The sequence below is a fragment of the Pelmatolapia mariae genome, linkage group LG15 (genome assembly GCF_036321145.2).
Source record: "Pelmatolapia mariae isolate MD_Pm_ZW linkage group LG15, Pm_UMD_F_2, whole genome shotgun sequence".
Taxonomy (NCBI): Eukaryota; Metazoa; Chordata; class Actinopteri; order Cichliformes; family Cichlidae; genus Pelmatolapia; species Pelmatolapia mariae.
The window spans coordinates 29,937,628-30,009,716 of NC_086240.1; the positions used below are offsets into that span (position 1 = coordinate 29,937,628).

General features: G+C 41.6%; 3 protein-coding genes across 5 annotated transcripts in view; 2 read left to right on the forward strand and 1 right to left on the reverse strand.

Annotated features, from left to right (window-relative positions):
* Positions 1–4,938, reverse strand: part of si:dkey-1j5.4 (leucine-rich repeat-containing protein 15) — a 6,747-nt gene extending 1,809 nt beyond the window's left edge. The window contains exons 1-4 of the mRNA XM_063496551.1: positions 4,846–4,938; positions 540–728; positions 222–406; positions 1–131 (exon numbers count right to left, since the gene is read on the reverse strand). The exon at positions 1–131 is cut by the window's left edge and continues 126 nt beyond it. Coding sequence (XP_063352621.1) covers positions 1–131; positions 222–406; positions 540–728; positions 4,846–4,861 — 521 coding nt within the window. The 5' untranslated portion in view covers positions 4,862–4,938. The remainder of the gene's footprint in view (positions 132–221; positions 407–539; positions 729–4,845) is intronic.
* Positions 4,939–28,028: 23,090 nt separating this feature from the next.
* rpl7l1 (ribosomal protein L7-like 1) lies at positions 28,029–32,182 on the forward strand. Its single transcript, XM_063495153.1, has 6 exons — positions 28,029–28,513; positions 29,124–29,232; positions 29,366–29,526; positions 29,604–29,741; positions 29,832–29,941; positions 31,579–32,182. Exons 1-6 carry the CDS (start codon positions 28,302–28,304, stop codon positions 31,785–31,787), a joined length of 939 nt encoding a protein of 312 aa, XP_063351223.1. The 5' UTR covers positions 28,029–28,301; the 3' UTR covers positions 31,788–32,182.
* Positions 32,183–34,583: 2,401 nt separating this feature from the next.
* Positions 34,584–59,897, forward strand: slc5a6a (solute carrier family 5 member 6a). Of its 3 annotated transcripts, none has more exons than XM_063495700.1 (18): positions 34,584–34,752; positions 43,479–43,580; positions 44,949–45,191; positions 45,284–45,505; positions 46,133–46,198; positions 47,755–47,806; positions 47,907–47,974; positions 48,217–48,371; positions 48,686–48,826; positions 48,933–49,062; positions 49,152–49,240; positions 50,604–50,716; positions 51,429–51,496; positions 51,753–51,839; positions 52,055–52,224; positions 52,416–52,519; positions 56,147–56,268; positions 56,354–59,897. In XM_063495700.1, the coding sequence occupies exons 3-18, from the start codon at positions 45,066–45,068 to the stop codon at positions 56,561–56,563; spliced, it is 1,923 nt and encodes a 640-aa protein (XP_063351770.1). In that variant the 5' UTR covers positions 34,584–34,752; positions 43,479–43,580; positions 44,949–45,065; the 3' UTR covers positions 56,564–59,897. The 3 variants fall into 3 exon arrangements, with proteins under 3 accessions (XP_063351770.1, XP_063351772.1, XP_063351771.1); XM_063495702.1 differs by having other exon boundaries at positions 43,479–43,576; XM_063495701.1 differs by lacking the exon at positions 34,584–34,752 and adding an exon at positions 35,469–35,537.
* Positions 59,898–72,089: the final 12,192 nt, after the last annotated feature.

Here is a 72,089-nt window from a genome sequence, read left to right on the forward strand (position 1 = left end):
GGTGGGAGGACTGTCAGTGCATTGAGAGTAAGGTCCAACTCTGACAGGTTTCTCATGCCAGCAAAAATCTCAGGTTTCAGGATGCCAATCTGGTTCTGCCCCAACATGAGGAAGCGGAGGTTTAGGAGGTCCTTCAGACATAGAAAACAGTTGGGTTTTTTTGTCAAATTACTGTAATATCTGTAATATTACTGTAATACTGTAATATCAAAAATCTTTACCTGAAACCCCCTTGGTGGAAGAATGGATATGTGGTTGCCATAAAGATTGAGAAGCATCAATTGCTTTGCACCGGAGAAGGCCTGGGGATGGATGGATTTTATGGCATTTCTCTCCAGATTGACGCTCTCAATCTTTGGAATTGATCTCAGAGTATTTGCCTTCAGGTTGGTAATACCATTCTCACCTTTTGGCAGCAATTAAGAAGTCAGTTATTGATGCAATCAGGTCCCATTATGTTTCCTTAAATCTTAGATAGATTAATGCATTCCTTGAATGTCAAAAGGATCCTAGAGAGGATTTGATTAAAATGTACACACCTAGTTTAACAATCCAAGCATCAGAAGGCAATTTGAAAGGAAAAGCTCGAAGCCCCCGCTTATGACAGTTGACATCTGATTTTTCTCGGCCAGACTTCCTGGAGCATTTGCAGACATCAGGGCAGGAATCTATGGCCTGCGCCATCCATAGCATTGCTAGTATCAGCCATGCTAAGTGCTCCATCCTCCCTGTAGAATCGTACAGAAAAATATTATTTTAAATTTAAAATTAGTTATTAGAAACAATATTTTCACCACTACACTCTTAGCAGTTACAAGGACCCTGGCTCCCATGTAGGTTTAAGGTCGCGTTTGTTTTAATCAATACTAACTAGGTCAGTTTTTCAAAGTTGAACTTTAACTTTTACCAGAGTATATATGTAATGGCTGCACTTCTCCCATCTCTGCTTGAAATGAAAATTATGCCTAAAATTGTTGGTTGGTTCTAGCTGTCATAATATGCTACAAAAGCTCTTGAAACAATAAAATTACAAAAATAAATTCCTGGGTCCTGACTTTTGGTATAATAACAGAAATTATGGTATGTGCTTTTCATCCAGTATTCATCCGATTTATCGTTCATACAGTTACTATATCGCACCTATACACAACATCTGGAACAGGTCTGGCAGGTTGAGCTAGAAATGCATATGTGTAAAATGTTAATATATATATATATATATATATATATATATATATATATATATATATATATATATATATATATATATATATATATATATATATACATATATATTTTAGGGGTGCAACGGATCACGGTTGATCCAAAATCCGAACCGATCCCTCTCCACGGTTCGGTACGCACGTGATCCGAAGATTCGAAAAAGAAAAAAAAAGTTTCACTGCGCAAGTTTCATGCGCAATCTGCGCATGGTCAGTCTTTCAAGCGTTAGTCATGGCCAGCGCTAGCGGTCCAACTGAGGAGCTCGAGAAACCTCCACCATCACTTAAATCTCATGTGTGGGAGCATTTTGGCTTCCCCGTTAAATATATAGATGGGAAAAAGGGTGGTGGATAAAACCACCACAGTTTGTCGACAGTGTGGCACGAGGAAGCCTTATGACACTGGCAACACGTCGTGCATGGCGGCTCATTTGAAACGACATCATCCTAGTGTGACAGGAGCTAAGACGAGGGCTGCGCAACAACCGCTGATATCCGCGGCATTAAAGCAGCCCTTTACTGCCCAGTCCGACCGGGCTAAAGGTATTACAGAAGCTATTGGTGTGTTTATAGCTGCAGACATGAGGCCATATTCCGTTGTACAAAATAAGGGGTTTAAACATTTGATGAACGTGCTTGAGCCACGCTACGACATCCCGTCGCGCGCCCACTTCAGTGAAAAGGTCGTTCCAAGCATGTACGAGCAGCAAAAGCCTAAAGTTATGGCTGAACTGTCCCGGGCATCTTCTGTTGCGCTAACTACAGATGGTTGGACCTCCAGGGCAACGGAAAACTACGTGACCGTGACCGCTCATTACATCACAGCCGAGTGGGAGATACGAAGCCCTGTACTGCAGACACGCCCCCTCTACGAGAGTCACACAGGTACTAATCTGGCGCACTTACTGATGGAAGCGGTGGCAGAGTGGAGGATACAGAGGCCCAATATCAATATCCCAGTCACAACAGATAATGCTAAAAACCAAATAAATGCAGTGAACGAGGCAGGACTGGGCCCACAGATAGGGTGCTTTGCACATGCCATTAATTTAGCATCTCAAAAGGGAATTAAAGTGAGTAAGATGGACCGCCTCCTTGGGAGGATAAGGAAGGTAGTTTCCTACTTCCACCGAAGTTCAACAGCTGCTCATGTGCTTAAGACCAAGCAAGATATGCTACAGCTGCCTAATCATAAGCTCATACATCCCAACAAGGTGGAACTCCACTTATGATATGTTGGAGCGTTATCTTGAGCAGCAGACAGCTATATACTCTGCACTAACAGACAAAACCCTGAAGAAAAATGTCAGAGACATCATCACCTTGTCTGATGAAGATGTTAGAGTGGCAGAGGAGGTCCTCCAGCTGCTCAAACCACTCAAAGCGGTTACAACTCTGTTGAGCACTGAAACTGCACCATCTGTGTCCATGATCCTGTTCTGAAAACAAGGATTCTACAATCCATGGTCCCAAGTGAGGAAGACAGCACCATCACAAGAGATGTCAAGACTGCCATTAGAGAGGACCTGAAGCACAGATACACTTCACCACCAGCCCTACAGGAGTACCTTCACAGAACTACTGCACTTGACCCAAGGTTCAAGTCCCTGTCTCACCTAGACCTTGCCCTATGCCTGAGGACATACAGTGATCTCACTACTGAGACTGTGAGCAGTCTTGGCACTGCAGACTGTGAAGAGGTAAAGAAAATAAATATTTAGAACTTATATATTTTTTTATTTTTAATGATATTGTTTTTCTTCAAAGTTATTGCCACATTTTAATGTCAATGAAATATTTTTTTAAAAAATAATTGTTTTAATCAATAAAGTAACTTTCCCTGTAGGGTCAAGCATCACCAACAGGAGCAGACACAAGTCCTCCTCAAAAGAAGTCGGCAATGGCGGAGCTTTTTGGCGACACCTTTGTACAGAAGGACATGGGCAGCAAGGCTTTTGCTGACACCATCAAAGAGGAGGTGGCATCCTATGAGGCAGCAAGTGGCATTCCAGTGGATGGTGATCCACTGACGTGGTGGAAAAGTAATGAATGTAAATACCCTCACCTTGCCATAATGGCAAGACACTATCTGAGTGTGCCTGCCACTTCAGTGCCTAGCGAGAGGGTGTTCTCAACAGCAGGGGACATAGTTACAGCAAAGAGGTCTACACTCTCCCCAGAAAATGTAGACATCCTCATCTTTTTGAAAAAAAATTTGAAGTTATAAGCTCACATCTGCTTTGCTTTCTTTCTTCTTTTTTGAAGAAGACATAAGCTTTTTTGATGTGGACATAAGCTAGTTTTTATTTCATTTTCCAAATGTTCAAAGTAAGAAGCAATTGCATTTTAAGTTGTTTTTGATTGTGTCCACATTAAAGGAAATAATTATAATGCCCTATAATGCACCTTAATTTGTTTTTATATAATTGTGTGGAATGATTCTAGAGTTGAATGTTTTTTAAAGGGCAAAAAATACTTAAATAAATAAACGGACAGTTAAATTTGTCTTGTCTTTTTTTGCTGATCCGAAAATTGATCCGATCCGTGACTTAAAAACCGTGATCCGATCCGAACCGTGAGATTTTTGATCTATTGCACCACTAATAAATATATATATACACATATACATACATACACATATATATACATATACATATATATATACATACACATACATATACACACACACACACACATATATATATATATATATATATACACACACACATACATACATATACATATACACACATACATATACACACACACACATACATATACACACATACATATACACACACACATACATACATATACATATACACACACATATATATACATATATATATATATAGTTATTGTGGAAACAGTAGCCAGTCAGCTTTTTATTTCTCATATTTGGATTCAGCACATAAAAATCCATAAGAAATAACACAGTTTATCTCAAAACCAGATAACCTCTTAAAACGTGTTGACAACTAAAGTCTGATGCTTGGCCTCATTTGCCCTCATAAGTAGAAACACTCTGTTCTTAATCGTATTTAGTAATTGTTTTTTGAAAAGTATATACTTACAAATTTTATATTTTTATCATTTTATATTAAAACTGTGAACATAACACTGAGCTAGGATTCATTATTTTCATCAAAAGAAAACCACTGAGTGGAAAACAAACTTCAGAGAGAAGCATTTCAATATAGGTGATTAAAAGAAGGTGTGCATGAATAACAGGGATGTGCCAGAGTGTCATTTCAAATAGAAACCTGTAAATCTATTCCAAAAAGAATTATTGGGGAAAAATAAAAAGGTATGCAGACAATCAAAAATGCAGCTAATCCCATTTATAATCCTACTGTGTGCAAAGACAATCCCTTCAAACTTCAAAAGAAGGCAGAGCAGCAAAAACCAAGTGCCCACAGTGACACTTCCACACAAAGAGCTGCTTTTCAGCTGTAAAAAGAAAAAGGACATCTGATTATCGTTTCAAATAACTTAACTAAGGTGAATCTTTTCTCTAATTAGACTTGAAAGCTGATCTAAACTTGGGGGAAAAAAACTGTAGGACAGATAAAGCCGTTTGAAAAGTAGTCAAACTGTTTTTATCCTGCTGGGTGCCACTTACCTGAACACTCTGTCATCTCAATTTCTAGGCAATGCTCAATCCTCCTCAAGTCTGACTGCTTTGTTTTCAGCTCTTAAACAGTACAAACTTCACTATAAAAGCCTCTGCTGTACACTGTTATATAAGAACAAGGTGCCAGTCAAAGAGAATTAGTCCAGCAGTCTGTGGCCTTTCTTCCAGTGGGCTTTAAAATCTGATTTGTAGGTTCACAATTTATATACTACTGATTTCAAGACTCTCTCCGAGCTCTGAAGCAGGTAGATGAAACTATGCAGCATATGAAAGAGTTGCCAGTGTGATGGTGTGGGAACACAGCCTCAGCCGTAGCAGACGGTGAAAAAAGGGTGCGAAACTCCTGGAGCTGCAAGCTCTGCAGAGTCACAGAGCACAGAGAAAAGTGGCATCTAGACATTATGGCACCTATCCATGTTTCACTGCCTGGTCTATATAGAGTGTATGCACGTGTGTGTGTGTGTGTGCGTGCGTGTGTGCGCGTGCGTGCGTGCGTGCGTGTGTGCGCGTGCGTGCGTGTGTGCGTGCGTGCGTGTGTGTGTGTGTATTTTTAGTAAAATACATGACAGAATTTATTAATAGACTCATTTAGATCATCAGATTCATTCACATGATATCACATGACTGCTGAAGAATCTTTATCAATGTAAAAGAAATATCACTTAAAGCACTTGTGGGAACACATTGGTCATAAGAGCATTTTCAGCTGCGTGCTTTATCTTCAAGGCAGCAGCAAAAAAAACTAATTAAAAACTTGTATTCATCTCTATGTAAATGAGTTACGAGATCACACAGTAATGAAGGACTATATAAGAAAGGTAATTGAAATACTTTAATAACTATAGCCACAAGGGTTCTTCGTGGTTTTCATCACAGTTAAAGATCTCATGCTGGCAGGGGTCACAAATCATATGCAGATATTTGATAATGAGCTTTAAAAGCAGGTTTGATCATAACAAGGGCATCCATGCTATCACTTACAGTTTATGTATGGATTTATCTTTGTTTCTGTGAGTTACTGAATAGATGGAGTTTATATGAAAATGTGTTGCCTGTCAAAATGGAAAAAAAGGAACTAAACTATAAAGTATTGCCATATGTTATATACTGTGCTTTTATAAACTAAGATCTGTTCTGACTAGATAAATAATAATGCCAAAATATATTCTTTAGTTGCATTTTTTCACTTTTCTTACAAATTGGTCTTCTTATTACTGCAAAACAGGAGACCCAGTACTGTCAAAAGACAGATTTCTGACAGTGCCCTATGCTCTGAGCTAAATCTACAAGAACAGAAAGACACCCACAGTGTTGGTACACTACAAAGTGTTGTTCTTGTGTTTGCAACTGTCACAGTTTGCCTAAACAACAAATAATAAAAATATGGATAATACAAAACTAATCCTAAACGTGCTGCCTGTGACAGAACAGTTATAAAGAGAAACGTTTTAAGGATACATTCCCTGAATACGTGTGCGCCTGCACATTCACTCATACACAATGTATTAGTTTAAATCTGTGAATAATTGGGGTAATCTAACTCAGCTCTGCATGTGCTTCCGAAGTGTAAATGGACTGGTTATTATATAGTGGCTTTCTACTCTACCTACAACATGCTTCATTCACCCAAGCACGTTCTTTTAGGTATTTTGTATGTAGCATTCACATTCTGATGGGTGTCTTTAGGGCCTGCTATGTTACTGGGATATTTGGCATGAAGTCTGACGCAGACAGGGATCGAACCACTGACCTTCCAATTAATAGTTGCTCTATCTCCTGAGGTCTAAGGAGCTTGGAAAGGAAAGTGTCTGGACTTCTTTAAGTTTCCTTGAAGCATTTCACCTCTCATCTGAGAAGCTTCTTCAGTTCTAAAAGCAACTGGTGGAGAGTTCCAGATTGTAAGCCCTATGGGAGTGTCCCCAAGAGAGTCATGAACCCCCTGTTGATCCTCCACCTAATCACACGAACCAAGGTGTGAAAGCAGGTGTGGGTCACAATCAGCCAAGGTTTCAGGTGAACCCACTGTGAAACCTAGCCCCACCCTATCATGTGATTTGCGGAGGTCAAATGGCCCAGGATGTGAATGGGAGTTAAGGCGTCTGAGAAGGATCTCAAAACTGGATTACCTCCTGAGCTACAGCCACCTGGGAAAATACAGTGGGTAGGTTGAACAGTTGTGGAGCAGGCCGAAGAACAGAGTAGACTGGGAGGCAGACTCTTCAGACACCTACTATGAAACAAGCTCCCAAAGTGGAATAAGTGGACAAACACCCTCCCTACTTTCAAGATTAGACTTCAAACGTTCCTTTTTGATAAAGCTTACAGTTGGGGCTGGATCAGGAGACCCTGAACTGCTGCTGGGAGTTTCCTATGCATGATGCCCTGACCATTTCTTCTTCATTCATCTTTTCCCTTTCCGTATGCTTGTCTCTCCCCTGACTCCCAACCAGTGAGAGCAGATCACTGTCCCTCCCTGAACCTCGTTCTGCCAAAGGTTTCTTCCCATTAAAAGGGAGTTTTCCTTCCCACTGTCGCCAAGTGCTTGTGTGTGTGATTGTTGCGGTTTCTTTCTTTACCTTACAATATTAAGCAGCTTTAGCGTTCTGCTCAACCAATTGGTAGAGCACATTTTCAGGCCCTATATCTAACTGAGGCTTTCACTGAAATTGGCATACCTTGTTGAGTTTTTTCTACCAATTGGTTTACATCTGTAATCCCAAAAAAATCCACCAGAAGGCACTGTGAATGGAAATTGTTGGCTCTTCTTATACCTCTCCCAACCAGGAAGTCAGAAACAAAAAACCATCCAACATATTTTGAGTGTTTTTGATGAAACTAAGATAGGGAGATATAATTTTTTGATATATGATAGTGTTAGAGGACTTACTAAACAGATGTATGTCACTTGACAGCATTAAAAAATTGAAATTAAATGTTTAATAATTTTTTTAAAAAGTGGTCAACCAAACGGTTGATTTGTCCCTTTATGGTGCTACTGCTAACATAACCTAAATGTTATTAAAATTGATTATTTGCCATAAAATCAGACCACTAGACCCATTTTGTTTATCCATTGCTATTGATAAATCACATCAAGTGTTAGCACAGCAAGAATATGCTGAAATAATTTCCTCAGTAACTCATTTTTGTAACTTTCTGAGTTAATATTAGTAAATATTGTAAAAATCAAGAATAACACGTGGAAATCACAAATTTCACAACTGATTACCTTTTAACCAAATTACAGTAGTTGGTAAATTAATATTACTAAGTTGTCAAAATTATAATTGTTTAACAAGTACTATATGGACGCTAAACAATTATATGGCTAAAAATCACATGGTCCTGTGGCATGATACTCATGATACCATCCATCTTCAACCACAGTGTGTTTGAGGTCATGGTTTCATATGAAGCCACAAGGGCTGGCACTCTCCACCAGTATATTGCCAACCAACCAGATGAGTGGGGCTTTAAATTGTTCTGCCAAGCAAGTTCATCTGGCATCATCCACGACTTTCTGCTGTATCAAGGGGGATCTACATTCTTCAATGCTCCCCTCAGTGAAAAAGAACAGAAGCTACCTCTAGGGGCCAAAGTTGTAAAAAACTGTATGCAAACCCATAAAAGAACCTCAGCTCTTCACAAGTTTCAGCTTGGTCCAGAACTTGCACACCTCCTTGTGTGTCAGGTCCATTGGTACTGTATGACCAAACTGCACCGTGGAGCTCCCCTGATGGCAGACAAAGACCCGATGAAGAAGGGCCATGGAGCCTGTTATTACAGGTCTGATGAAGGTCTGATTGCAATAAAATGGTTTGACAAGAAATGTGTCAACCTTCTAAACAATGCCTGTGGGTTCATGCCTCTTTCATCGGTCAAACGGTGGAGCAAAGAGTCCAATGCAAAGATCACCATCCCATGCCCATCACTCATCCCTGTATATAATTAGCATATGGGAGAAATTAAGCTTTCTGATATGCTATTACACCTGTATAAGGCAAGTTATAAGTTACAAGTTAAGGAGATGGCATATTCCACTGTTCGGCTACATCCTTGACTTGAATACCTGGTCTACAAGAGGGACTGTGCCCTACTGGACCAGAAACCGATGGCTCTCAAAAGGTTTCCACCTGGCTGTGTCTGAACCAAGTTAACAAGCCAGCATCTAGAGTTGGACAACCATGATTCAGCTCTCCAAGACCACAGAATAAATGCTACACCCTAACACAAAACAAAAATGATTTTGCACAGTAGCATTCAATCACAAGTGGCCTGAATGTGAGTATTTTGTGCTGTTGCACATTTTTCACATTTGCAGATTTAAAAAATATGCATTTTGTTGTTTGATATAATACTTTCCTTTGATGGAATGAAAACAGCAATGTTCACTGGCATGCTACTAGAAATAAACTGTATCCAATGCCCTGGATAGTTTTTGTTATTAATTTAATTATAATTTGGCCCCTTATTTGATTTTTTCAACTGTATTATCTAATGTACTTGTATTTGCATGACATTTCATACTTTTACCATTAAGTGACATCTCAACCGTTTGGTAGAGATCAATATTTTAAAAACTACAGGGTCTACTGAAAAAAAATTATTGATTGTGGTTATTACTCACCCAAATCAATAAGAAATGTAAACAAAAAATGTTTCCATTGCTTTTTTCTTGGTGTGGATCTCAAAGGGTTAAGGCAACTGCTGTTGTGAATTTGGGCTATATAAATAGAACTGATTTTAACTGAGTTTACACACAAAGAAAAGTTTGAATTATTAGCATTGGTATTTCCAAATATAGCGTTACAGTAAGGATGAGGATGTTTTCAGAGAGAACTAAAATCATGTAGGAGAACAGTTTCTGTGTAGATATATGCTGTCTCAGTGTCTTCTGTCTCACAAACAGGAATGATTGGATTAAATGCTGGGACTCTTTTTGCCAACTGCCATAATACTGTGCTGTATTTACAGAATTGATATCATGCGATGACAACAGGACAGTCAGGTATTTTGCACATCCTTTGCTGTGACAGTTAGTGACACAACTGGTGCCTCTGCCATGTGTATGCGGCAGCTGCTGCACATGGAAGTAGGTCAGGACAGTAATTCCTTATGAGAGGAGAAAGCAGAAAAACTGCCAAACATGTCACTCTCTGTTACACAGCAATGAAAAGACTAAGGACTGAGGGTAGAGAGGAGAAGGGAGGGGGACAGAAACAGAGAAGGAGAAAAAAAGACAGAAACAGAAGGGAAATGGAGAAGATGGGAGAAAACAATGATGGAGCAGAAGGGTGGAGATTTAGAGGCAAGAGAGCAAGCCAGTGAGGGAGTGGGAGGAGAATGCGAGGATCAGAGTGAGAGGAAAGAGAATATGACTGTACGAGAAGAAACCATTGCAGAAGAGTGATAGGTTAAGAAAGCGAGAATAAATAGAGCGGTGGGGGAGAGCACGGGCCAATGCTGAGCCGTGCAGCACGACATAAGGATTAATCAAGACTCTGTGGAAAAGAGGAAGCAGATGGACAGCTGTGCTGACTGGACTGATTCTTTTGTCAGAGAAAGAAGAAGATGAAAGATCTTTTTCAAACCTGGCCAGCACGCACACACACACACACACACACACCACAGTAGGCGAGCCATCTGGAATAGTGTCATTAGCCAATCACAGAGATAGAGACGGAGACAGAGCAGATAGGAGGAGAAGCAGAGAGGTGAGAAGGGAGAGAGCAGTACTGTGTGTGTCTGAGTGGGTGTGTAACACAAGGGCACAGAGGCAGCTTATACAGCAAACAAAGATATAACCAGTGAGAGAAGTTAGTTCAAGCTGATTTTTCCAACTCATGAGCCAATAATGATTTGAGTTTTTAATTATGCCAACACTTCTGAACGAAAAGACAAGCAACAACAAATAAATGGGAATTTTTTTGGCATATCCAGAGCTTTTGCTAGAAAAGTCCAGTGGTCTGAGATCTGTTATAGTGGAAATACAAGTGTTATCAATAACATTTACAATTACTTTGTTCTATTCAGATATTCCAATAATTCAATGAGAGCTTGATCCATGAACAAACCCTGAGGTACCCCTGAGCAAGGTACCGTCCCTACACGCTGCTCCCCGGGCGCCCAATGGCTGCCCACTGCTTCACTGAGTGAATGGGTTAAATGCAGAGAGGAATTTCCCCACGGGGATCAATAAAGTATAAAGTATACATTAAAGACACAGAAACAGAAGCACAAATGCACATAGTGTGTGAGTATGTATGAGTTTTTGGACTGCAATGGACTGTGGACTGTGATGGTCACTATATTTGGTTGAGAAGGGGCCATGCTAAGTTATCAACTAATGCTAACAAGTGTGGTTAGCAAGCTGCAGCCATAAAATGTATAATACACAGACATACGTCTCTGATCATTACTATTAAATAATAAAATAATAAAATATAAGAATTCACTCCCTGGAGGGCAAACTTTTTGTATGCTCTGTAAAACACAGCAGGCCATGTTATCTGTGAGACACTTCTACTAAAATGTTCCAAAAAGACCAGGAGTACAAACAAACCATCAAACAGTAGTCGAGATATTTCCACAACATAATTGCATAGTAGCTCATGCCAGCTCAAACTAACACATAAACTAATAAGAAATCCACAAATGTGTCCGAGACCCTAAGAAAATTCGGGGGAGGACCCATTAGGTGAACACTCTAGGAGGAAAAGTGATTCTTGTGAATTGTGGAAGGGCAAATGTGTCGCCATGGCATGAGCTCACTGGACCTTGAGCTAAAAATAAAATCTTTTACATTCAGATATTAGGCTTAATTAGGTTGATGACCAATAATACTGCAAGGATGCTAGATACAGTAGCTATCCATATAGTATTTGTCAAGATGATTAAGTGTGGAAAACTTGATGGCCCAATTACTGCTAAAAATAATCAACATACATCAGCCACTTAATTGCACATGCATCCTTAAATTGCAATCTAGTAATTTAAATAGTAGCTTTTTTCTGTTTATATATATAATGTTACAGCAGTGCAGCAGGGGATATTCATATTAAACATGCCAAAAGGTTTTTAAAAATGTGCTACTATTTGTGCAAATCCCTGTGAGCCAAAATCTCATACAGTTTGTTCAACTCTGTGTATGATGTCAAAGAACATGGCTATCCATTATTTGTTACCACTTAGAGACATCTCACTTTAAGTGACTCAAGGAAATACAAAAATGAATTTATGGATCTACAAAGACGCATGATGGGTCCACTCTAAACAGCATTGGTCACAAAGGTAAAGTCCAAGGACAGTCTGGGTAAGTCAGAGTGAAAAATAGATAAATAATAGAGTCAATAAAGAAAGTAAAGAGTAGCAGCAGCCTTCTTCTTCAAATTCCAAATAATTAGTATAATTTTGGCAGTACTTTCCATAACTGCAAAATTCAGCTGTTGTTCTCGTTTATCGGCACAATTCAATGGAAAAAAAAAACATGCCCAAAATGGCTACTGTAAAAATATAAAAATGGAAAACTGTAAAGTTGGAAAAGAAGTGACAGACCAAGGAAAACAATTAAAGAGAAGCTGGAAGGAAGGGTTGAGGGAAGAGCAAACACACAGTGCTGATGATGGCTGGCTGGTAAATGCCTCCCTCTCTCTCCACACAGCCATCTGAAGCTGTTTACAGCCACTCAACCCACTGCACATGGCCATTCGTTTTGTATGGCGAGCTTCCAGTCGAAGCGTTTGTTAACAATGGCCCAACGCCATCAGATCAAACCTAATAGTGATCAGATGGCATTTTTATGGAGGAGCCCATCATTTGAGGTGGCTTCCGAAAGCATCGCTGTCAATAACTGGCTGCTGAAAGAGGAATGGATGCACCGAGTGCTTATTGACGAAACGACTTGACTTTACAGAGTCAATACACTACAAATGGCGACAGTAAGTAATTGCCTTCTGGTGCACTGAAGCACACTCCCTCAACATCAAAGCCATAGAGCTCATGAATTTATAAGGTAGTGCTCAGGTTTCTGACAACCCGCCCAACATACATGAACATGAATGATGCTCTCCCCGTGTCGGGAGGCAGCTGATTAGGGAGCAGTAAAGTTTTAAATTTGTAGTCTAAAACCACGCTAAACATCATTATTGCAGGAAAATGCCAGAAGGGGCTATGCACCAACGGGAGAAACTCTGAGGATAGTATCTTGTTAGTAAAAGCTTCAAATGAGGTCTACAGTCAGAGTCAAATGTCACCACTGCAACGTATGAGGTTTAAAATAACTTGCACTGAAAGCAAGCGCCAAGGGAAAAATTACTCCAACAGTGCATCTGGTTTGTGTCGCTATCACTAAAAGAGGAGTGAAGGAATGCAGCTCTTATACACATATATGAAATATGTAGCAATATTAATATTCTGCCCTACACTATCATCTCTTTTTCATATATTTAGGTAGCACCATTCAGTGGAATGGTAGAATTTGAACAAAGATCTTCAGGGACACTGCGGCAAGGTCAGGACTGGCGCTGAGAAAGGCAGATAATGTGAAAAACAGCCAGAGCTCCGAGGCTCCGACTTCCTTTTTTTACCCGCAGCTAAAACACAGCATGGATATGAAGACACACGAGCAACATGGAAAGGAAAGGAAAAGGAAGCCATGTTTTTTAATGTGCTGTATTGCAGTTTAAGGAATTAAAAATGATCATGTAACCAGACACATTATAAGACAAAGGCGTGGCCCTCAAATCAAAGGATGTGCATGTTAGGTTAACTGGTGATTCTGAATTGACCAACAATGTGAGATAAACATAAAGTATTTGAAGAAGATACACTATATGAATGCAAAGATAAACAGCACTGACTTGTAGTTTAAAGTGCTTTGAGTGGTCAGTGACACTAAAAAAGTGTCATGTAAAAGCAGGTATATTACAAAGGGGTGTCTGGGTTAGGTGACTAGCGGTAACCACAGAAAGTCAGTGAATGAAACAACTTCTGTTAACACAAAGTGGGGTATCTGAATCAACTGGATTACTAATGAGAGCGGAGGATACTGTTGATTGACATATCACACTGTGACAAAAACCTGAAAAGTTGTGTTGACTTATATTTTTGGATGCTTATTATAGTCATTGATATGGAATTTCCAATCTAGACATCAATGAAAAAGCTCATAAGTGAATTTATTAGCATTAGCATCATAGAAAGGTTGCATATGATTGCATCTGTAGGCAACACACCCTACCACGCTAGCTACCAAGTTAGCAAGCTTCGTATATTAAAAAGTACAACAGAAATTTTGATGTGTGGATGAGGTTGTAGCAGGTAAACAGATTGCTGTAATTAAGTGTGCCTATGCCAAGAGGCACACTTATTACTATTCGTCAGATTTATCCTACTTATTATTTTCCTTTATCCGCCTAAAATTTCGCCGCGTAACTCGCCCCACAGTTTTGAGACAAGCTTCATATATGTTACCTCATTTTGTGCGGCTGGATCTGGAATGGTGTGCTATGACTTTTGGTGTTTATGACTTTTATAGTTTTTTAAATATTAATATTTTAGTGAAAAATTTCCCGCGCTTATCTGCCGCACAGTTCTGACACAAGGGTTACATATGTTATATCATTTTGTGCGGCTGGAGCTGGACTAGTATGCAATGACTTTTGGTGTTTATGACTTTTATAGTTTTTTAAATATTAATATTTTAGTGCAAATTTAGAAAGATTCTTCTTTTGGCGCCATAGAAACAGACTTCATTTGTGGTGTGTTGGCTCTCTCTAGTGGTATGCCGGGAGTGGTACATCCTGTCTGCCCTTATTTGGATACCGTAATGACAACAATATCAATGGCGCGCACAGCCTCGCTGCTTTCAGGGACCATTGGAAGTTTTAAGGTTGCGCAAACCATTGAATAGTTACGGTAACTGCAATGGCGTATGCTTGGTGGAAAACTCCATATCCCACAATTCATAGCACACCTCTGCCAAGTTAAACAATGGAGGACACGTCTTCGTTTTAAATGTCTTTTATTAGTGTTTCTAGGTCACAAAATAAACTTTTAAGATATTTTCAGGCGAGAATGTAGGTGTGTAAACTTCAAATATCTGCTCGTTTTGTCAAAACATCCCATATTAGCAACAGTTCTCTGACGATGTTGCTGCTAGCCGGCTAGCTAGCTAGCGTGGCTAGCTAGCTAGCGTGGCTAGCGTCTCTTCGTTAAAAAGCACCCAGGCTTGGCTTACAGTGAGGCGGCTGACACTCGTTTCACCACCCGATTGCTCGCCAAGAGTCTGTGTCTCAGCTGGACTTATTTTTCGTTTATATGGGCCGATGATTCATTTATTCATTTTAGTAACGGTATAAACAGTGAAAGGTGGTTGTCCAGATGCTGGTCGATGTGGGAAAAATAACTGAGTTGTTTGGTGGTGGAAAACGCGGAGCTCAATCGTGGATCAGGGAAACCGAAGGCAGGAGAAGCAGGCGGCTGCCGGTCGGAGCGTCAGGTTAACTGAATGTCAGGTAAGAACTTATGAACTGCACTCTATTTGGGTCAGATATAAACCGAGTTTAGGTGTAGTTTATTTTCGTTGTCCTGACTTTTTAAAATAAGTTACAATAACTCGTACTGCGTGCTAGCTAGCACGACGGAGTTTCTATACAGCTGGGTGCGCGCTAAGTTACTGATGTTGAACTTTATGACAGCCTCCCCTGTCATTCTCTCGCCTGTTGAAACTTCAATCATGAAACTGATCAGTGATCGGCTTTTCTCTCTTGTTTGTTTATCGCGCTAAACAACAGCAGCACGTTTAAGCTTGATCATCTGTTGTTAGAATTCATTTGATTTTAATTTCTAGTATCAGCTGATGTTTGCTGGAGCCACAGCTGTAGAAGCGGCTGGTCGAAACCAGGAGATGTCCTTACTGAATCATCAGAGCTGAACTGGTGATGGAGAAACAGGTTTACCTTTTAGGTGACATGAATGAGTTGAAGGGAAGTTATGAACTGTTTCTGAGAGACAAATGACACCAAGATCCTTTTCTGTGCAGCTGACAGCTGGTAACTGTGCAGGGGCGGATCTAGCAAAGCTTTTGCCAGGGGGCCAGGTAGGGCATTAACAAGGAAAGGGGGACACAAAGATATACTTTTCTTTCTTACTCTCATATAAAATATTTAGCTTTTATTAAATAGTTATCTGAATCTTACAACCAAAGTTTGTATAATAATACACAAGATTGGCTGTATACCATTGTTCATCATTCAGAACACTGTGTAAAAATAACTAAAAACAAGAAGTGAATGTGAAAGTGCATAAATATTTATTTTACGTGTTTGATGTGTGTGGCGGGGCGTGGTCTGCAGTGCCGCTGCAGGGGAGGTGGACCCACCTGAGCGGCATCTGCAATCACGCCTCTCGGGCGTAGTCTGTGCTCTCTCGGCTATTTTTTGGGTGTGTGTCGGGCTGTGAGTTGAAAAGCTACAGCCGGCTGTGTGGGTAAACCAACCATGTGTGAAAAGTGGTCCATAAAGTAATGCTTCAAAGCGTGTTCATGCAAACATTGTCGGGTCTGCCGTGGTACAATGGGACTTCTGCTCATGAACCTGTGTGCACAGCGTCTGCAAATCGGCGCTGTACGAAGTAACTTCATCTTTACAGAAAACTGTAAGCTGTCATCTGTGAAGCGTGAGCGGTGTTTGTTTTTACCATAGTTCATGGTGGAGAATGGCTGCTCTTCTGAGTTTTGCCCTAAGCAGCCGTATGAATGGCAAACTACACTGATTAGCAGCGGCATAGGCACACTTAAAATTTCTTCCGAAATTTTCGCTTTCTAGTTAAGCTTAGTATTTCTAGTTTTTCTTACATTCTTGGATGTTAAAATTTTTAGTTTTCTGCTTGAACTGGCTGTGGTGGGTGGAAAAGATGCATGTATATTTGCTAAAAAATTATGTGATTAAAGGTTGTTAATGTGTCTTAAATCAGTGGTGCTTTTTTTCCATTAATTATTATTATAGAGAAAAGAAAAGGCTTTCATTGCAACAATTTTAATGTCATTCTTATTCTCTTCTAACTGCAGTTCTGACTTAAACTCCTAAAGATTTCAGCGCATGCATTCTCTGATAAGATGATCCGGGTGCTAACACCAGGTCTTCTGGGCAGGTTTCATGCAGACAGATGTTGACCATAATGACACTCGAGCAAGCATGGTCAACCTAATTGCCTATTCCCCTATTGAGCACCGGCTCAAATGATGAGTCGAATCAACCATTGCCTATTTAAACAAGGACCCTAATTGTTCCCTGCAGGCTAATGGCTCATCACACATTAGACTCCTGAGCTCTGCTACCTCCCAGGTTAAGTCTGGGACCACTGAGTCTGCAGGGCACAATAATGAATACATATCATCACCAAGGTAATGGGAAGCCCTGTGTTCAACATGGGTCTCCAGCATCCCCTACTGGAAGTTGGTGTTTAGTGTTTCACACCCTGGTTTCAGGGGATTTGAACACTTTTCACAGGTTGTAAAATGAGATGCTGTGACCATGGCAGAAGCACCTGACGGCCTTTTGCACTGCAGTCTCAGTTTCAGCTTTGTGCCTTGTTTTGTGAGCAGAAAGGTTTCCGTACATGTGCAAAACAGGAGCATTTCAGTTTAAGATTTTGCTAACCCTGCTGATACTGGCAACTCCAGGAATTTTCAATAGATAATACATTTCAAATAAGGTCTCATACATTCATTTTGGCATTATAGTTTATTTTTTGTTGTGAAAAGTTGTAACATTTGGTCCAAATAGGTAGAAATTTTAACCCTAATGTAAGAGGTTAACAAATTAGCATTTAAAACGTTATAACTCCTGCTCTTTTGAATCTCCATTAATAAAAAATATTTTTTAAAACCGCACAGGTCACACCCCAAAGTGTCCCTTCTAAAGGAGTAAAAATGCTTTTTTTGGACGGCTTACCTGAGCTAGTCTTATATTGACACCCTGCATTACTTGTTGTTTTTTATTTATTATTTCCTGTTACCCCTTCATTAATATAATATATATTATTTTAGAAACTGACGGTTTGAACATCAGATGGCTGCAACTGCTCTGCTCACAGGCAGAAAAGTGTACCTGTGATGACTACAATAGTGATATCCATTCTCACTGACATCATATATAGCCAAGAGTAAAACGAAACTGTAGATCAGTCTGGCTCATGGTAATCAGTCATACATTCAACATCTCCCTTTGTTTTTGAGAGGCTGCAATAAAATGTGGCCATAGTTGTGAACGTTTTACTTACATTTTGTAATTACAGTTAACTTACCTGAACACTATTGTTATATCATAAAGCTTATTATCATTATTTCTTAAAACTATTCCAGTAACAGATTAGCGAGCTTCTGTGTGGTTGGTACTTGCTTACACAGCCGTTAGCACAGATTGCTGCATAAATAAAAAGGAAAATCAGGCCATGCTGCATATTATGTAATAAATGTGTCCATCAAATACCTCATTATAGTTTGACTCATTCTTGTGAAATCATTCAGTGCTATCCACCATGCTGACGCCTCATATCTTCAAAAGGCACATGTGACGAGCAGCCTGATTGTCCCATCTGCTGCGTGTGCATGAAGGAAATATGCAAAAAAGAGAGCCCGAATGTATACAGCTGTGTGTGTATGTGCAAGTGCGTGTGTGTGCGTGTGTAGCTGCACAAAACGTGCTGTACCTGTGTGTATGTGATTTAACACCAGGGAAGGCCTTTTTGCATCGTGTCAAAGCTGTTTGCTTGCACCGCCTGTCACTGTGCTGTCTCTGGCAGTCATACACAAACATCTCTGAGCTCAGTGCTCGCCTCCTCCTGCATCCTGACTCATCCTACTGCCAAGAAATGGAAAAGATCATATTTTCAATATCTTTTTTTTAAGCTGGCTCTAAAAGTGAGTGAGTCCCCATAGGCTCCTATGTTAAGATACTTTAGCATAGAAAAAACACATTTACTGCCTATTACAAATGTATTTATTTATTTAGTCTCTATTCAGGATAAAACCATTTGATGTTAACTTACCTGCCATTTTGAATGTGTGACATCACATAAATGGCAGACCTACAGATATCTTTACGATGGCTTTGGTTGCCCAAATTTGAATGGGACGTTTCCACGTGTCTGCAAACACCAGTTTTTCAATTTTTAGTACCATTTCTCTAGTATCTAGCAAGTATTTGCTGACAAGTCGGTATCTTCCATGGAAACCACAGGTGACTACAACAATCTGGGAATGGGCAAAGCAATTACAAGCAGGTTTTTGGTGCAGCACTATGGAATTAGATCTATGTTGAAAATTCAACACAAGAAAAAAGCATAATCATGAGCGCAATTAAATTTCTCTTGCATAATTTTAAAAACCCACGCACGTAGAACTCAGACGCCACGCACACAAAGAAACCATCGTGCAGGCAAGAGTGACAACGGACAACTGTTGTTTAACAGCATCCTATTGGCTAACAACTTCTCAATCACATTTTCAGGAGATGGCTGCCCCTCCCTAAGCCTGGCTCTGCCAGAGGTTTCTTCCTGTGAAAAAGTTTTTCCTTCCCACTGTTGCCAAGTTCTTGCTCATGGGTGTCATCTGATTGTTGAGGTTTTCTCTCTGTTATCTTTATATAACAGTATAAAGCCCATTGAGATGAACTGAACTTGGACAAGAAAAAAGACAAAGAGTATAACAAGAAATCAAGGTCACCTGACCAGGTGGCTGAATTGCGCCTGTTCACACTGTCATGGCTTAAAAAGATGTTTGAATAGAACAAAACCACTGTTAATGTGAACAGTAGCAACTGTGATTTTCTTTTTATCACAAGTCAAAATATCTGCTCTATACTGTTTTGAAAATTAATTCTGCACATATAAATATGAGAGGGGTACTTTTCATATGGATTATATTGAATATAACTGTTTTAAATGTTAAGTAGTGAGAATTGTATTATCAGTTATTAAGCAGGACTTCATAAACCACTGTTAACAGCACCTACTGTCCGTACAATATCATTCAAACTTCACATTTTCATTCATTGTTCCATAAGTCCTGTTGCCACTGATTGTCAATTGAGTTAATGTGTAATTTGGCTTAGCTCAGCCTTTTCCCTTGGTTTCCTTAAGATTGGCTTCCAGTTGCTCTCAGGCTACAGCGAGTAGTACATGGATCAACCCAAGGTGTCATGGTCCCGGGTGTCCCAGTCTTTATATTTTTGATGATTAATATTCTGTGATTTAGTGGTTTTTCATGGTTTAGTCATTTGTACTTAGGTCCATTAGTTATTCATTAGTATTTTGGTGATTTCTACTCTTTAGGGTTTGTTACTGCGTCTCCCCTGTGTTCCTTGTGTTGTATCTAGTTATCCTGGTTTCTATGTTCGTGTATTTCCTGTTTTACTTTGACAGTCCCATGTCCTGTGTTAGAGTATTCTGTTTTGCTTCCTCCCTGTCTCGTGTGTGTGATTAGTCCCAGCTGTGTTTCCCTCCTGTTCCTCATTCCCACGTTACCCTCTTGTGTATTTAGTTCTCTTTCTTCCTCTGTCTGTTGTCGGTTCGTCTGCGTTTCTCACCCCGTGTTTCCAGGTTTCTAGTTTCATGCAGTGTTTTGTATTTAGTTTTTCCAGTATAGGTTTCATTAGCTCCATTCTAGTCTTTCTTTGCTTTTTGTTTGTACTTTTGCTCAGCCAAATAAAAGGCTTGTTATTTGTTCATCACCTCACTCTGCCTCCATTGTCTGCTTTTGGGTCCATATTATCCTCACTCCATGTCGTCTGCCTCCGCAGATGTGACACAAGGGTCAGATACATCTTAGGTCCTGGGTCATCTCTTTGCTATATTATATCCTATATCCTAAAGATATCATTTTCAGATAAGGTTCATCTGCTTTGGAGAGCTTTCTAGGCCTGACACTTATGGACAGCTTTGTGGCTTTGGCTCAGGAGGTAGAGCAGGTCATCTACTGGTGTTTCAGACTCTGGTTGTTCTAGTCTGTATCCCAAAGTATCCTTGGCCAAGATACAGAACTCCCAAGTTCTCCAGTTCTTTCACTGCAAACCACTTAGGTGTAGAAACACATGAATGGGTGAATAAGGCATGTTGTATGAAGCACTTTGAGTGCTGAAATAGAAAACTATACAATAATAATTCCATTTACCACAACTTTTTAGGGACACTCAGCACACCATGCAGAGATATAGCCAGTTTTTAGCTTAGGAATCACCTGGAGTAGATTTTTTTATGCCATTCAAACTCTACTTAATTATATATCTTTGTGACAAGCTGTTAGTTTAAAAGTGCCTAAAGACACTATTTAAAATGGGTTCTTTGCGTTCTTTGCTCAAGACCACTTTAAAAAATACAACAAAGTCTGGTTCCTTTGAAGCAAATTACAAACTGAGGGTGGCTCGAGACTTTCACACAGTACTGCATGTGCATCTATGCCTGTGAGAGGGAGAGCACAAAAAATAAATCACCCGACTGTGTTATGCTTCACACACTCCTGACTTCAAAGGGACTTTAAAATCAATTAGCCTTGTCATAACCACCTCCGCCTCCCATCTATCGCTCTCTGTCCCCCACCCTAGAACCCACACCCCAAACCACTCTGAATATATGCACAGACCTTAACCTGAATATTGTGATAAAGTACAAACACAGCCAGATGCAGGCTCAGCAGTGGTAGAGCCGCTTCTCTTTGAAGTCTGATTAAAGTGACTATTGTGCTGCATAATGAGACTTGTGCTGACCTTTGTGGAATAATTTGGCTTTATTAACTCAAAAACAAAAATTATCTGAGACTTTGTAGCGTGTGTAGGGGGGTGTGCGTACATTGTGTGTCTGGGTTTTGAATAACACAGTAAATGCATATTGCCAACTGTCAGATGGTTCATCTGACAGTTTACCTAGGGCAGCTCCTCTGTCCTTACAAAAGGTAATATGATACAGTGGGACTGCACTCCATTTGTGCAACCATTTCAAACTGTCCCATTTACTTGACATATTCAGAACATGTGATGTGCGACACATCATAGTTCATAATTTGAAAAAACTCCTTATTCCTGGTCAACAAATATTGGTGATTACTCTCTTTCAAAGCTGGAGTAGTCAACATTTTCCTGCTAAAAACAGATAAATGTGTACACACAGACCCACAGAGCATTAAAGTATCACACCTTCATGTCCCCTTAGTGACTTTTAGCTCAGTGTTTTTGCAAAGAGTTGTGTAGCCACCCAAGTCTAAAGTGTGGCCACGCCTTTCACCCCATACATAATGATGAAGCATGCTAAAATGACTAGTTGCTGCTGTTAAAAAATATTTTTTCTTGTATTCCGTCTTAATCTCAATCATATGAGCTTTAGTGGCAAATACAAGTTAGAAAAATGTGCACACGTCCACATCAAAAAATGAAGTGGGCCAAAAAGCATGAAAGTAAAAAACTAAGCATCTCACTACAGTTTTACTTTTTTATTGCATACAATCCCAGCTTAGCAGAGAATGTTGATGACTACTCAGGTTTTTACCCTTTATCTCCTGCTGGGGTTCTAGGTTTGATCAAGCCAGCTAAAGCAAAGAAGGCCTAAGAACCTAAGAAGTACAAAGAACTACTTTTGTCTTCTCTGTGACTGCTGCTACGCAGCACAAACTCAGGCAGTAGCAGTCCACATCATCAGATGAGCCACATGCATTTCTGCGTTCTGATTAAAGAACAGAGTGTTTAACACCTACAGATTACCAATCTGCCACGATGCCAGTCACTTAAGGGTTGGTGGCATTCCCATAATTAAGCTTTTTTTTTTTTTTTGTAATAATACACCATTGCTGTATACATCTGACTCTGATTTTTCAAAGGGACAGTCCAAAAAAATTTGGACTGACTGAATTTTAAAGGTGAATCAATGCAACCTAATTTTATGTATATATGTGGTTATGTTGTATATTGCTTTAGCTCACCAGTTGCCCAAGAGATCATACATAAGATTAAGTGTAGTAGCCTGGGTTCAGTTACAACCTTTGTTGTGTGGCTTCCCTTGAATTCCTTCTTCTTCATTATTCTCATCAGATTAAGGCAAAAAATAAAAAATGTTGGTGTATTAACAGCATTTATCAGCAATTAGTTTTTTGAGTGTGCATAGGATGAAAAATAACTTTCAAAATTAACTGTGCAAACCAGCAAAAGTGAAGATCAGAAAAACAATCAACCACCTTAAGAACAGAAAGATGCCAGAGACAGATGAGAACCCAGCCGAAGCACAGAAAAGAACCAACATCTTCTGAGCATGTCTCTGTATGTGAACACAATACAACTCCAGCATGGATACTGACTTACACAACATCTTGTGCAAAAAGTGGTTGTTGCTAATATTGCTATTATTTTTTCATTGAATAATACAATGCCAAAATCCCAATTCCAGTTTACGGAGCCGTGGCTCAGGCAACAGAGTGGGTCATCTACCAATCAGAAGGTCTGTGATTCGCTTCCCTGCTCCTCCAGCACTATCAGAGGTTAGCAGACGTTCTGGCAAAGATTTGTTGAGAGCGCTGGTCTTAAAGGCTGATGAGGCTCCACCTAGAGGTGGAAACCGAGAGCTAATGGAAAAACACAGCCACTCACCCGGACCATGACACAATCCTTCAAACCCTCTCCATGACACGCTGGATAGTCGGAACACATTCAGCCTCAAACTCTCCCTGTGACACTATTTTCACTTTCACATACTTTGTTTATATTGTATACAGCATAACTTTAGAGTACATATTTAACATCTTGCATCTTCAACAGAGTACCTTATTTTTATTATTATTTTCATATTTATAATTTAATTCAGTGTATGTAGCAAAGCAAATTCTGATGCTGATCTGAATCAAAAGCATTGTAGGGCAGGCAGAACTTTGTAAATTTTATGTAGATTTTTTTCAAAGTAAGTAAGTGTCTTTTGTTGAAGAAAATAAATAAATAAAGAGGAACAACCTCCATGATCGGGTTATAGCTGCATTCAACTTTCTGAGCAGTGCCAGAGTAGAAGGTGTTGTTGGACTTGGACAGAGGAGAATAAAGAAAGGAGGGCAGAACGCCAAGCAGGATTACTGAACTGAAATTAGTATTCACATTTGCAAATAAATTACAAAATAAATAATTACATTTTACTTCTTTTTACCACCTAGTCAAACTAGTCCCCAGAGAATATTAATAATGTTACTGACTCATTCTGGTAGGTACTACAGAGAATCAAAACAAGCAGACATCTGTGCAGTTTCTTTCCATAGGCCTTCACTGTGATGAACAGTGGCGGTCCTAGCCTATTTGGCCGAACACTCGGTCTGACACCCCCCCCCCCCCCCCCCCCCCCCCCACACACACACACACACACACATATGAAGAGAGAGAATGCATAGTATGCAAACGGCTACTAAACAGACATCATAATTCATCATACAATGACAACAGGACAAATCAACAATTGACACTGACTAATTACTATTATATTAATATTATATTATTGTATATATTGTTTGGAGTTTAGTCTGTTACTGTAACTATTTTTACCATTTCTTCTTGGAGGAACTGTAACCCACATAATTAAGAAAGTATTCTGAAAGTTTTAGGATACATGACCTGCCATTATCCAATGACATATCTGCTTACCTGTATCTTTTGCTACATAATTAAATGTATTGAATTTTAATGATCACTGGGTTTTCATTTGTTTGGTTGCTATGGTGATGTGTAACGGGAGTCATGTGGGTGGCAGCAGTGACATTAAGAGGGCGTTGTCAGTCTGTCTTTCACTGGTTTGATTTTGACAGAGAGCAGGGCTGGGTAGCTGTATTTTTTGTTGACCGCAACACAACGAGTTTCCCCTTGTTGCATTAGAGCTGTGATGTTTTAAGAGTTTGAATCGCGAGCCGATCACATTGCTCTGTAAACTTTTCAAGCACTTTAATAAACAAGCAAGCAATTCCACCTCTGGCATTATTGCGTAAAGTTGACAGCGCGTCAGGCAAATAGGCAGGCTCCATCCCCGGCCTCTAGCAACTGTGGAAGTCGCTACACTCCTCTTCATTTCTCTTTTTTTAAACTTTAAAAACGGGTTGTGTGTGAGACTTTAAATCAACAAAATATAAAATATACATTTTAAATTGTTATTGATCCCTTTACTTTACCCCTAGTCCTAAAGTGTGTATTAATTATTTTACTCTTAAATATTTATTGTTCGTTTACTTGCACTGCTGTAACTGGAGCCTCGTCGTCTCGTCTCTCTCTATACTGGACTGTATGTAGCGGAGATGACAATAAAGTTTACTTTGACTTCAGCAGCGAGCAGGCGCACCGAGGGCTCTCGCGCTCGCTTTTCGTGTATTGATTGATTGATTATGCTTTATTCATCCCGAGGGAAATATAGAAAAACATCAGTGCAAATTATAAGTCTGTATCATGATGTCTGGTGTTTTCGTGTTGTTGGTTTGTTTTTATTTTGTTTTATTTTGCGAGTTGGTGATTAGATGCTGCTCCAGCCAGCCAGAGAATCCCCCGCCGCCCCGCCCTCTCCTCCCTGTGCCGCAAGCAGCAGGCGTACCCCGCAAACGGAGGGCGCCCTTACTCCCAGCAAATGGGCGATAGAAAACCGATCGGTGCCTATGCCATCCCCAATATGCGCTGGCATGATGTCGGGGCAGCATGAGTACGAGCAATTTTTTATTTTTTTTGCTGATGCCCGTGATGCCGCCCCCCACCACGATGCCGCCCCGGGCAACCGCCCGTGTCGCCCGTATCTAAAACCGCTACTGGTGATGAACATTTAGATCATTTACATTCTACTAACATATCCAATATACCTGCTACTAAACTAAGGCATGCTGCATATCCAGAAGAGTACGGTCCTAGGAACAGCAAAGATACTGCACAGAACCCTCAGCTTGAAGGATAGACTGCCTGCAGGGGGCGAGAGGGGACTTTTTATATCTAAGCAGCAGAACCCTGAGAAAGAAGAGGAACAAGAATCATCGTGGAAGGACAGGTCACTGCACAGCTTTTAACGGCAGATAGAAGATGTGGCTGTTGAATAAATTAAATGGTCATCAAAATGTGTTTAGAATGTATATGAAAATATAGCCCAATTCCTTTTATGTATACTCATACTTGCCCAATAAAGCTGATACTGATGTGTGCAGAATATCTCTGTTGTTGCTGTACTTTATTAAAAAAAAAAAACTAAGCAGTATTCAGGTCACTTTAAGCAATGCTTAAGATGGCTCACTAGATGGAGCAACACGCTCAGACCTGAAACTGCACATATTCAAAAAGTAGTTCAGTTCAGTTATTTCAGTCAGTTATCAGGGAGAAATTAAACTGAAGGAAATCACAGCGCTGACACAGTCATACGAGTTTTGAACACAAAAAAGTATGTCTTAATGTGTGAGCCAAGGTTATTATAGTTAACTTAAACTAAATAAAAACATTTAGTTTTTATTTTTATTTTAGTTCATTCAAACTTAAAAACTTCACTTTTGAAATAAATAAAACCTATATAAAAATGTTTGGTTAACTAATTGATCCACAGTTAATACAGAACATAATAAAGTAACCTCTATCATCTTCTTGATGTCACTTTGAGACACAGTGAGTCTCTCTGCTACCATAGTTACTCTACCTGTACAGGGACTGTCCAGCACATAACAGCAGGGTACAAGATTCTAACATGCACGGCATACATGGAAGACCATATACAAGTGGCTGGCACACTGTATAAAATACAGGAACATCTGTGTTGAGTATGGGATATACATGGACAAAATGGGATATACCCCACAGGGTGGTTGACAATGACCAGGCTAAGATCCTGCAGACTTACTGATACAGAATAAATAAATATTTTACTCAAAGACATTTTTGGTAAAAAAAAAAATGTAGGCCCTACTGTAGACCCATCACCCACAGGAGGCATAGTAGGAGTCTGTTGCAATGTATGCCAGGTAGCAGCCAAGAGCAGTGGCTCTGCCAGACAGATCTCCAGCTACCCAGAATGGTACTTGGGATATGGAACGTCACCTCTCTGAATGGGAAGGAGCCTGAGCTAGTATGTGAGGTTGAGCGAAACTGACTATAGTCAAGCTCGACTCAGTACACGACTTGGGCTCTGGAACCAGTCCCCCGGAGAGGGGCTGGACTCTGTTCCAGTCTGAAGTTGGCCATGCTGAGAGGTGGTGGGCTGGGGTGGGTATCCTTGTATCCCCTTGGCCTGACGCCTATATTTTGGAGTTTTTGCCATTCGAAAATAGGGTCATTTCCCTGTGCCTTCAGGCCAGGGAACAGGTCCTGACTGCCGTTTATACTTATGCCATATTTTTTTTAAAGTGATTTCATGGACTTTGCTACAGTGAAAGAATTAGGAAAATAATTTGTGTCATCTTTTCATTTGATTTTATGTGATGTGTTATGTGTTAAGTGTTCATCCTTCTTAGAGTATTTGTACAACCTTTCCACAGTATAGCAGCTTTAGAGTTTAAAGCCCGAAAATGTGACACGTAGTGCTAAAATGCATCTTAAAGCACGTGTTTTGGATGCCTACACCACAGCTCTGTCTTGTCCTAGGTCTGAAGCAGTTTTTCTGAACAGTTTAAAATATTTTCTGAAAACTGATTATTCAAACTGATATCAAGGCATTTGGAAAGATGTACTGTATGTCTCTTTACAGGTGATATAAGGAGAATACCCTCTTTTTAGGGTGTCTTCGAATTCAACCTATGTAGGTTAATTATTCTCATTTCCATGTGATATCCTTTTGTTCCTAACACATTACCAGGTCCATATCAGTATAGATATCCTTCTTTTTTTTGAGCAGTGTAGAAAACACTGAAACCAAAATGGTGTGTGGGAACAGAGAGGCATGGCTGAATAAGAGACAGTGCTTCACACTGACTAAATAACTCAAACGATTAATATATGAAAATCCAAAAGAACTTTATTTTAGACTTTCATGCAAGGAAGGCAAACCTTAAGTGGTCCTGATAAAAATATTTGTGTAACCCTAGGTCATGCTTGGTGTTAAAACAAATCTTTTACTGTCAGATTTGCATAGATGCAAAGTGAGACAAATGTTTGTGTGGGTTCTCAGCCATCCAGGTGATGGCAGCATTGAGAGAGCTCTTGACGAAGGAAACTGGACTTATGAGAAGACTTATCTCATCCAAGAGGCTTCTTCGGTTCTAAAAACAAAAGGTGGAGAGTCCCGGGAATTTAAACCCTAGTGGGGATTGTTCCATTTGGAGGCGGTTGCCTTCCTTCTTGCAACCAATCTGCAGCGGCACAACACGCCAAGTTACAAAAATTAAACCTGGAAAAGAGTAAGATGTGGGCGGATCGATCGAAATGTGGATAGCATCGATACTAGCATGATGGAATGGATGCTTTAGCTTCGTATTTTGAGGCATGTCTGTCCAAACGGCCGTGGCGTCGTCATCACCCCCAAAGTGCCGCGGCATCTTGTGGCATCACCTTAAAAATGTCAGATCTACACATGATGGCATCACCCCCAAACATGGGCCATGGGAAAGGCTCGACCCGAAACGCCGCAGCAGGTCGAGGCACCATCTGCTGACGTCATTTGTCCGCGACGAGGAATCTACGATGGCCGAATCAGAGTATGTGTTTGATTTTATAATCGTATCTAAGTTCATCCGTTCGGTTTCCTATGTGTAGATGTGCTGATTGTGCTTTTTCCTTTAAGTACGAATCTTAAAGATTCGATTAAGGTGTCTATTTAGAAGGATGATGGGTGAAAAAGGCGTATCTTGAGGAGCTTACTTTCACATGGAGCTAAGTGTATACCGTCGGTGACCCGAAGGTAGCTCCGAACTGAATAAGTATACCCACGGCCTCCCGACCTGGCGTCACCCCTAAAATTTCTGGGTCATGCTGTTTGAATTTGTGTTAGACAATTCTGTTCTCCCGGCTGTCCTAATACAAGGACGCAAGAAAAGCCTTGGGACCTCAGGCTAACTAGGTCCTCATAAACACTATGTGTTTTTGGAGAATCAGTCTTAACAGACCTATTATACCTGTCATACCCCAGTAAGAAGTAACCTACCGTGGTAACACTGAAAAACCAAGTTTTAGGTTATTCATAACAAGTTTTAGGGTTACACCTGAAGCTACTCAAAGCCTCCAGTTCTCCACAGCACAATCCTGTGACTGAGCCACGTTTATTTAGTTTGTCCAAAGCTTCCTTCTCTTACTTTTTGTTCTCTTCAGGACAAAAAAGGCAATCAAGTTGGTTCCAGAGTATCTTCTGAAAAAGAGGAAGGCATACCAGGCAATCAAAGCCACGCAAGCCAAACTCGCACTGCTCGAGAAGAGAAGGGTAAGCACTGATGCCTGTATTACATTTATACAATACAATATATCCAAACGTCATGACCGTGCTTTGTAGTTAAAGGCTGTATGGAATTTATGTACTGTTGTGCATTCATGTGTGTATTCCTGTAATGCTGTAGGTGACTAAAGGGAAAATCAAGTTCAAGCGTTTGGAAGATTTCTTAAAGGAAAGCCACACACAGCATCGGGATGGCACCCGCATCCAAAGGGTCAAACAGAGACCAGCTGAACCACTGCCTCCAGCCAAGAACAAGCTTGCCTTCGCCGTCCGCATTAGACAGTAAGTACTGGAAAGCAGACACAGGCTTCCAGAACCGGCCGACAGTTTGTTCAACCCGACTGGTTCTCTCCTGTTAGGACTAAAGGCGTCAGTCCTAAAGTGATGAAGGTGATCCAGATGATGAGGCTGAGGAAGATCTTCAGCGGGACCTTTGTCAAAATTAACAAGACCTCCATCGCCATGATGAAGATGGTGGAGCCTTATGTGGCGTGGGGGTGAGTGCGTGAGACACAGTGTGCTTTAGAGGGTAATGCTGGCTTGAATTTGTGTTCAATCCTCTACATACTGGGCTGTGTGTCGGACAGATTTCCCAACCTGAAGTCGGTTCGTGAGCTCATTCTGAAGAGAGGTCAGACCAGGATAGGCAGAAGGAGAGTTCCCCTCACAGATAACACCTTCATCGAGGAGCACATGGGTGAGTCCCTCACACTACAGCGCTGAGCCTCCCTCCCCACTCACCTGCAGTCGCAGTGCACTTCATTTCAGCTGTGCACTCTCTCTCTCTCTTTCCATCCCTTCCTCTTTCTCTTTCTCCCTCCCTCTCTCTCATTTTTTCTCTTTTATCTCCCTGTCTCTTCCTCCTCCCACTCCCTCTGTCATACTCCATCTTTCTTTGAAGTGTTATGTAAAATAAAATGCATGGTTCTATTTTTACTTCTTAAATTATTTTTAAGATTGTTTTTTGTAGCAATTTCCCTCAATGCCGGATTTCGTGGCGGTTTTAATTTTCATGAATAAGACGCTCTCAGGACTCATCGAGTGACGCCACTGACCAGCCAGTGGGTTGTATGCAGTCTGACAGCATCACATTTTAGTACCTGCTCAGATCGCTTGGAACCCCGGGCAAGCAGGTGGCAAACCGTGCCGAGTTGATCCAATTAGGTACTAACAGAAAAGGGGCTATGATGTCCTCTAGAGGGCAGATGAACATAGTTGTGCGTATCAAGGTTTTGCAGACTCATGATTAATAACAACGTAATGTTAGCTTTTCTGCTATCACATGTGATAATTAGAAAGGTCCATGACCATCTGGTAACCACCAGGTGAGTATATCCCAATCAGTTTTGAGTGGTTGATGGCAGTTGCTGGGGAGATGATGGCTAAAGCCCCAGTCACACATGCCTACATATGGTCAGTGACTCCCTGGAAACCACCTGTGTCTATATAATAAATGTGTACTTCAGGTCCAGTTAGGAAAAATCTCCTTGTGATCTTGTGATTGCTTTGGTTGGCAGCATATTGCTCTGATCGCAGTTTGAATAGAAGTGATGGACTTGTCTACAAACAGCATCTAGCTGTAGTGAAACAGCTCCAGAAATGGAGAAGGTCCTTAGAAACATGTTTACTGTAACACTGAGACACAGCTTTTAGTTTGAGGTGAACCATCTCTATTTCTGGTTTGCATTCCACTTTTTCAAATTTTACTACCGCCCTGCTTGGAATTGGGAAGTATTTGCCGACAAACATGAGATATTACTGGCAACCATGGCAATCTCCTAGCAACCGGAGAAATTAGTACAAGGTTCTTGGTGCCGCACCATGTTTGTAACTGATTTCACCCAGCAACAGTGGCTGTCTGTAGTACTGTCATGCAAGGACGTGAGTTGTTTGTTTTGTTTTTTTTAACGATACCTTCAAACAGCTGTATGTAATTGGCTTTGCAATTAAAAAAATTGTCCACTCGTTTCGTTCCTGCCCATCTCAATGGAAAGTTGCTTATTTTTTATTAGTTACCCTTTCTTGAAGCCGGGCCCATTTTGCTCACTGCTCATTGTTTTTATTCACAGATATTGTTTTTATTGTGCTAATAATAAAGCACACAACCTTTTTCTGCTTTTGACTCTAATGGTCATCAGAATTTGCAAAATATAGATGTTATGGTTGAAAGATTATAGCTAGCGGCTACATCTCTCTTTTAGGTACAGTCTGTGGGATATATCTGATACACAGGCTGTTTTGGGGGGGTTTTTTTGTTCATGTTGGCTGAATATGAGTTCAAATTCTGCAGGAATCAGCTTTAATGAGCTTTCTCTGCTCCTTCTCGGCCCACAGGTAAACACGGAATCATCTGCTTGGAGGACCTGATTCACGAGATCTACTCTGTTGGGAAGAACTTTCGAGCTGCCAATAACTTCCTGTTGCCGTTCAGGCTGTCAGTGGCTCGTCACTCCATCAAAGATAAAGCTGGGCTCCTGAAGGACCTGGGAAACCCAGGGTACCGCGGCACAGATATCAATGTAATCATCAGACAGCTGAACTGAGGGGGAGCACGTGCAGGATGGACACTGGGCTGGACACCAGTTTCAGAGACACTGTACCTGTTGAGGAGCAGTTGTCACTTCTTTGGCAGAGAAGGTCTTATTACTCGTTCTGTGGAGTCTCTTACCTTATCCTGTATGAATTATGTTAAAATATTAAAGTTAACACATACATTAAGATTCCTCAGGTTTTCTGAGGAACAGTCAATACTTGCTACTTACGCAAGGTTATTAATGAAATGATCTAGGAGGGCTGTTCTCCATGCTGAAGCCAGCAGCCCACCTGCTATAAACTCTTATGGGGTCTGTAACCTCCAGTGTCAATAGGTTTAATGTGTGCAGCATGCTCACAAAACTGATTGCTGTTATTGAAGATGGTGATGGATGGTATTGATTTATGTTATAATAATTTTTGTTTTACAATTAAAAAACTAAACTAAATGACTGTTCTTGTGATGTTTGTTGAGGTGTTTAACGCACACGGTATGGTGAACGTTAAACAGAAGCTTGCACCACACAAGGGAAAAGAAAAAGACAAGTTTTTGTGTGACGAAACTGAAAAGGTGTCTGAGGAGGAACATTTTTTTGCAGTGTTTTCTAACAAGTGGCGAACAATTTAGAGGCTCAACCACCCCATGACCTCCACAGGTATGTCATCTGGACTAACTGCCTTTCCACTTTTCAGTGTCTTCATAAACTTATACCGTCATATACCTTCACCTTTTAAAGCCAGCATACTGTAAACCATCATTAGCTACAATCATATTGCAATGTCTCCAGATAGAGTAGTTTTCATTTTTCTAGACAGCTTGACCATCATTTGTGCAAACTCATGGTCTGAGATGAATTTTTATATTTTTCGGGGTTTACATAAATGCATTCAGGTCAAATCTGAGCAATTTGAACTAAAAAAACAATAAGCTTAACATAATAAGGAAAAATTACAACAAAGAAAAAAACAATTATTCCTTTGTTGTAACAGTGTTTCAATTCAGTTTTATTTATACAGCGACAAATCGCAAAAACAGTCGCCTCAAGGCACCATAAGTATCTGGTTAGATACCATATTTCTAGGAACTTTAGGGCAAAGTACAATATATTAGTACAATAACCTCATTTTTATCTGAATTTAGAAGCAGAAAGTTAGAGGTCATCCAGGTCTTTATGTCTTTAAGACATCCCTGCAGTTTAACTAATTGGTGTGTGTTGTCTGGATTCATGCATAGATAAAGTTGGGTGTCATCTGCATAGCAGTGAAAATGTCTGCTATACCTTCTGATGATACTGCCTAAGGGAACCATGTATAATGTAAACAGAGGAATGGGGTCTAAAAGACACGTTGACGGTTTGGAGGAAGTAATTACTGAAGTTAACTCAGAAAGATCAATTGGAGAAAAAGAGTAAATGAATATCAATGGTACTGAAAGTAGCTGTACATAATGTTACATCTGTGAGATAATTATGAGTATTTTTTCTCTAATGGTTCAAATTTTATTTGTGAAGAAGTTCATGAAATCGTTACTAGTTAACTTTAAAGGAATGGGTGGCTCACAACTTTTTGTGAGCCTGGCTACAGTGCTGAGGAGAAACCTGGGTGATGATGAATAGTAAGATCTTCTAGCTTTATGGAGGGCTTTTTTTTATAAAGCAGCAAACTATTTTTCCAGGCTAAATGATAATCTTCTAAATTTGTGATACGCCATTTCCTCTCCAGCTTACGAGTTATCTGCTTTAGGTATGCATTTGAGAGTTATACTAGGGAGTCAAGTACTTCTGATTTGAGGCTCTCTTTTTCACAGGAGCTACAGTATCCAGAGTCATACATAGAGAAGAGGTAAAATTATTAAGAACATAATCGACTTTTCTTGGAGTAGTTCTTTGTAGAACTCTCCCAGGTAGCTGCTGTGCTCTGTGTTGGTACAAGACATGATGATAACAGTGATACAGTGATATATTCTTAAAGTTAGTTACAGCACTATTAGAAAGTGGCAGAAATGTTCCTGGCAATAAATCTCATTCTGTTTAAAGTTGTTTATTTCTCCTTAAATGGTGCCACATATGTAAGAAAAATTACATTTGTGGGTTGCACCTGTGACAAACTTGCCAAATCTTCTCTGCCAATGAAAAACAGCTTCATCTGCTACTGGCTGTGTAGGTCACACTGGCATGAACAGCACACTCAAGCTGATCTCACATGTGTTCAGTGGGATTGAGGTCAGCATTGTCATGTTGCCGACACCAGAGCAAAAGCAGTTTGTCAAATGTACTGGCTCACTCCTAATAACCCTGCAACTTGGTTTTGCAGAACACCAGCTTTAAGTTTTCCTATGGCACAGTCCCTATCCAGGTCAGTCAGATGTGGTATTCCTGGAGCAGACACTGACCCTGTAGCAGGGTCCATGTTCGCAGGTGTTGCTAACCCGGCTAACCTGATTGTCATCACCTGGGCTACCCGAAGCTCAGAACAAGAGTCAATATCAGAATAAGCTGTTTGGCATTGGCATTAAGACTTGGCTACTTTTGCATGGGAGCAACCTACAAATGTGTTTTCCTTACATGTGGGGCACCATTTAAGGGGAAATAAACAGGCTAAAACATAATGAACCAAACACAAATTTCTTTGCTTTTACATTTTGTGCTAAGTTTATCTTTTTGTGCCTGTGTTTGAAGCCAAGGGATTAAAGCAGTCAGTTGATGTTATGTACCCTGACTTTCTACAGTATCATCCCTCCTCTGTAGTGCCACCGTTAATTCAGTGAGGCGCATGAGTCACCAGCCGGAGGAGGGGACAGAGATGTGTGCAGCTGCGTATTTACCAATGCGCACTGGGAGCAGTGAAGGATGGCATGGGGTCCGTTTTGATGAATGTCAATAATGCATTGTCTGAACTCGGAGCGAGCGTGTGTCATCGGGGGTATGACTACTGAGAAAATGTCTTCATACTAGCTTTGGATATGGAAAAGGACAGGTAGGATACAACCGTGTGCGTGTGCTCTGCGGGGTGAACGAGGGATATGTCAATGAGTCGGCAAAATCAATCAGCTGCCATTGCCATGGTGATCAATTACCAGCGATGATGACGTGTCCCGGTTCCCCGGTACTGTTGCGGCTGCTCACTGGCATCACGACAAACATCGTCATCATGCCCGAAATGATTGCAACAGTTACAGTGCTCCCATGTTCTGTTGCCTCAATTCATTCCCAGTGGAAAACTAGAGCGCTCAAATCATAGTCTAATATTTAAAGATTTCTAGAGCACCAGAGCAATATATTCCCTTCACAGATTTTAGAGAGACTAGTTTTATTGGATTTGGAAAATGGAAAGAATGGGCTGTGAACGTATTTCAAATAATTGCAAACCATTTATTAGCATTCTGATTTATTCTTCACATTATTAAAGAATCCTTTGGGTTGTGTCTCAGTGGTTTAAATAAAGTTGCCACTGCCAAAGATCTTTATAAGAGCAGCGTCAACAAATTAGCAGGATCTTGTATTTAAGTACCGTTAAGTACAAAGTTGACATGATGGAGTATTTTAATTTTATGAAACTACTTGTGTAACATATTTAGTAGATACCCGGCAGTAATTTAAACCCAATGAAATATATGGCGGTGGTTAGGTTTAATTTTAGTTTACGGGGAGCACGTGAAGGCATCTAGTGTCAAGGATAATGGGAGGTCCTACTCATGAAGTGGCTTCAACCCGGTGATGTGTTGCAATTACAGTAGGTTGCCAGCGAAGACTCGTCCACAGGTAAGCATGCTGAGCTAATAAATTCACTCAAGAGGAAATATTATCAAGGGGGACTGGTATTCGCTTGTTTAGCTGTCGCCGAGGGCTCTGACAGAGCCGGCTATCAGATTAGTTTCACGTTGGTGCACGCGGTACCAATGTGAAGTTTAGGTCAGGGTGACTGGGAAACAAGACCATGTGGGCGCACTGATCAATATTTACCTGGCTTCGTCTGCTCGTGCTTCTTCTTTAGGGTTAAGTAATGTCTCTTATAGCGATCCTGAAAACAGAACTGCAGCTACGTAGCAAAGGTGAGCCGATTTGGCTAGCTGTGTGGCAGGCAGCTGGAATGAATGAGCGCGTGGGGAGTCTGTAGCCTGCTAATGTGTCAGTGTTGGCGTTTCCACGTTAATGTTCCTTACTCTGCTGGAAGCAGCATTAAGTGGAAGGCTTTACGTGTGTTTTTATGTTTCACACTTCGCATAACAATACAGCAACCAGCAATTCCACTCAATGTACTGCTTACGGTGGCTTAATTACCCTGTGACGTTCACGTCAGTATTTACGTATTCTGAAAATTGTTGCTCCACTCTGCTCTCAGGTACTCAGAGATAAGTACGGCGAATAATTGTGTTAACGGAGCCTGTCTCTTATCACAATTTTATTGCTCCAGTAACATTTTTATAAGTCAACTACAAAATCATAAAATATTACATTACAAGAGATCCCTGAACTGGAATTTGATAACTCTGCATTTTTTTAGGGTCTGGGATAATGGGTGTGTGACAACCGTTGTGATTTGACGCTGTATAAATAAAGTTCATTTGTAACGTATTTATTTAAGGACATTCTTCTTTTGCTGCCCCCAATCTAAGTGTCCGGTTTTCTCAACTACTCTGTTCTGCTGCCAGTGAGAAACTACACCATACTCTGCAAGCCAGTGTTCAGACACCTCTGGCGTTACGTTACCAGTTATCGCTAAAGAATAACACACTGTCATCATTCACTACAACAACAACACTTGTATTTTCATAACAAAGCTCATTAAGTGGTGATATCAGGGTTGGGGTGTAAAACAATCACTGGTGATTGCTTTATACTCCGCATTGCAGTATGCACTTTATCTTTGTTGCTTATAAAAGAAAAAATTCCACTGTCTCCAGTCCCCCCCCCCCCCCCCCCCCCCCCCCCCCCCTCTTACCTTGATATCTGTGCTCGTGGTGATTCTTTTACAGAGCAGATCAGGCTGTGGCTCAAGGTTTAATGATTACTCACATTATTGGGCTTTTAGGGTAACTGAGATACAAACTCAGCTGGAGACTGTGGCTGCACAAATTCCAGAGATGATGACAGTAGACCAGCTGTGCCTGTGTGTAAACGTGGAGCTTGAACATGTACAGTGTCTCTGAAAGTGATGCATTTTTTTTAATGGTCAGTATATACAGTAGTTGTGGATTACCTAATTTCTTATTGTCATAACCTCATAGAATTCATGGTCCAGTAGACAAAAGAGAAGTTAAATATATTTACCAGAACACGCCATTTTTATCCACGAGTCATTTTTCTTATTAAGTTGAGGAATCCTGTGACCTTTATGCCACTTTTACAACTGACTTTTATATCAAGTTACACACTGAAACTAGGTTTGATCACTAACAGCAATGGTGATTTGGACGGTGACTTGGGCAACATACTTAACCTCGAGAGCGAGTGAGCTGCGTTCACTGAATTTTCAATTTCAAATTTATTTATATTGCGTCAAATCACAACAACAGTTGCCTCAAGGTACTTTATATTGTAAGGTAAAAACCCAATAATACTACAAAGAAAGCCCCAGCAATCTGATGATTAAAACTAACATACCCAAATCTTATTTAGCCTGTCCGCAGTTGCTACTCCTATACCGGCCACTTTGCAACCCATTTTTGCTCCACAGTTCGTACTTTTCGTCCTGTGTCCGATTTAATAAATGTTGATCTTTTGTATGCTGGTGTCTTGATGCTGGTTTCACCACCTCCAGCATTTCATTTAAGAGAGCAGAGGTCTTGGACCATGTCAGGAAATGGAAATCAGTGTTTTCTCTTCACTGAAATGGTCCTCACTGTCCAGATAAGTATAAATTTAGAAAGTCACTTGGAAAGGACAATTTGCACTGAGTTTGGTCAGACTGTCCTTGGAATTGCCTGAAATCAAATCTCAAAAAAAAAAAAAATCTGTTGGATGAACAATCAGTCGGATTTTTCTACTGGAGATTATGTATCTGAATTTCAGGAGCGGGACCACGCCTCCAAACACGCTCCTTCCGGTTGCCATCTATATAGGTTCCCCCCAGTCCTGCAAACTGTTCATTCTCGTTTACGTGCCCCACCCTCCCTCCTTGTTCTCAATTCTTTAACTTCTTCACTTCTATTTAGTACATGGGGATCTGCCAGGCCTGGGAGCCGTCGCCAGTTCCCTTCGAGGCCTTCCCCAAACCGCAGCTCAATTCATGTCCAAGCATTCACCTTTACCTACTAAAACGCTGTCAATCCTAAAATGAGGACATGGGCCCAGCTTGTGAATTACACTACAAAGGATAATAGGACATTGGTAGTATTCTTCCCATTTGCCCCTGTAGTCCCTATTCTTAATATCCTGTGAGACCTAAGTTGCTTTAAGAGGAATGTTTGTGTTGAACTCTGATTGTCTGATGAGGAGAATGAAAGCGCGTGGGTTGCTTTTAAAAGGATTGTACAAAGCATTGGCCCCATTCAGGCGTTGCTCCTGTACAGATGCAAACCTTCCCAGATTCACCCTCCCTCGCACCACCAAAAAGCAGGTTTCCTTTTTTTTTCTCTCTACAATTCACACACTACACAAGGATGATGCCACCAGCTCTGCTTAGACTACCTCACGTAATGTACAATCATTGTCCCATTGTTGCTAGGCAACCACGACCTCCATGACCTCCTTGTGGTGTTTTGCGTAAGATGGCACAGCCACCGCTGAAAACGCACAGGCACACAGAGCATGGCTAAATAAATAAGTTTGCGCCTGGACCACTGAGACCCTGTACACCATATAAAGGAATTTTCCCATTTTGAAGTAAGTAGGTGAAATAGGCATTAGCCAACTGGTGCAGAAGTAAATTTCTTGCCATGAGTCTTCCTATTGAGCAAGCCATTAACTGTACACTATTCAGACAGGAGTAGCATGTGGGGTTGCTGTCAAGTGTCCGGTTAGAGGCCACATAAAGTGAACGTTCTGAGGCCCACACAGCATAATTGCAGATGGACATGCACATGGTTGTCCACACAGAACTTGTGCTCACTGTTTGATGACTACACTTGCGTCACTCAATCTCTAGTGAACTCACGGACAGGAAAAGTACAGTACTGTGCAAAACTCTTGAACCAGCCCTCATTTCTTTATGTTTTACTTCCAAGGACCTAGACCTTCTTGTATTTGTATTTTTTTTTAAAGCACTGGTGTGGACAATAATTCTTCGGTCTTTCGAGCTTTTTCTTTGGACATTGGCTGCTTTTTCAATCATTTTCAAACCACTCAAAGAATGAACCAGCATTGGCAAAGAACCAATTTTAAATAGTATCTTTAGGCTTTTTATTAGCAGTCTGCTACAAAAGGACATAATTTATTCCAATTTCTTTGGTTGAAAAATCCCACAGATAACAGATGGGCATAAAGTAGTCTTGGACCAATAAGAGATTCCTTCCTGGTTTACTTTGGTGACTCTGCATTGTTCTTAGCCTCATCTCCCTTTAGGAGTCCCACAGGGTTTGAGTCTTGGCCCAATCATCTTTTCTCTTCGTCTTCTCCCTCTGATTTCTTCTCCCACTAGGTCTGTATTCAGACCTAGTGATAGCTGTGCTGCTCTTCTCTTGGACTTGGGCCCACTGTGGCTGAATAACAACCCCGGAGTAACTAACCTTGGTTACTGTTTGTCAAACTGAAATGTGATTTTTAAACTAAATCAGCAGATTAACTGTTCTTAAAGCTGTTTTTTTTTTTTTATCATTCAGGGGTTTTTTATCATTTTTATTCAAGATCAAATATGTCTTATCTTTTAAAGTTTTTGAATATCTTATTCATGCTTTTATCACAACTTGCTTGAACCACTGTAATGCACTTTGCATGGGCCGTACCAATGCTTCACTCACATGCCTCAGTCATTTCCCACATCCTGGCCTCCCGCCACTGGCTCTTCATTTGTTTTAGGGTCTATTTTGAGATTTCATTTGGTTTTAAAACTTTTAAAGGCTCAGTTACAACTTGCATTTCTGAGCTGTTGACTCCGTACATCCCCTTGAGGTTGCAGAGGTCCATAGACCAGCAGCTCCTGGTAATTCCCAAAAGCTTGATTTTAAAAAAAACAGGCTGACCGGGCTTTTTCAGGTGTAGCCTTTAAACTTTATAATCATCTTCCTGCCCATGTTGGAGTGCCTCACTCTTAAAACTCATTTTCACTCTTTGGCTTCTAACTCAGAATGACAGCACTGGTTACTACCTTGTAGTTTTTGTTTTTATTGTTTTAGTGTTTTGCTGTTTGGTATTTTTGTGTTATGCTTTGTCATGCAAAATAAAACTGGATTGGATCATGTATGGGAAAAGCCTGGTATTTTGCACATTGTAAGCTCAGTTGATAGCAAGCAGTAAATCTGTGCTGTAAAGGTCATTTCATGTGGATTCGGGTACTCTGATGTGAGACATTTGGATAGCCCCTGCTCATGTCCCATATGGAAAAGATATATATAAATCTTATAGAGTTTGTATCTGTCTTGTGTGAAACTTGTATGAAAAGCATACAAGAGTGAAAACAGATATAAGATCCCTTGAAAAATTATATAAATGAAGCTTGTATGTTTTGGATACTTACTAAAATAATATATGAAAGTAATGAGAAAGTGGCCACTTTCATGAGTAAATCATATAAGCCTTATATGATTCACTATATGAAGCAAGCCAAATCTGATGCAAGTCTTTTATAGGTTTTTTTCTATTTCTTTTCCATATGGGGTGACATAATTATCTTTAACACAATCCTTTCACATGGGCTCATAGCTATGGATTCTTTTCCAATTTAAAACGCAGTGTTTTAAATTGGAAACAATTAAAATAATTAATGGAGAGAAAAAACAGCCCCAATCAGCCTGGGCAGGAAAATTCAATCAGTCACATGTGCTCCATTAAATACAACCAGAGTCATGAGAGACCAAGCAGACCTGGCACAATGTGACTGATTCCCTTCAGATTTCTTTTTTTTTTTTTTTTAAATCATTGATTCATATAAAATATTGTTTCTACTGTATCAGTAGAATCACTACTTAACAAAAACTTAAGTGGTTAAAAAAACAATTATGTCATAAAACCTTTTAAAACTGCATCTACTAACTGCCTGGTGGGCATTTGAATTTGCAAACCATGATGAACTGTTACGACAGATCTTTATTCCTGCCGTGAGTTATTCTGCTCTGTTTTTATACTTGTACCTTTGGTGAGTAGCTTTGCATGATTCCAGTTCAAAATGATCCTCGTTATACTGAGCCTTCTTGAAACCCCTCATTCACTGATTTAAACAAGCCGTCAACAAGGTTGTTGCCCTCGTTTTGCCTCTTGCAATCAGAAGAGCTGTGCAGCTGAGATGAGCATATAAGCAATATTTGCTTTCTGTGATGTGATATGCAGTTCCAAGAGTGGAAAAAAAGAAGATCCAAAATGGTTCATTTAGAGCAGACTGAAGGCTCATATTTTGGCTCTTAGGGCTTAGTGCATGTTCAACTATGAAGCAGTGACTTCAGTGTTTGAAATCTGACTTCTTTGAGGCTGCAGACCCAAAGCTCACTGTACATACTGATGAAAGGCAAGGTTTACTACTTTTCTTTCTTGGACTGAGCTGGATTGCATCTACAAAAGCACCTGTGAATCTGGATTTAGATACAGCGTTTCCCACAGAATAAGATTTTATTTGTGCGCATAACCACACATGCACAAACTTAGGCACAGTCACACTGTCATGATAAATAAGGCAGCAATATTTTGTTCCCTCTCTAGTAAATTCCCTATCTCCTAGTCAGACTCAAACTCTGCCATCTTTGACTGCAGCTTTCTTTCTTGCTGTGCAGATTGCTGAGGAACAGAATAGCTTTATCAGTTCTTCATTTGCTCAGAGTTGCCCTCAAGCTTGCAGCAGATCTCCAGAGCAGAGCAAGGGCTGCTGTCACCAGCTGTTGTGCCAGACAGTAGAGTTGGAGTTTGACTGCAGTGTGAGAGATTGGAGACAATGGAATAACAAGCACTATAGAAACCTGTCCAGCCTTCCTACAGGGAAACGTTAGAAGAACAAAGGTAGCTGTTTACAAGCTACTTTAAAACAAGAGTGCAATAGTGAGCTAATCATGTTACTGTCCTGAGCAGATGAAGAAATAAAAATAAAAAATATTCTTGGGTGGCCTGCATGTGGGCAACACTGATATAAAAGTGACCCAATTTGTGTTGTGACATTAAACAGCAGCACTGTAACTCTGCTCTGGGTTATGAGGCCTTTTGAAACCAGCTACACTGGCAGCTGCTTCTGTTCCCAACCTGTCACAGCTGTGTATATTAGACATAATGAGCCACTGGGATATAAGTGGGATTTAAGAACATATTTTATTGGCCAGTGTTTGATCAAACCAGCTGAGAATATTACATAGACAGGCCTGTCAGTGCACACCGTGTGTGTGTGTGTGTGTGTGTGTGTGTGTGTGTGTGTGTGTGTGTGTGTGTGTGTGTGTCATACACCAAGTTGCTTTCTGCACAATGCTCAGTCTTTTGCACATTTCTATTGCACTGATGTGTCTGCACTGTCTTTGTTTTGTTTTGTTTGCAATTTTTGCACATTGCACTTTATATAGACCTGTGTTGATTGTCTGTTATATGTCATATGTAACACCACAGTCTTGGAGGAATGTTGTTTCTTTTCACTGTGTACTGTACCACTGCACATGGTTGGAATGATAATAAAGCCACTTGATTTGACCTTTAAAGACATTCTCACACATCTAGTGTCACTCCTGCTAATCCTTCCTGAGCTTGTCTTTTAAAAGTTGCTAGAATGGAAACAAACAAGCGCTCCAGCCATGAAAAACTCAGCCCCATCTAGATCTTTCACTACTTGTCATTTGAAACGTTTGCACTTCAGGTGCCATTTACTGCTGCCAACATATGAAGATGTATCAAGTAGCTTTCTGAAGAGCAGCTGAGCAGGTGTCCATGTGAAAGTGGTATTTGTGTTAGGGCAGACAGTGACATTCCAGGTGGAAATCTCATAATCCTTGAAAAGCAGTCGGTGTCAGCAATGTTGGCAGTTTCCTGAAGCACCACTTTTGCTTCTTCTTCTTTCTTTTTTTTTTCCTTTTAGTAAGTTGCTCTCACACATTCTTTGCTATCTGATCAGACAGTTAACCTTTGATCAGCTTTTGGGTGACACATTAGACACAAACAAAAACTGATGTTTCCACACAGCAGGACCTCATGGTTAAACTAAGTAATTGAGACTGACAAAGTCTCGCTCTTTGCTGTGTTCTTAACCCGACCTTTTTGCAATCAGCTGCCCTTCAGCTTTTTCTTGTCATAAGAAGTGTGGGATAGTGCAGCTCAACACGCTGTGAGAAAGCAACAGCAAGAAAGAAAAGCTGGTTTAATATGTAGAGGAGAGGGAGAAATATTTTCAGTTGAGCACTGCATGCAGTGAAAATGCAGGGGGAGAAACAATGGGAGAATCGTTTTTTCAGAATTAAACAAAGTACAGGGAACACGATTGTGTGTCTTGTTAAAGCATAATAACATGTTGGATTTTATTTGGTTAAATTAATCCTTATATATTGAATCCTTTGTAATAATATTGTGCGAGATCATTTGTCTTACTTGCTTCACAGGAGGGCTGCTTTTTTAAAAACGTACAGAGTTTCTCCTCTGTCTTCACAGTTCTCATGTTTGACCGCTGTGACAAGGCAGGATACTTCCTCCAGTAAACCTTAAGTGAGGGTGTTGACTGTCTGTCAGCCTGCAGCAGCTCAGTCTCAGTAGGTACAGTCATTTCTTCTTTTCCCATAATTTTGTTTGTGGTATTTGTTTGTTTGTTTTTTTTGATACCTAAGAATTGCATTAAGTAACCTAATTACATGTTTGTCTTGCAAACAGTTCATTTATTAGACTGACACAGAAACGGTTACATCACGATGCATAGATACTAAAATCTTAGCAGACGAATAGAAACCACCCGTGTCATATGTAACTCTCAGCAAGTTAAACTGTCATAATGAGTATATATCAGGCATTTATTTGCACCATAGATGGTATAAAAATATAGCTATATAACTTCCAGATCTGAAAAGTTAAACCAAAGCGCAATTGCCTAAAACCTGCAGTTCTTAGTGGGCACCAGGAGATGATAACTGTTGATGCAAATGGGTTTATGGGAAAATGGACCTCTGTCCTGACCTCTGTAAATATCTCACTGTTGAGTTTATCATGGGCTCAGTCACACATTTCTGCTCCTGTTGAATAAAATATTAGGTGCATTTTATAAATTTTGCTATGTCTTAGTGTCATAAAGGAGCATATTGAGGTACCATATGCTCATTGGTGAATAACTTGTGATTAACTAGTCTGTTGCCAGTGAGCGTGGGCTTACATCCGTCTTTTTTATGTATGGTTGATGCACACCCTCGAGGGAGAGGTCAAAATGTTTCTGGAGAAGTGTCGGAGAGATGTGTGAGGAGATCTCATAAGAAATTCCAGCAGGCCCAAAGCCGGCCCTACTCAGGCTTCTGTGCAGAAGATTATGATTCAAAGAAAACTGAAAAAATGTTAATGAATTTCAATCCTTTAAATTCCAGAAAGCTAATAACAACTTTGAGTGAGGGAGAGTGTGGGGAATAAGTGTTACACACTAGATGAGACAGTATACTTCCACTAGCAAGAGCAACTAGTTATTGAATGACTAACCTGAACTGTGTCATATGGAAACTTTCCAGACCAGATTCTCCAAAAAGTTTGTGTGTAATAAATAAATAAATAAAAAAATAAAAATGTAAAAACACCAGACAGCAGAGCATCTGGAAATTTGAATGGTAATTATAGGCAGTGGATCATCTCTGTGTGTCAGCATGGATGAGTGTTAGAGCTGGCAGTAATGCTGGAGTCTTATTTTGAGATTTGTTAGTCGCACCAAAGCGAAACATCTGTATACACAGTTTTTGCAAAATTTTTAAAAACCACACACTCCTGTTTCTGTTCAAACCCCAACTCTTTGTTACCAAACTCACAAAAACTGTCCCTTCAGATTTGTTATTTTTGCATACAACATCCCGATGCCTCTGCTGCCTCAGTATATTTCTGAGCTGCTGCCCATGCTTCCATGCATCATTTCCTACTTCCTCTTGTTTTCTCCAGCTCTCAGCAGGTCTCCCTTTGGGTGAGGTGTTCTCTCTGACATTGTAATCTCAGCCTCTCAGAGGCTGTGCTTCCAAAGGCCTTCACTCTCCCAGCCCCTCCACGTCTGTCCTCATCATGGGGGAGGTGGTGCAGATGCACTTCACCACGGTGGACTATGTCATTTTTGCCTTGCTGCTGGTGGCCTCAGCTGGCATTGGCCTCTTTTATGCCTTCTCTGGGGGGCGCCAGCGCACAACACAGGTAGGATTTTTTTTTATATTGAAAGAGTACAAAGTCAATTTTCCTTTTTGAATGTTAATAAAGATTTGTGACGCCTGTGCTGTTTGCCACAGGAGTTCCTGATGGCTGACCGCTCGATGAGCTGCCTGCCTGTGTCCCTCTCCCTGCTGGCCACGTTTCAGTCAGCTGTGGCCATCCTGGGTGCTCCATCTGAGGTGTACACATTTGGGACAGAGTACTGGTTTCTGGGATGCTCCTATTTCCTGGGTCTTCTCATTCCAGCTCATGTATTCATACCAGTCTTCTACAGACTGCGACTGTCCAGTGCTTACGAGGTATTCACAAGAACAGTTAACATGATTAGACACCTGTATCTGGCCTTTCTGTTTGTGTTGTCTTGTTTTTGCTTTGTCATTGTCGTAAGTTTCCTTGGGTTAATCTCTTATCTCTCACACACACCGTAAACAAGATAATGAACAACTATCAGGCACTTGTAGTTTGACCTGACTTGGTCTCTGTTTTCTAAAATGATTATTAATTGTAATCTTCTTTTTTTTTCTCTGCATTTTTCAGTTTTGCACTCTCTCAGCACACTTTTTTTTTTCTATTTTTGCCTTTCTCAAGTATGATCTCAGAGCTTAACATCCTTATCTGTCTTATCTGTGTTACCCCTGACACATTCACATCAGAGAAACAAATGTCCTTGCCTCAAGAATCTACGTCTCTCTTTATCTAAACTCCACTCACTGTTCCTCTATTGAGGCTTCTGGTGCTTCACTACAAATTAACTGGACAAATGACTGATGTCTAAGCCGAAGATCAGAACTTAAACAACCATTTCTGATCCTCAGTAAACATCTACTGTGCTGAATGCATATTACAGGCTGTCTCTGAGATGATATGTGGTTAGATTTTTGATTTTGCTCTTTTTTTTGTTTTCTTTTACATTCTTTCTTCGACAGTATCTGGAACTGCGATTTAACAAGACTGTTCGCATATGTGGGACTGCGACCTTCATCTTTCAGATGGTATCTTTGTTTATTTGTGAATCCTTATGAATAAGTGATGTTTTAATGTGCAATAGATACCCAGTGAAAGCTTAAATCATCTGAAACAGAGATCATATATTGCAGATTATTCTACATTTATATATCTACAGTAACTAGTAAACAGGTATTACAGTTGTCTTTAAATCAGTCTTATTGCTTTGAGCTGTTTTTAGTCACATCATCATGAGAATTTCCAGATACAATGCAAAATCTTTACCCACCCACTGCACTGGATCACACAGCACAATCAGTTAACACTGGGCTTCACAGTTCAACTTTATGTGCTATTTAACACTGGTAGCATGTGCCAACAATTAATAAGGAAAAAAGAAATAAAAATTCCAAAAAACCCCAACAGACCCATGGTGAGTTAGTTGAGTCTGGGGATGCGTTAGATTAAAGGTGTTCTGGTTGTGACACCAGTGCTCGCTGTACTGTGAGACAATCATTAGTCTCTGTGTACGGCAACATCAGGCTCCACGTAAAACATTGTTTTCCTAACTTTGTATAATCTAACAAAATTCAAGAATAGATCTCTGATAATGGAATTTGTTAGTAAAACAATAAATGAAAAGCGGACCAAAATAAACAAGAACCACTCCAAGAGTTCAAACCTCCACCGAGGCAGCTCACTCTCTAGGCGGCGTAATATTAGATATTGATTTGTGAATAACTGGGCATGAATGACTTGAGCTTATGACATAATATTATACTACAGTGCATTTCTGTGCAGCTCATTCTCTTTTGACACTTTGTTTATAGATTTAAAATGTTTTGGGGTCAGACTGAAAGAAGGGCAGATATTACTAAATGTTACTAATCCAAACAAAGGCAGCAGAATTTTAAGCTCAGTTTTAAAGTTAAAACATTTTATGAAAGTTTGACCAAAAAAAAAGAAAGTTCAAAGTAACATGACATTTGAATCACTAGATATCATCCCTATATGTTGTCAGTTCAAACCATGGCTCTATAAAGCATTTTTATCACTTGAAGGAGAGGTCAGAGGTCCCATATGTGACATATTTTAAATCTTTATATGGTGCATTTTATATGTGACACACACATACTTGTTTCATTATGACTTTCAGTCGCTCCCATTTTTTTCTTTTTTCTTTACACATTGAACATCAGTTCATTGCGTTTTGCAGGCATTCATTTATGCACAGGTCTGTTAAAAGTCCCACCACAGCATTTCAATCAGGTTGAGATCTGGACTTTGACTGGCTCATTGCGACACCTAGATACTTTACTTTTCCAATCGTTTTTTTTTTCCCAACAATTTTTCCAAATAAACAAAACACATAAGAACAGAATACATGAAGCATAGTTTTCTTTGTCTTTTCTTCAGAACATGTACAGACCTTTAGAGTATAAGACCGTATCGTTTATCTTCTAAAAGATAACCCAGGCTGATAAACCTGCCCTGTACAGTGTATTAAAAGAGCTTTATGAATGAACTCCAAAATATGACCTCTGAACTGTGTTCTGTTTCTGGGAGCCTTACTCTTCTATATTGTTGGTTTCTTCCTCTGCAGGTCATTTATATGGGGGTAGTCTTATATGCTCCAGCACTAGCTCTTAATGCAGGTAATGCATGGGTCATTACTTCATTTTTCATGTTAGGTCACACCTAGAAGGTTGGACAACCTGTTGCAGTGTTCAATGTTTTTGTTCTGTTCAAATGCAGTGACAGGATTTGACCTATGGGGGGCAGTGCTGGCTATGGGATTGGTGTGCACTCTGTATACTGCTTTGGTAAGTCTAAATTCACCAATCTTAAGATACATTTATCAGTTTGTCATTTCAGACAAAACAAGTTTTTTAAAAGATTTTCTCCAGCTGCAGCTTATATATTTCATAAGAACAAATCCTTACTAAGCGAGGGAGTGAAAAACACTGGAAAAAAGCTTAAGCAAACTTAGGAAGTTCAGATGAGATTACTTGTAATGATGAACATTATGGTCCGATGTTAATCTGCTACTGTTCCTGTCTCCCAGGGGGGGCTGAAAGCAGTGATGTGGACCGACGTGTTCCAGACGGTGGTCATGTTTGCGGGCCAACTGGCAGTCATCGTGGTGGGGACTAGTCAGGCAGGAGGAATAGCAGAGGTCTGGAGGAAAGCCATCAACGGTAGCCGTATTTCTGGACTAGAGTAAGTAGTTTGCATATTTGAAAGGCAACTAAATTAAAGGAGTTCTGCTTCACTCAATGACACCAGGTAGAAAACAGGAGGTAAAAATGGAATTCAGTGATTTGCAAATGTCACAAATCCATATTTTATTTACAGCGGAACATAGAAAGACAAAAAAGAATGAGCTGGAGTCAATAGTCACATGATCGGGTATAAAAAGAGCTTCTTAGAGAGGCAGAGTTTCTCAGAGGTTCACCAATCTGCCAAAAGTACTGCCTTTACATATTTTGGAACTACTTCTTGCAAAGGAGCTCTTTCACTCTCTACCTTTGTAGCCTCAACCCCAACCCTCTGGAGCGCCACACCTTCTGGACACTTGGTTTTGGGGGGGTCTTTCTGATGTTGGCTCTGTATGGTGTGAACCAAGCCCAGGTCCAGAGATACCTCAGTTCCCGCACAGAGAAAGAAGCTGTCATGTGAGTAACATGAAGTTGTCAGAAAAAGCTTTGCTAACGCCTTCTGTTTAAAAACCGCTAAACCCTATTGATAACCATCTGTTCGTCACCCATCGTGCCTTTCCAGGTCCTGCTACGTAGTCTTTCCATGCCAGCAGGTTGTCCTGTGTTTAGGATGTCTGATGGGTCTGGTCATGTTTGCTCGCTATGGAGAAGACAGCCCTCTGGATAAGGGCTACGTCACGACTAATGATCAGGTGAGCTCTTATTTCATCTTTAAAAGTATCAGTAGATTATTATTAATGTTTTAATTCTAATGTTTAGTTTCTTTTTTTTTATTTTTTAGATGGTGCTGTACTTTGTGATGGATGTGTTCAGAGATCTGCCTGGGCTTCCGGGGCTGTTTGTGGCCTGCCTCTTCAGTGGAGCGCTCAGGTGAATAACCCAAGAACCACGACTGATGGTCGGGATTCACACACCCTTACACACTCTGTGTTATGACTGATTTAAGGTATTGTCATCTATTATCTCTTAGTGTTAAAAATCATAGGTTGCAGAGCACATCACATGCTGTGTGAATCCACGTTGTATTCACTTTAGCAATTAAGCTAACAGAAATAGGAAAATATTAACAGGACATTTGATTCATGAAGAGATTGTTTGGTTTCTGGGATTAAATCAGAACTTCAGCTATCTGTCCCTGGTGTTTACCAGATGTTTATTCAAACTAATTTGGTAGCCTTTTTGACTATGTTCATAAGACTTTACTCACAAAAATCCAGATTAACCATTACCAGATGGGTGCAGGATAGCCAAAGTACAGCAAGCTGGCTAACCTAATCTTACTTGCTAACATCCATAGCAAAATCATGAGTCTGTGGAAATTCTAGTTGGCTAAACTACTAGAATAGCATGATCCTTGAGGTTAACTATATATGATGTACAAAGGTATACTGACTGCAGTTCACTATGTTATTAATTGCACTGGTGTCATTATTAACAGTTGTTTTCTGGAAGTTTTCCAGAGCACTTTAAATAGAGGTCGTGTTTCTTGGATTCGTGGATTTATTCGTGGCACTGATGACACTGCGTACATAGCTAGATTTTGTGGCATTCTGCTGTGGAAATGGTATAAATGTATTTATTTTTTTAAGTCTTAAATTGTGTTTTTAAAAAGTGTTCTGCAAACTTAAAAGTAAATGACTGCTGAGCACTTGGTCGCAATCCTTCCTGTATCAGCTTTTATAGCTGGTTACTACCCTACCACCCAGGCAGAACTACAAATGGTGTTTTAACTTATTCATGTTATTTATAACCCTCGGACTGAACCCAGTACTTTTTTTTTTCCTTTTCTTTTTTTAATTACGAGTTTTGGCAATAACAAGTCAGGCTGGCAGAGGCTATGCTACTTTATCAAAATGTCAAGCAGCTGTTATTCATAGTGTGCGTGTGTGTGTGTGTGTGTGTGTTTTGTACTTGTAGCACTCAATCATAAGGCATGTCATTACCCTTTTAAGTTGGTTATTAAACAATAAAATGTAGTATATAAAAACATATTGAGTCCATGTTAACACTTTTACATGCATAGTTATCAGCTTTTCTTTGGTGTGCAGCCCAAAAAAATGAGTATCAGCGACTCTCGCTTGAATAGATCTCACTGTAAAAGTCAGGCGTATGAGATGATGGCGTTCTGGTTCCTGGAGGCTTGTGCAGTGCAGATGTGTTTAAACCACCCTTAACTTTCACTTAAACCAGTTTGTTTGTTTGTTTGTTTGTTTGTTTGTTTGTTTTCTTCTAGCACTATTTCGTCAGCCTTCAATTCCTTAGCAACGGTAACTATGGAGGACCTGATTAAACCTCATTTTCCAAATATGACTGAAGGCAAGGCCACGCTGCTGTCCAAAGGACTCGGTGAGACAAGTGGTGGAGTTTTGTTTTCTCATCTTTGCTCTAAACATGCAGTTATGTTGGAGTTCAAGTACTGTTGTGTGACTTTAATCTGGGATTGTGTTTTTGTTTGGGGTAAAGAATAATTCACATTTTACTTGCATGCTTAATGGATTCGAGCGAATATAGCCCTTTTCTACTCTGCTGCAAGCCTCGTTCATTCGAGTGCTTTTATCTAACATTGACACTCCAATGGACACATCAGGTCTGACCCCCCACTACCTTCTGAGCCACATGCTTTGATTCTGGTATTAGTAGTAGGTGTTTTCATTTTACTTGAGTGTACTGCTGTTGTTTTATTATCTTAATGTCGGCGTATTCTACTCCATATTTTTAGAGTAAGGTATCTAGGTCAAGAAATCCTTATTTATTCTTAACTAGGGTTTGGTGTAGACCCTCATTCACGGTCTAAAACGAGTATCAAGTCTCTCCCTGTTCTAGACGAAGCTGCTGTGCTCATAGCCAGAACTGTGTTCTACAGAGTATCAAACGATAAAATCATAGTAGAGAACAGACTCAGTCTGCAGCAATCTGAAGTCTGATCTAGCAGCTCACATAAGTGTGTGTGTGTGTCTTTACCAGAGTAAAGATGCCATGCTTTGCTTTTTATTTGTGGTTCTAAATACTTGAAGTTGGAGGTGTAACCACTGTGTGCTTTTTTTCATCTGCTGCACAGCCCTGGGTTATGGTCTGGTGTGTCTGGCTATGGCCTACATTGCATCTATAATGGGATCGATGCTGCAGGTAACTGTTCATCAAAAAGTTTGAAAATGCTTTATTACATTTAAGTGAATTGAAAAGTTTTGGAAAGTGAATGGTGGTAATCATGGCACTGGTTTAAAAAAAAAAGACTATATTCATACAAGACAGTTGTTAACTTTCTGTAGAATATTAACAGCAGCAACACAGAGACACTGTAAGTATTTAGTATTCATTATTGTGATTTGACCTACAGTTTGTTTGTTTGTTTTTTTAATTAGTTCTTCTTGTGTGTCCTCAGGCAGCTTTCAGTATCTTTGGCATGGTTGGCGGACCCCTGCTGGGACTCTTCTGTTTGGGAATGTTCTTCCCCTGGGCAAACCCCATTGTGAGTCCTGTTTTAACTTGGGGCTACTAATAATTCAGTGTCTGTGAAGGTTCTCAGTCATCCAGGTCATCGTAGTCTAAGGAGCTTGGAAAGAAAAGTGTCTGGACTTCTTTTGGTTGCTTGAAAAGACTACTAATAATTCAGTGTTCGAAACGGCTTTTGTTGTTATTTTTGTGGTCACACATAAATTGACACTGCTTCTGTCCTCCTGTCAGGGTGCAGTGGTTGGGTTGGTATCGGGCCTTGTCATGGCTTTCTGGATCGGCATCGGGAGCTTTGTGATGCGCATGTCTGTTCCCACGCCAGCACCTGCACTCAACGCCACTGCTCTGCCACTGTTTGATAACATAACTACCACTGTCATGACCACCACAGCCAAGTCAGGGTAACACATTTCATCTCAAAATAAACCACTTTAAATATGGTTTAGTAGTAGTAGTGTTGAGTGCTGGTTGATTGTACAGACTACCAAAGTTTGATGTTATAAATATCAGTCAGCATGGACAGTAGGGCCAGCAAGAGGGAGGTCATTTAAACTGTTGTTTTTTTTGTGTGTGTCTTTATTCCCTCTCTCAGGTCAGCTGGTGTGGAGGCACTCTACTCATTGTCCTACATGTGGTACAGCGCTCATAACTCAGCCACTGTGGTGGTGGTGGGACTGATAGTTAGCCTGCTAACAGGTATACACATGTAGCTGTAGTCTGTGTCACAAATGGTTTACATAGTCTGTTATATAACCTTATTGTTTCTTTCCTCTTTTCCACTAACCCAGTGGACACCTTGATTCCCCAGCTAACTTGGCCAATATAATGACTCTGCCATTAATGTTAGAGAATTAGCTCCATTTACAGGATATGACTAGCTAGGAAAACTTTAGCATTAGCCACTTTTGTGTTACAACTCTAGAAGAAACCTTCAGAATCATAAATTATCATTCTGCTTTATTATATTTAAACCAAAAACTGATTTTGACCAGTACTAATTAATAATTTAACATTAACTTTGGGATTTTTTTTGACCTGTGAAATGACCAATACACTCATAACTCTCACATATAGGTGTGATGTGCTGTTGACCAAATGTTGTCTTAGCTAGCATAGCATAATGGAATTGCGCATTCATTGCACCATGTTGGCATTCTGGTCATATAGCTAATGTGTACACTATAAGAACCTGTAGCATCCATATGCTTTATGGGCAGTGTTGGGAAGGTTACTTTTAAAATGTATTCCACTACAGATTACAGAATACATGCCCCAAAATGTATTTTGTAACGTATTCCGTTACGTTACTCAATGAGAGTAAAGTATTCTGAATACTTTGATAATATAATAGGTAATCCATTTTTTTAAAACTACATGAATGTGCTATTGCTGTGTGAATTATTACTTTTACTGAAGGCTACTCGCCATACCAATACCAACTAGATTTTTAAATCTTAATATAAAATGAGTAACAGTAGGGTGGACATTAGGTAAGGCTGCACTTTTTGCAGCGATCTCGTATAGAAAACTGTTTCACGCGTATATAAAACAGGTCCGCGTCTCCGAACCGTAGTAAAGGGACATCTGGCTAATACGTCGGGTTCCGTGTCGGGCTCGTAGCCGAAAACTAGCTTTGCTTTGTTGTCTGGGTCAACTTTGCTAGCGAGAGACAGAGAGAGGCGTTGAAAGGCTGCTTCAACAAAACTTATTGTTTCAGAGAAAAACACAAAAAAAGTGTACAGTCGAGTCTTAATAGCTTACTTACAGCTGGGCTCGTCAGGCACTCTTTTTGGCTGCAGTGGTTATTATTATATTTGCATGCTTCCATCTCCCGCTTCTGGTCGATGACAACTCGTACTTTTCGACTCTCCTTTTTCTCCCTCCCTCGCGCTCACAAACACATAACTGGTATCAGGGCCGTGCAGAGACGTTTAAAGGGGCGGGTGCTCAAAGTTAAAAAGGGGCACATTGAACCAGGCTGAATAACAACAACACACATTCATCAAGAATCTAATATGGGATTGCATCATACTACATTACTGTTGTGAGGTGGCAACAAGGCAAAGCAAACGTAGCCTATGTTTTACCTGATGGGTACAATGTTGCTGTTGAGGGGTTGCTGCTGCTCCTGCTGCTGATAGTGCTGGAGGGTAGGGCTGTGCTGATCTGAGACTGTAGACATTAAAATGTTCATAGGAGAGATGGTAGCTGATTAAACAAGTGTTATGAGATAATAACTAAATGCAAAGACCATAAGAAAATGGGCTTGGAACCACAAAGCAACAAAAAACTGTGAGAAATAAACAAGGCTCTGCCTGTGAATCACGCTGCTTCTCTTCTTCTTTCCATCCCCTCATCTCATCTATCACTCTCCACTTGCTGTCTATCTGAGAACAAGGCACAACTTGCTATTGCAATAAACTATTATATAATTATCCACACCTAACAACTGCTGCATTTAATCTATAATAAAATGATGACAGAAAAATGTTATAGAAGCAAAACATTCCAGTTGTGCTTATTATTATTTTTATACTTGAATACCTCTCCAACAACTGGTACATGTTAATGTTACCTGTGTTCTTTGTAATCCAGCTGCTGAGGGATCCACTGCCTTTAGTAGCCTCACACAGCTCCTACTGTTTCCTCCTCATGTCCTTACCAGCCATGTCTGGACAATGTTATATCATGAGTAATAATTTAAAAAATCCATATACATAAAACACACACATGCACTCACACACAGTGACATTTTAGACCTTCAGAATACTGTATATAATGTAGGCATCATGGTGCTGATCCAGAATCCTTCCATTATTATTTATTACTAGAGCTACAATAATAAAGCAATGAGGGAAAAACAATAATAAATATGAAATAATGTATTTATGATGATTCCATTTGTTTCACTATCCACTCTGTGCAGGGAGAAAGCTTATTACATTTTTTAACTGTAGAGATACAAAATTTTACTGCTATAAAATCAGCATTTTAAAATATAAATCTACTATAATCTGTGTCTTAATGTATGTTCTTTAAAATACAGCCCATTTTTTTTAAATATTATAATTATAATAATCCATAATTATGTGGACATGCATATTAGATCGTTTTTAGTGAAATATAATCCCTCCAGAAAGGCAGGAAAAGCCCTGTAACTTGCTTTAAAACTAAATATGTTCCCTAAAACGGTGACAGAGCTACAGACCCATGACAGCCTTACCCAGTGAGCCAGCAGCTATGACCAGCACTACTTGTGCAGTTAATAAAAGGACAGGTAATGTTTGTCGCGCTGTTGCACACACAGCACGCTCATTTGTTTCAGTTCGTCAGTTGTCACAAGACAACTTACCAACGTGTACGTAATAAGCTAATACTCCTGTGTGCTATACACTACAGTGTGCGCTGTACACCTACTTACTGGTTTTGTCGCATCAGTCTGTGTGCCTGAGGTAATTTGTGTTTCTCCTACAGCTCCGGACCGCTAAAAATGCGCGTGCTCTTTATGAGCTCGTTCCCGGCTCGTAACCAGTGCGTTCTGCCGTCAAGGGCGATCATTGGTTAATGGTGATCATGTGACTGATGCAAGCCAGATCCTCTTATTTAGCAAATTGTGATTAATAGTTAAATATTATTGTCGAGGGGCACAGACAGGACTCCGCACACACACACACATTCAAAAAAAAATATTTTTTTTTTTTTAAAAAAAAGTTGCCTCAAGAAAAGGGCACTTTGGGCACCCATCAGGAAAGGGGCAGGTGCTCAAGCACCTCTAGCCCCCCCCTCTGCACGTGCCTGACTGGTATGGCAGTCCATTCTCCCTGCAGCACGGACTACACTGCCCATGAAGCTAGATTCTTTAGGGCTATGCCTGTAACACTCTGCCTATTGCCTTCATATTAAATCATTTTTGTGAATAATTTTTTAAAATATTTCTTCACGTCATTATGCGGGCCGCAAGTAGGGGTGACATGGGCTGCGAGATTGAGACACAGGCATTAGAGCCTCTTAATGCGTGTTTTGTTTGGGGCGTGGAAACCAAAAATAGAGAGGGCATAGCTGAACATATGAAACAGGAAAATACGGCCGTGTAATCCCTTTATTTCAGCAAAGTAACTGTATTCTAAATACCACCTTTTTAAATGGTAACTGTAACGGAATGCAGTTACTCATATTTTGTATTTTAAATACCTAACACCAGTACATGTATTCCGTTACTCCCCAACACTGTTTATGGGTTACAGAAACTGTGTAATTTGCTCTTCTGATAAGGTCCAGTCAGCCTCTTCTGCACATATCACCCTGTTACTGTCATCATACTAGGACCTATGAAAGAGAAGGAGCTGACCCCGGGCACAGTGTACCCCGTCCTGGGCACGCTGCTCTTTTTTCTGCCCGACCGCTACAGAGAAAAGCTTTGCTGTATCACTCCTCTGGCTCAGAAGGTAACCTCATATTTCCACTTGTTTCCACTTTTGTTCGTCTTTCAGTATTTGTGCTTTCAATAGTGTGTTTACCCTTGTTGGCCAGCCCACACAAATCAAGACACAGCCTTATCAAATGGCCCAAAAGGACCGCAACGGAGAAGCTTATTCCAAAGAAGACACCGTCACAGAGGAGAAGGAGATGGAGAGCGACAGAGCACAGACGGAGGAGGAAGACTCGGAGGATTCGAGGGCTCGGCCCTCGTGCCGGCTGACGGCTCACACGGTTCACACGGTTCAGGAGACAGCCTTGTGATCCTCTTTTTCTTTTTTGATGCACAAATACACTTTCAGACCAACTGCTACTCTGTGCAGTCTCTCTCTCTTGGTGAGAAGTGCAACAGATTTAAAAAAAAAAAAAAAAATCAGCAATGATTCTGTGGCACTAAATTTGAGTGTTGCTACTCACAATTATTTTTCTTAAACAACTTCAAATGAGCTTCTGCCAGGCTGGAACTGAGCTTTGGAAGCACAGGCGTCAGCAGAACTCCACCGGTTATTCTCCATTTGTAACAGGCTTTTTAGACATGTCCCCACATGTTCAGTCTGAAGTAACAGACTGGGCGGCTTTCATGTTTGTGCTCGACAAAAAACAGAGAATCAGCTAGTTAACAGATACTGAATATAAAATGTGTTATTTTTATAGAGATGCTGGAAGCACAAATTCTAGAACATGTACAAGAGAAAATAATAAAAGTAAAACAGACTGAACTTTAACAGAGGGCATGAAAGGTTTGTGTTTCTATGATAGTGTAGTGTCTTAACAGGACCTCGGTTTGAATAGTCACCTTCTAGCTGCTAATGTAGATGTCTAAATATAAGTCCATTAAAGTAGAGCTGCGCGCTCTGATGAGGGCAGAGAGGGAGTCTCCAGCTGGCAGTGAAATTGGATGGAGCTCAGTAAATCCCTAACTTTACTCCAGTGTTCCTACACTGTGACAATATAACCTGCTCAGCGTATTTAAAAGAGCCCAATATCATCCATAACCTTCACACATTTAGCACTACTTTTATGTTCCAGTTTAAAATCCCAGTCAGTAAATGCACTGAATACTAATTGTAGTAAGTAGTCGTTGTGCTCTGCTGCGTCAGATACACAAAACTGCACAAACACTCCCAGCATCCTTTTCTGATGAGCTGCTTGATAAATGCTGATAAATATAGACAGTAGTTCAGTTTTTTCTCACGGTTTTAATATGAACTTTAAACTTGTCCAGAGAAGACTTTAAATTTAAAAATTTAAATGTTTTGAATTTGATGCCAGCAACCAACTGACAAAAGACTGGAAAGCTTGTGTGATGCGTGAAGAAAAACACACACACGCACACCTCTAGCAGAACACCTCACAGTTATCCATCCATTTTCTCCACTTACTGTGGAGGGACTGGAGCCTAGTTGCCATAGGGCTAGAGGCAGAGCACACCCTGGACATGTTGTCAGTTTGTTGCAGGGCTAACAAAAAAACGACAGACTATTTCGTATCCTGCTGAGCTGCTATGATGGTAACTTGGTTTGGTTTCATTTTGTGTAGTTTTCCGGTGAGTGTGATTGCACATATCCAGGTTTATCTGTCAGGATCTGTTGGAGTCCTGCTAAAGTGCCTCACTGAGCGAATGTTTTAGCCGAACTCCTGTTAGCTGTGTTTCCATGAGCTTTGCATGTTTAAGCACAAGTAGCTCAGTGTAGTCCATTACAGGAACTGTGGACCGTTCTCACAGTTGCTTATAGATTCACCTCTGCCCCCATCTGATGGCAGCACCGCTCCAAAGCCATCATGGACCACAAGAGAGTAACGTGATGTATTTAAAACTGATGGAGTCGCTGCTTAGAACTTTATGTCGAGCTTCTTTTAAGTGCCCGTTCTTTTAAATTCAGGTTGCTGTCGTTGACAGTGTGTGATTAACATGAGTAATATTGTGTATAGTTGAATATTTTCATTATCGTTGAAACTTTTTGGAATCCCAGAATTCTTGGCCATCATCATTTAAGTGTTTGAAGTCATGTCCTGGTGTCAGATGTCTTTGCGTGTCCAATGATTCTCAGTCAGTACCGTCTGTGCTCTTCCAAATGGACACAAGTCCATTTATTTGCCATGTTTGCTCGGCCAAAGTAGTCTGGCATGTTTCCAGAGAGTTCACTTGAAGCATGTCTACACTGTTTACCCACATCCCATTTCAGTAGTCCAGAACTAAGACTTGGATGTCTTGGTTGCCTTACGAAATCCTGGAGTTGTTAGTCCAACAAATGATTAGACAAAGGTTAGAGACTCAAGACCACCGTAACTCCTGTCTGATGGAACACTGGCCCCTTGTAAGCATTTGTCCGTTTACAGAACCAGCATGTTTGTACCATCATCCCGACACTTGAATACCTCGATTTATCCAAAGCATATAGAATATGAATTCATTCTTTCTGATGATTTGTTTTCTGTTTTGTTTTTGGTTTTTTTAACCAATAGAACATGTATTTGAGGTCATGTTTGTATATTTTTGTAATTTCACACAAAGCCTATCCACATTTCTTGACGTGAAATGTGGAATTCTATATGCAAGAACCATAAAAAGTTTTTTGTGAATGTTCAGCAGAAGTGGGATGTAAAATACACGTTGGTTTGTTTTATGGGAGCAAATGATGTTTGTTGTTGGTGTGTGTGTTTCTGCATGTGTTTCCGTGCACTGCTTCCCAAATTCTGCCAGATTCGCAACAATTTAAAACTTTTTTAATGGTTCCTATAATTGTAGAACTACTTGATGACGTATAGTTTCTTTATGATTGCGTAGTATCAAATCCTCCTTCATACCTGAAATTACTTGAAGTGTGTGCCTGGAGTAATAAACGCCCTTTATGATGTGAGGGATCACAGTTCAAGTGTTGGTGTGCTGTATTATTATTAATGCTGTTAAATGTGTCATTTCTAGGCCTGGACAGGGTGCAGCACTGTGATTACAATAAATACTAACACGTCAAATAAAGCACAAGAAGTCAGTAGTTCTACTTGAAATGTGAGCCTGCATCCATCAGGCCACGTGAAGCAGGTTGGAGGCAGCATTTGTAGTTCTGGAGATTGACTTTAAAACTGAAAATGTCGATGTGCGCTCCTCTCTGATCAGTGGCCTTTTTCCAGTAAAACAGCAATGGCACTTAGTAATTTCCTGAAACAATAAATATTGTTTGGAACAATATTTATTACATTTGTTTTCCCATCAACAAGAATTCTTCCTCTTGTGTATTCCAAAAAAGAGAGAACCTCCATAAGCACTGGAGCCCACAGAACTCCTCTGCTTTGGCTGTGCCTTCATTTGTGATAAAGTTTTGTTTTTTTCCAACTCAATGTATTCTTCATGAATTTACCAGGATTCTACCATATTGCAGTCTGTACTCAAACATCTGTCCAGGAGTGGACCAAAGTCTGCGTATTGCAGAAGTGAATTTGATCGAAGAACAGACGGCTGCTGTCGGCAGCAGGAGTGTGATGCTAAACTGACTTTTTTTTTCCCTTTTTTTTTTTTTAATTAAACCTGTTGCCATGATTCACTGCTGTTCGGATGTATGATTATAAGATTTCTGATTGAACTGAGATGGCATTAAAAAATGATAATGATAAATTAAAGAATGTTCATGGTTGTGTCTGTCAACTTCATTGCTGTGAAAATTAACCTAATTTTAGTAGCACTAATGCGAAACCTCTCATCTTCTTTCTCTAGTAATTAACACACCTGTTGAAATGGAAGGATTTGTAGCTTCAGCTTACCTGTGTTTTGTTATTTAACTATACACATTGAAAATACAAAGACATTATTTATATACACTGCTAAAAACAACAAGGGAACTCTATTGAATCAAAGTGTATTGAGTCAATAAAACTTGTGGGATGTGGTCAGATAAGTATCAGAGGGGTTGTTAATCAGTGTTAGTGAAATGAACAACAGGTGTGGCACTAGAGGGACAACAAAGACACAACCTCCAAAACAGGAAGTGTTTTACAGGTGGAGGACAGGTGGTTTTCACTAGTTTTGCATTTGGCTATGGTCAGTGTCACTACTGGTAGCATGAGGCGATACCTGAAACCTGCAGAGGATGCACAGGTAGTCCAGTTCATCCAGGATGTCTTTGTGGACCGAATGTGATGTGCCAGTTTTCAGCCATACCACCCTGAGCATGCCCCTTTTCGTCTCCTCTCAGAAGCTAAGCAGGGTCAGGCCTGGTTAGTACTTGAATGAGAGACCGACTGGGAATACCAGGCTTATGGGTGGTTGTAGAGCAGGTCACCTACTAATTGGAAGGTTGGTGGTTCGACACCTGTCTACTCCGGTCTGCAGGCATGCATTTACTCCAGAGATGGCAAATTCATTTTCTTTAATGGCCACAGTGGAAAATAAGAACCACAAGAAGAGCCAGACACAATTTATATGATAAATGGCATGGTTTTATTTAATCAACAATGTTCACACTGCCTGTTCACAAGCAGTTTGGTCCAGACACTATGCTACAAAAAGGTGTATTAACATCTATAACCTTGAGAAATCTAAATGGGAAGAAGAATTAGGTATCACAACCACAGACATTCAAGAGGAAGAAGGTTTGCAGAATATCCATAAATGCTCCTACAATGCAAGACACTGAATGATTCAATTTAAAGCTTTACATCGTCTACACTTTTCAAGAGAAAGGAGAGACCTTCAGGGTATATTTTATGTAACCTATCTGCGAGAAATGCTCCCTAACTGAAGATATGTTGCCACAGTTTTGTTTTTTGTCCCAAGGTTAAAAAATATTGAGTTGACATCTTTGATTCAATGTCTCAAATTCTTCGGAAAGAAACTTATTCTCACTCACTGGAAGAAGAGAGATTCACCCCCTTTAAAGCTCTGGCTTAATGACCTTGCAAATACATTACATCTGGAACAAATACGAGATACTCTTTCTGACAGACTCTCCTCTTTCAGTAAAATTTGAGCACCTCTACATTTCTGCAGCTATAACCATGTTATAGTTTTTTGGCTTCTCATTATGACAAACTAGCTGGGACTGGGACTGGGGTTGTGGGCGTGTGGGAGGGTATTGTATCATATTAAGTCATGTTTTGTTATATGTTGTTATGCTATGTGATCTTAATGTACAAAATATACAAAATAACAGAGCTACTATCTGATTCTGTAAATTCCATTGTCATACAAACGTGAACTGCTCAATAAATATATCTTGAAAGGAACATTTATAACATTGAGTGAAACAAAAGTAAGAAATCTCTGAACTTTGCACATATGTTCTGTTTCATAGATCTGAACATGACAATTTGTGTTGAGTATGAAAGAAATGAAAATTACATACAGATACAGCCTTTGGGTATGGAACTGGCTGCACATAAAAACAAAAGTTTTAATTTACAGCTCCAGCTCTCTCAGACTGGGCACAAAGAAAGAAGAAGCCTGTTGTTCTGCAGCTGCATGCCTCTTTTAGTTCAGCAGCTTCCAGGAAACTCTGTTCCGAGATGCCATATCTTTGCTGGTGTGTGGATTCATCAAACAACAATAAAAAAGTCTCTTGGCACACTGACACACAGGACTCTCCTTACACACAGTATGAACAGTGCACACTTTCTGTCCAGAGCAGCTTGTATGTAGTTGGCTAAAATTATTGTGTAATGCGAGTAAGCTTGGTGATTTGGCCTGCTTTCAACTCATGGTTTACTAAGTTGTCTGGTGTTGGCTTAGTTGCTTATCACATGGTCTAAGTATTGCTATGTGATAGGCATTTTTCTGGATCTCATTATTTCAGCTGATATTAAGCCTCATTAAGCCATAAAGTTTAGCTGCAGCTCTTAGTTTGATAAGGCTTATACTCTCAGTACTTAGTGACATGCCTTACTGTGCCTTTCAGTTTAAAGGTACAGTCTGTAATTTGGGGGGTTATTTAGTAGAAAAAACCCATAGATAGATTAGTGTGGTTTGCAGTTTGTGGAAGCTGATGTGTTCCCCCACCGCATTTCAATATAGTGGCTGGGAAGGACATCTGCATCCTGACTAATCGCATTTTATGTACGTGGCTAGAAAAAAACAGCACTGACACAAATGTTAAGCTTATCCTCAAAAACTGAGAATGCATCAAGAAGATCCTGAGGTGAATCATCTCCAAAAGTTGATTCTGTTCATCTGGACGTAGCGTTTTCAGTGGGAGAAATGTTTCGTCACTCATCCAAGTGACTTCTTCAGTCTCAGCTGACTGCAGGTTTCCCCAATCTTATAAACAGTACATTTGCATAATGACTGAAACCAGCCCACTGAAGGAACAATGGGCTGGGAGGTCAGTTCCTTCAACATGATTATGCAAATTCTCATGACCATTGATCAACAACCACTGATCAAAGACCACTGATCAATGGCCATGAGTGTCAGCTGAGACTGAAGAAGTCACTTGGATGAGTGACGAAGCATTTCTCCCACTGAAAACGCTACGTCCAGACGAACAGAATCATCTTTTGGATATTTACTTACCTGGATGATTAAGAATGCATCAAGACGTTTTAACCCACTTTGGCAAGGACTGCCTAAAGCTTGTACGTCAGTATGAGCAAACAGCACGTAAGATGGCGAATTACAGGAACCACCTGAGATTCAGCCTCAGATGCAGACAATACAGGATTACTCCTAAAAGTCTGCAAATGAGCTCTTAGGTTAAAGGCTTCCGGGCAACAAAAATCCTCCAGAGGGCACAGCACCAGCTGCTTAATGAACGGGTGAGGCAAACAAATTTTACCATCGACGTGCTAAAATCTCACGAGGAGCGGATCTGAAAAAGACTTACGATTCTTCTAGATGAAAGTACTCTTAAAAAGGTGTTTGACTTCACTGAGAAGGCTCGTCTAGCACAGCACAAAAAGTCTAAGACCAGGCAACAAAGGAAGTTTGACTTACTTGTTGTACGTCAGACACCACAGCAAAATACGGAGAGTGTCCTCAACGGCCAGAAGAGAGAAGGATGCGACACCGAGGATGTGGACAAGTGGGTGAAGAATTTGTCTGACAGACAGCTCACCCAAACAGAGAAAAACATCCTTGCTAAAGGGTTGGATGTTGCTGTCACACCAAGACAAATCCCGCTATTGGAACTGATCACAGCCACAGAAACAGCAATTCAAAACAACAATATTGCAGAAGTGGAAGCAGAGCAACTACGGACAAAGGTTTCGGCCTGTCTCAGCAATGCAAAGCCCCCAGCATCCAACATCACCATGGAGGAAAGGAAGGCACTTACATCACTTAGTAATAACAACAACATTATCATCCTTCCAGCAGACAAGGGTAGGTGCACAGTTTTGCTAAACCAGAAAGACTATCATGAGAAAATTTTGTCACTGCTCAGTGATGAAAATACTTATGACCCCCTGAAACGAGACCCAGGAAGTGGTTACAGGAAGAGGGTGATAGATTGTCTGAAACAGTTAGAACAAGACAAGGCTATTGACCGGACCTCATACCACAGGTTATACCCAGGGGAATCTACACCAAGTCTGTATGGTTTACTGAAGATACATAAACATGATGTACCTTTAAGACAGATTGTTTGTATGATCAACTCTGTCACCTATAACATCTCTGGCTTCGATCCTCAACCCGCTGGTGGGCAGCTCTGAACACCACATCCAGAACACCCTGGATTTCGTTGAGAAGGTGAGAGATGTCATTATGGAGGCAGATGAAACAATGGTTTCGTACGACGTTACATCTCTCTTCACTTGCATCCCAGTCACGGAAGCGTTGGAGGTAGTTCGTAAGAGATTACAGGATGACCCCATCCTCAGCAACAGGACCATGCTCAGTATTGACCAAGTGTGTTTGCTTTTGGAACTGTGTCTTCATTCCACCTACTTCACATACAAGGGTCAGTACTACAGGCAGAAACATGGGTGTGCCATGGGTTCCCCAGTTTCACCCATCGTGGCCAATTTGTACATGGAAGAAGTGGAAAAGAGGGTTCTGTTGTCCTACCCTGGAAAACCACCAAGTCATTGGTTCAGGTATGTGGATGACACCTGGGTGAAAATCTCAGGACGTACCACAATTCACGGATCACATTAACTCGGTGGATCAACACATCAAATTCACCAGGGAGGATGTGAAAAGTGGCAGGTTAGCCTTCTTAGACTGTGAGATTTCCATCAGTAATGGGGGACATCTAAAAGCTGATGTGTACTGGAAACCTACGCATACGGATCAGTATTTAAGGTTTGACTCTCATCATCCACTGGAGCATAAACTGGGTGTCATCAGGACGCTACAACATAGAGCGAACACCATCCCCACAGACACAGCGGCCAGGGAAGCAGAAGAACATCACATCAAGAAGGCCCTGAGTAAATGTGGTTATCCCAGCTGGACATTTGTCAAAGCTGGGAAGGCGCCAAAAGAAAGCTCCAGCCGATCCAGGAGAGAAGGACCAGCGCTGACTAAGCGAAAACCTGTAGTGATCCCGTATGTGTCAGGAGTATCGGAACAGTTGAGATGCATTTTTTCTAAACACCGCATCTCTGTGGCTTTTAAACCCCAAAACACGCTGCGCCAAAAACTGGTCCACCCCAAGGATCGGGTCCCCCGACACAAACTGAGTAACATAGTGTATGCTGTTAAGTGACAGGAGGATTGCCAGGATTTATACATCGTGGAAACCAAACAACCTCTGGCAAAGCAGATGGCACAACACAGAAGAGCTACCTTGTCAGGCCAGGACTCCGCAGTCTATTTACACCTACAGGCCAGTGGACACTCTTTCATTGATGAGGATGTACACATCCTGGACAGGGAGGAACGCTGGTTTGAGCGCAGAAAAACTCTGCGGAAGTTAAAAGCACAGTTAAATATAAAATTAAAGAGAATGAAAGATGTCCTGTTAATTATTAGATCATGTATCCAGGATTAATCCTGCAAGTTTAGCTTGGTGATAATTCACTTATGCTCAATTGTAAGCATAACTTTGAGTTGAGCATTATGTTATCTGAGACTGATCAAATGTTATCCAGAAGCAGACGCCGAAGCAAAAAAGAATAATTGGAGAGTATCCTGCTTTTCTTTTACTGCCAACCCCCCCAAATCTCCCTGTCTTATTATTTCCTATCATTTTTTTTTGTTTTGCTCTCTTCTCCTGTCCTTTGTTCTTGTTCTGTATTTATCTTTTATCCCACTCTCTCTACTCTCACACTCTTCTCCTCTACCCTCCCTTCTACTCCATCATCCTCCTCTCCACTCATCTTCTTCCTCCTCCTGCTCATTGTGATCTCCCTGGACTTCCACACAGTTCCAGCAGAGGTCCGGCCAAAGTAAAGGGGAGTGTGGCCTCAGAGCTTCATAAATCGAGCCCGTAATCAGCATGTACCGGCCATAATGACCACAAGATAGTAAAAATATGTCTATTATCTCCCAGCATGAGGCGGTGAGGGGGTAGACACTTTGGATACACACTTTGTTGAAGCTCTTCCAATGGCATAAATAGTTTTCTTTAGATGGAAGCATGGACAAACACACACACACACACATACAGAGTGTACTTTAAGGGCTCTCACTGGCCTGTACATGGAGTTGTTCCATTGAGTGTAGGCGTTCTGATGCAGTGTATGTATTACTGTAAGTACACCTAAGGTAAAACCACCATCAGAAGAGCTGGGACGCCATCTAAACTCACACATAATAAATGAACAGAATCAAATAAAATTATTTTAGCCCCGTCTGTTCATACTTAAGAGAAAATATTGTAAAACCAAAAAATCTAATTATGAGTTTGACGCTCATTCTGATATTGATAACAGCAACACATTTTAAAAATGGTCAGACAGAGATGGCAAAAAACAAGACAGCAGTTGGAACATCTCACCTTTTTTTAACATACAAACAATCTGTGGACGCCATCATCTACAGCACGTAGTCTAAAAAAGAATCAAATTACAGAGGCAATTTCTTGTACACACTTCAATATGCCCAAAGCCAGGGATGAATGGACTGAAGAGATGTGGGAAAACTGTCCTCTGGGCTAACCAGCCACACTCTGAGTTCATCTTTGGAAATAATGGGCATGTCCTTCGGGCTAGAGGGGAGAGAGACCACCCAGCTCGTTACCAGGGCACAGTTCAAAGCGAATAGTTATGTCTATAACTTCTGTTCCCTGAAGGAGAGGAACGAGGTACAACACATAAGTATGGGATATCACGCCCTCGCGTGTCCTGGCTGAAGAAACCTTTATTCACGCCTTTAAGGCAGATGACGTGTGATGACACGCGCACGGCCCCGCCCGCACATATAGCCGCTGTCATCACAGTCATCCCTCAGTTCGATAGCCGCTCTTCACCGAGCCAACTGCTCAGTGGGGCCACCCTGTGTTGTACCTCGTTCCTCTCCTTCAGGGAACAGAAGTTATAGACATAACTATTCGTTCCCTTTCAGTCGATTCACTCGGTACAACACATAAGTATGGGACATATATACACGCCCCGCAGAGCAGCCACCGAACCGGAATGGGACCACCACATCCTTAGTGAGTGGTAGACCCAGCAGAAAGGACAGCATGAGCCACCGAAGGGGCTGTAACGTCCAACCGATAAAACCGCACAAAAGTGTGCGGCGATGCCCAACTAGCTGCTGCACAAATATCAGCTACAGGCACCCCTCTAAAAAGAGCCCATGAGGTCGCCATCCCCCTGGTGGAATGAGCTCCCACCCCGTGGGGCAACGCAAGACCTCTGGTGCCGTATGCCAGTGAGATAGCTTCTATAATCCAGTGGGACAGCCTCTGTTTGGACAGAGCTCTACCTCTATTTGGATTAGCGAAGCAGACAAACAGCTGGTCACATAAACGCACATCCTGAGTGCGCTCAATGTAGGTGCGTAGCACACGCACTGGACAAAGAGAATGCATCCTCCTCTGCTCCTCAGATTCAAAAGGAGGGGAGCAAAAGCTCAGCAACTCAAACTCCATTGAGCTATAAGATGCAGGCATGATCTTGGGAAAATAGGCAGCATTTGGACGCAATACGACCTTGTGGCCATCAGGAGAAAACTGTGTGCAGGCGGGATGCACAGACAGCGCATGAAGGTCACCCACTCGCGTCACTGAAGCCAAAGCGAGAAGTAATGCGGTCTTATATGAAAGAAATTTCATATCCACAGACTCAATGGGTTCAAACGGGGGGCTACAAAGGGCCTCCAGCACCAAAGACAAGTCCCAAGCAGGGACACTGGACTTAAGCACGGGCCTCAGCCGGCGAACCCCTTTCAGAAAACGTATGGCGAGGGGATGAGCACCTGGTGTCACCCCGTCAAAGCCAATATGACAAGCAGATATAGCTGCTAAATAAACCTTGATTGTCGAAAACGAAAGGCCTTTATCCAGCAGCTCCTGCAGGAATGTCAAAACATCCACAATAGAGCACTGAAATGGGAGAGTATGGCGGTCCTGGCACCATTGCTCGAAGGCTCGCCATTTGTAAGCGTACAAGCCTCTAGTAGATGAGGCTCTAGCGCTCTGAATTGTCGCTATCACACTAGGTGGCAAACCCTTAGCAACCAAGTTTAACCTCTCAGCAGGTAAGCATGAAGGCGCCACAGATCCGGGCGCGGATGAAACACTTCTCCTCCCGCCTGAGAGAGGAGATCCCTGCGGAGAGGAAGCTGCCAAGGACTCGCTGCTAGCAGGCTGATTATCTCTGCATACCACGACCTCGCGGGCCACCAAGGGGCCACCAGGATCAGAGAGAGGGAATGCCGACGCACCCTCTCTAGAACTGGAGATATCATTTCCACTGGGGGAAATGCATACAGGAGCACGTCTGGCCATTGGTGCGCTAGCGCGTCCAAGCCCAAGGGTGCATCGTGGTCGATTATGGAGAAGTACAGGGGGCAGTGAGTATTTACCCTGGAAGCAAAAAGATCTATTTGCGCCTCGCCAAATAGATCCCAAATCTGAGCCACTATTGAAGGGTGTAACCTCCATTCTCTCACCAGAGGACCCCCCCTGGAGAGAAGGTCCGGCCCCAGGTTCAGGTGGCCCGGGACATGGGTGGCTCTTAGAGTCAGAAAATGAACACTGCACCATAACAGCAGAGAGCGAGACAGCTGCAACAGGGGAAGAGAGCGTGTTCCTCCCTGCCTGTTTATGTAAGACACCACTGTTGAATTGTCCGTCCTGACTAAGACATGCTGACTGGACGGAAATGCTTTAGAGCTAAGAACACTGCTAACAGCTCTAAGTGGTTGATGTGCAGCTGGTGCTGAGCTGCGGACCAGATCCCTCTCACTGACGCACCCTCGCACAGCGCTCCCCACCCTCTTAGGGAAGCATCTGTGGACACCACCTTGCGAAACAACACCCTCCCAATCCGAGAGCCCTGATGCAGCAGCCTGGGCTCCCTCCAAGGACGGAGAGCTAGCATGCAAGACGCGGTTACCGGCAGCCTCCTCCAGAGGTGACGCGAAGCACACAAACGGTGAGAGAGAGTCCAGCGTTGAAACGCCCTCATTTTTAACAGTCCAAGTGGCACTACGGCGATCATAGATGCCATCATGCCCAACAAGCGCAATATCGTCTGGAAACGCAGTCTGCGTCCCAGCTGAAACTGAGCGAGGCAGCGATGAAACGCGGCCACTCTGTGTTCCGACAAACGTGCGCGGCTGGAAAGAGAGCATATTTCCAGACCGAGAAAAGTAATCTGTTGACTCGGGATTAGCGAGCTCTTTTGAAAGTTCACAGAGAACCCCAGTGTCTGAATGTGTGACAGAACCAGCGACAGCTGTGTCTCCGCCTGCTCTCTGGAGCAAGCTACGAGAGCCCAGTCGTCTAGGTAGGCTAAGATGCGGATGCCTCTCTCTCTGAGGGGCGCTAGCGCTGCCTCGGCACATTTCGTAAAGGTGCGGGGAGCGAGCGACAGCCCGGACGGCAGCACTAGGTATTCGTAGGCTACGCCCTCGAATGCAAACCTCAGAAACTGCCTGTGTTTCGGGTGTATAGCGACATGAAAATAAGCATCTGTTAGATCGATTGTCGCAAACCAATCTCTCGGGCTGACTGCATTCAAGAGCTGTCTGAGTGTTAGCATCTTGAACCTGTACGTTCGTAGATACGTGTTCAAGACTCGCAGGTCGAGGATGGGACGAAGCCCTCCCCCTTTTTTCGGAACGACAAAATAACGGCTGTACCAACCTTTGTCTGTCTCCGAAGCGGGGACCACTCGTATTGCTCTTTTCTGCAATAGCGCCTGTATTTCCTCTCTGAGTATCATGGCTGCCTCGGTGTTGACAGTCGTGTTTACGACTCTTTGGAAACGAGGCGGCTTGACCCGGAACTGCAACCGGTAACCCATGGCAACGGTTTGCAGCACCCACGGAGAGGGGGCGCAAGCGCGCCACTGAGGGAAGTGAGCAGCCAACCGGCTGACCTGCAGCACCGTCGGCGGGGCGTCGTCGCCCCCCAGTGTGTCTGCAGGGAACTGCATCACCTGCCTGACCTGGCTCATTTTGCCTGCAGGCTGAGCATTTGTGATTGTTTGAGAATAAACAACACTCTTTATTGATTGTAACATGGGAACATGTACATTCATACATTTTGTTGGATGCACCTTTTCTGGGGCACAACAATGAAAAACAGCGGGAACACTCGATGTGGTCACTTGAACATTTAACACACCTGAACAGGGAGTTACCTGAGGCAATTTGTGTGCAGGGGTTTTGTGCTTGGGAGACGGTGATAGGAAAGTGCAGCGCCTTCTGGGGCTGACAACCTGAACAGAACTTAAGCGGCACCTCTTGTGCGGCAACAGAGGGGTAAAAACAGCGTCTCCCTGCTGCTGGACCCCTTCTCGACTCGAAACCACAGCTAGGAGGGCTGAGGCTTCTTCCTCCTTGGCGTCGGGTCCCGTCGGGGGCCCGAGGGTGGGCCTTTGCTCCAGGCCGACTGGCGTGGAGCTCGGGCCGGAGGACGTGCTCTCGCCGGCGGCACACCCACTCCAGCAGTGGGCGCCGGTCTCTTGCCAGTCGTCAGAGGAGCGGCGGGCCTGTGAGAGCTAGCTGCGGGCTTGGGCTGGAGCTGACGTCTGGGGATGATGTCGCGCAGAGCTTCCGTCTGCTTCTTCCTCAGATCGAATCTAGCCTGAATGGCTTCAAGTGAATGTCCGAATAACCCAGCCGCAGACACTGGTGCGTCCAGATACACAGCTCTGTCCCTATCCGGGACGTCGGAGAGGGTCAGCCACAGGTGCCTCTGCGCCACTACTGTCGAAGCCATCCCTCTGCCCAGGGAGAGCGCTGCACAGCGAGACGCACGGAGGATGTAATCCGTGGTGACTCTGACCTCGTTAAGAAGAGGTGCCAGCGGGCTGTCATCAGGAACCAGCGATCCAAGCTCCGCCAGGCACATTGCCTGGTACGTCTGGAGCATGGTGACGGAGCTCATGGCGCGAGCAGTGCCGGCCTGAGCCCGATAAATCTTCTCCAGCTGCGAGGCAGAGAATCTGCAGTGCTTGGACGGCAGAGTTGCGGGGCCACCGACACCATGGTTATGGGACGGGGCCAGATAAGCAGCCAGAGACGGCTCCATAGGGGGTGGGTTAGCTAAGCCAGCCCCCTCGGCGCCGTCCAATTCCATGTACTGTCCATAGCCGGGCACAGTGACGCGGGTAGACAGAGGTTTGTCCCATGACGCTGTTAGCTCGCAGAGAAAGTCTGGGAACATGGGAAGGCAGTTTTTGGCCGTTGCGGGCTCCGGTGGGAGGAAAAAACCCGCGAACCGCGACGGCTTCCGAGCTGGTGGAGGAGAGGGCCAGTCCACCTGCAGCTTCTCAGCAGCACGGCGAAACAGGGAGAAAAGAGAGGTGTCATCGTGGCCAACCGGCGCAGCAGCGGCGGCACATTGGGCCGACAATGAGCTCTCCTGCTCATCCTCCGACAAACCATGGATGTCCAGGCCGATGTCCAGCACGTCATCGTCTTCCTGGGGAGCGCTGGCGGGCTTCAACCCAGGCTGAAGCCCGTCAGCGCTCCTGCATGGTTCCGGCTCGTCATCGGCTAACCCGTCAACATATTCCATGTGGTCAGCCCAGCTAATCGCGGGGACATCGACCGGAAAATCCTCGTCTTCGGACTCGGACGAAGCCGGGGCTCCAGACTCGGAAAGGAGAGGGTCATGCCGTGCGACAGCCGAGCGTCCCAGCACTCTTTCCACAAACGTCACCCGTCTTTCCAGGGTCGAGCGCCGGAGCTGGCGACAAAACGCACAGGCTTCGGGCTCCGTCAACGCTCTCCTAGCGTGGACGATCCCCAGGCAGACAGGGCAGGCATCGTGCTGGTCGCTGTCGTGCAAAGAGAAACCGCATCCCTGAGGACAGGGGCGAACAGAAGATTTCTGCTTTGCTCGCTTCGGTTTGGAGTCCATTCCAAAACGCAAAGCGAAACGCTGCACAAGAAAAACTTGAAAATAGCGCTCCGCGGGCAGCCTACGCACAAACTGGGCGGTGGAGGCTAACACCAACAGGGGCAGTTAAGCTAAGTTCAAGTTGGCAGACAACGGAGCTAACTAGCAGCAGCTAGCTAGCCCAACTCAGCAGAGGTGTTCTCAGCGAGGTGAAGAGCGTAAGAACTGAGGGATGACTGTGATGACAGCGGCTATATGTGCGGGCGGGGCCGTGCGCGTGTCATCACACGTCATCTGCCTTAAAGGCGTGAATAAAGGTTTCTTCAGCCAGGACACGCGAGGGCGTGATATCCCATACTTATGTGTTGTACCGAGTGAATCGACTGAAAGGGAAC

What these genes read in the sequence shown, in the direction of transcription:
- rpl7l1 (XM_063495153.1), top strand. Translation starts at nt 28,302, where the DNA reads ATGTCTGTCCAAACGGCCGTGGCGTCGTCATCACCCCCAAAGTGCCGC. An exon ending in TTCGCCGTCCGCATTAGACA is followed by an intron (nt 29,527 to 29,603) that starts GTAAGTACTGGA and finishes CTCTCCTGTTAG; the next exon opens with GACTAAAGGCGTCAGTCCTA. An exon ending in GAGCCTTATGTGGCGTGGGG is followed by an intron (nt 29,742 to 29,831) that starts GTGAGTGCGTGA and finishes TGTGTCGGACAG; the next exon opens with ATTTCCCAACCTGAAGTCGG.
- slc5a6a (XM_063495700.1), top strand. Translation starts at nt 45,066, where the DNA reads ATGGGGGAGGTGGTGCAGATGCACTTCACCACGGTGGACTATGTCATT. An exon ending in GGCGCCAGCGCACAACACAG is followed by an intron (nt 45,192 to 45,283) that starts GTAGGATTTTTT and finishes TGTTTGCCACAG; the next exon opens with GAGTTCCTGATGGCTGACCG. An exon ending in TCCCCTGGGCAAACCCCATT is followed by an intron (nt 51,840 to 52,054) that starts GTGAGTCCTGTT and finishes TCCTCCTGTCAG; the next exon opens with GGTGCAGTGGTTGGGTTGGT.